The sequence below is a fragment of the Elgaria multicarinata genome, chromosome 1 (assembly GCF_023053635.1).
Source record: "Elgaria multicarinata webbii isolate HBS135686 ecotype San Diego chromosome 1, rElgMul1.1.pri, whole genome shotgun sequence".
Taxonomy (NCBI): domain Eukaryota; kingdom Metazoa; phylum Chordata; class Lepidosauria; order Squamata; family Anguidae; genus Elgaria; species Elgaria multicarinata.
In genome coordinates this window covers 121,332,908-121,404,716 of record NC_086171.1, presented here as the reverse complement: position 1 = coordinate 121,404,716, position 71,809 = coordinate 121,332,908, and the positions used below count along the sequence as shown (strand labels likewise).

The 71,809-nt window shown below is 41.3% G+C and overlaps 3 protein-coding genes across 5 annotated transcripts in view; 1 reads left to right on the top strand and 2 right to left on the bottom strand.

The window, feature by feature from the left end:
* The window catches only part of CDC14A (cell division cycle 14A), an 85,339-nt gene extending 77,190 nt beyond the window's left edge, over nt 1-8,149 (bottom strand). The window contains exons 1-2 of one of the 2 annotated variants that reach the window (XM_063135693.1): nt 7,696-8,149; nt 6,974-7,064 (exon numbers count right to left, since the gene is read on the bottom strand). In XM_063135693.1, coding sequence (XP_062991763.1) covers nt 6,974-7,064; nt 7,696-7,810 — 206 coding nt within the window. In that variant the 5' untranslated portion in view covers nt 7,811-8,149. The remainder of the gene's footprint in view (nt 1-6,973; nt 7,065-7,695) is intronic. The other variant, XM_063135701.1, reaches the window with a different exon arrangement.
* Nucleotides 8,150-15,037: 6,888 nt separating this feature from the next.
* Nucleotides 15,038-28,139, bottom strand: EXTL2 (exostosin like glycosyltransferase 2). The gene is made up of 5 exons (XM_063135679.1): nt 27,982-28,139; nt 25,744-25,805; nt 21,426-21,853; nt 19,208-19,278; nt 15,038-17,926 (listed from the first exon to the last, which is right to left on the bottom strand). The coding sequence occupies exons 2-5, from the start codon at nt 25,746-25,748 to the stop codon at nt 17,435-17,437; spliced, it is 996 nt and encodes a 331-aa protein (XP_062991749.1). The 5' UTR covers nt 25,749-25,805; nt 27,982-28,139; the 3' UTR covers nt 15,038-17,434.
* A 3,635-nt stretch (nt 28,140-31,774) lies between these two features.
* SLC30A7 (solute carrier family 30 member 7) lies at nt 31,775-70,709 on the top strand. 2 transcript variants are annotated; one of them, XM_063135660.1, is made up of 11 exons: nt 31,775-31,973; nt 32,911-33,012; nt 37,077-37,190; nt 40,149-40,236; nt 45,981-46,107; nt 48,080-48,250; nt 50,125-50,175; nt 52,127-52,262; nt 65,974-66,064; nt 67,199-67,348; nt 67,690-70,709. In XM_063135660.1, the coding sequence occupies exons 1-11, from the start codon at nt 31,894-31,896 to the stop codon at nt 67,735-67,737; spliced, it is 1,158 nt and encodes a 385-aa protein (XP_062991730.1). In that variant the 5' UTR covers nt 31,775-31,893; the 3' UTR covers nt 67,738-70,709. The 2 variants fall into 2 exon arrangements, with proteins under 2 accessions (XP_062991730.1, XP_062991737.1); XM_063135667.1 differs by lacking the exons at nt 31,775-31,973; nt 32,911-33,012 and adding an exon at nt 35,130-35,224.
* The last annotated feature ends 1,100 nt before the right edge of the window (nt 70,710-71,809 follow it).

The following is a 71,809-nucleotide window of genomic DNA, read 5'->3' as shown; positions in this document are numbered from 1 at the left end:
GTGGCTACAACTACTCCGCCCACTGCCCCGTTGCTATGGAAATAACAGCGACAGAGGGCTGCACAAGGATCTGAACTGCTGCTGTGACGAGCAGGTCAGATTCTTCCACATCCCTTCCCTATTCATGTGAACAGAAGGGGAATCCTTTGCTGAAGCAGGAAGGATGCAGGGGAATCGGAGGCGCAAGCATCCCTCCTGCCTCAGCAAAGGATTCCCCTTCTGTTCACATGAATGGGGACGGGATGTGGACGGATCCAACCTGATCGTCACAACAGCAGCTCAGATCCTTGCATGGCAAGGTTATCTCCACTGGTTATTTTTTTGGAAATAACCAACCGTGGCGTGAGTTTTGCCCAACAGATGATACTTTAGTCAATGGGGAACTATTTAATTAACGGTTTATTAAATAGTCCACTGCTGACTAATGTATCATCTGAACTGAACCATAGTTTCACAATGGAGAAAGTAGATAGTGGAGTTCCTCAACAATACATATTGGAATTAGCGTTGCTTAACTTTTTCGTATTTCATATGGATTTGAGTGTGAACAAGATACTCATGCTTGCAGATGACACTAGATCTTTCAGGATGGTGAAATTCCAAGCTGCAGAAAAGGTCCAAAAGGAACTTTCCAAATTTGATGACTTAGTACAAACAAATGACAGATAAGCTTCAATTCATATAAACACAATACCAAAAACCTCAACAAAGTTGGGATCTCAATGTTTTTCTAGATAGTCACAATCAGTATGGTGGATCATGACAAATCATTAAAAGCGTTAGTTGGTAGCAAGGCAGGTTGTGTACAAATTTAACAACAGGAAAAGACTGAAAAGAAAAACATGATGCCATATACAAACCTATAATATGTACCATTTAGAATATTGTCACAGTTCTGCTTGCTGTATTCAGGAAGGATTAAAGTTTGAAAAGGTACAGAAAAGGTAAGCAACTCAAATGGTAAGGGGTTAAAGCCCTCTGACAAAAGGCTTAAGAGGCTATGAGTTTTTAGTTCTAAAAATGATGATTAAAGGATCACATGGAGAGTCATGTATGGAGAAACTAGACAGATTTTTCTTAGAATATTAAAACGTGACATCATGGATGGGTTACCTATGGATACAGACAGGTTGCTTACCTGTAACCGTAGTTCTTCGAGTGGTCATCTGTGCATTCACACCCACATGGGCTCTGCGCCTGCGCAGAGCATCTTCGGGAAACTTCCATAGCTAGAGGCATTTTAGGCGGGAACCCTCCCCCACCGTCAACTGTGCAAGTTCAACGGTTCCCGACTTCCCCTCAGTCTCTGTCGACCGCCATTGTGCTTGCATCGTTAGGGAAGCTATAGTGAAAACTATTGAGTTCGGAGGCGTTTCTTCTAGTATTTGTTCTTCAAATTTTATTCTCTCTTCTAAGTGTGTATTCTTTTGATTGTTATTTTATCTTTGTGGTTTGCGTTTGTTTGTTTATATCTCTAACGCGATCTCCGATCGCCCGTCAGGGCGCATGGCCCTCAGGGCACCATTTAGAAAATGTTCCCGCTGTGGTAGTAAATTGCCGCCATCTGATGGCCACAGCTTTTGTTTGCTCTGCCTAGGAGAGGGTCACATTCTTCACACCTGTTCACATTGTCAGGCTTTTTCAAGGCAAACAAGAAGACACCGCTTGACATCATGGATGGGTTACCTATGGATACCAGGATGTTTCGAGGAGCTGTGTTTTAGATATGTATTTTAAACAGCAACCATCACCTACCAGTTATACCAAGTCGGGTAGGCCACCTGATACTTAAGAAACCCATCTAAACTCCATTGATGGTGGGCAGGGGGGTTCAATTCAAAACACTTAAAAAGAGTTCCCTGAAACTAGAGAAGATTCCAAACCTCTGAGTTGTATGAGGCCAACAGGCAGAATGTGTAGGGCGTGTGAAATTATCATCTAGATGGAAGCATCTGGTGATAAAAATACTGATTTATTAAAGAAAGTGTGTAAAGGCTTTAAAAGGTGAAAATTGTGGAGAAAAGAGAGAAGAAGATAAAGTAATAAGGTACTTTAGTTTAAATTTTGTCTAGCTTCCTGGTGTTTCAAAAATCTAGGCCATCTTTAGAGAATAAATGCTGCCACTCCTTGAAAATGAAAGAGGAAAAAGAGCAAGGTCTTCTGTACCATCTTATCCCAACAGAATAAAAGAACACATTGAGAACTCCCTTTAAAAAAACTGACTAACTAAGCAACTTCATTCCAATTACAGTGCAACCAAAACGGGGGAGCAAGTCTGCATGGAAAATAAGAAATCTGTGAAGGAGAGAGTACAAAATGACAGGATTTAAAAAGGTGAGACACACTAAATCACAGAGGAAAACGCTACATGACTACACATGCACACGATGGCCTGAGGAGCAGGCTGCTTTACAACAAGGCTTTTAAGTTTCCAAAATGAAACTCTTTAAGTGTACACCTTGGAATCTTCACTTCTTCCTATAAGCAATTCATATGAAGCAAAAAACAAACAAACCCTACCAAGTGAACAGCTTATGAAATCCTTGTCACCTCAAGGCAGAAACATACGGTTAACAAGAAAAACAATGGGATTGCAGAATTGTGGTACTCATTTGCAAAGATGGACTGCACTACCTCTGAAATCCTTCCTGTGCTATGGCTCTACAATGGACTACTTCAAAGAATGGCTTCTTTTGTTGTACCAGAAGCAGGTAATTAGTTATGTAATACAGAGTATTTGAGCTACCTAGGATACTCCTTAGGTTTTGATCGTCTTGTAAATTACCATGATTACAATACAATTATTCTTAAATTAGAGCTACAAATTTTAAGACAACATTCTCCAGCCAAACACCAAAAGCCCCCAATTTTGCATGACTAAGAAATGGATTTTTAGAGACTTCCTGGTGGTTTAACTACCTACTAACAAGAAGTATAATTATTGCTATACAAAAATGATCAAGGATTGTGGGTTGACAGGAATAGGATTATATATTAGTTAAGTTTTTAAAATGTTGGAAAGTTCAGCTAATGGAGCTAGCGTCATAGGTATTCTTAGGCACAGTTGGGCATCGTATCATTTGAAAATGTAACATTCAACATGCCTAGTTCATTGAATCTTAAGAATGATTACAGGGCACACTCTTATGCATATTTAGACAGAAAAAGACTTACAACGCTGAGCATTCCCAAACCAGGCTGGCAGGTAAGCGGTGGGAGTTGTAGGACTGTCTAAACATGCATAGGATTGTGCCTAAATCTATTGAATAAGAAGTGTCAGGACCAAATTGCCTTAGGAGGAGAGTCATAGCAGTATCATCAGCACTTTATTTCCATCAATATTAACAAAATCTCAAATACTACAAGTTTGTTTCACGAAGCTTGTATGCAGTAAGAGCTACTAATTTTTGTGAACTGCCAAGAGAGCTTTGGCTATTGGGCTGGATAAAAATGTAATAAATAATAAAAATAAATAATAATAAATAATAATGATGATGAAAAAGCAGGGCACTAAACATGGTATCCTTTCCATTCTACTCCTCCCTTCAAATATTCTGCATACACCTAACAATGTAACTGTATTATAATTGTGCCATATTACTTCTACATTGCTTGACCTTATCATAACAAATAGGGTGTCATCCTTTGGGAAGTGCCCTAGAGGCTTATGAGTATCCTATGTAGAGCAAGAGACACCTTGTGCCTCCCGCTCTGTATTTTAACTACATGGGCAATTTCATCCTTCTAGTGGAAGATTCAGGAGGGAGGTGAAGAGGCTGGAGACAGCTGGGGATACCTAGTATTCCCATGTCCTCAGTCTCCTCCCCACCCCACCCCCGGAATGCCTCCTTTCCCCTCCTACAAACGCATAACTGCAGCCACTGTGGTTCTCCCCACGCTGGCTGTGAGGGGGCAGGGGAGAATGGTTTTCTGGCTCTGAGCTCAGATCCAGGAAACCAAAATATCCTATGTCCCCCAGACACTATCTAAGGGTCATAGGATTGTTCCCTCAAAAATTAAGTCAACCCAGAGCAGATTTTTTAGAGGGAACAGACAGAAAGAAAGATTGCTTCCTGCTCCATTCTGCCAATAGGATATCCTACTGGTTCAGAAGCATTTGTGGATGGAAGGAATCCTTTCATTCACATTGCCATAAGAGCAACACGTTTATATTTATCACACTTCTTAGGGATGGTTTCCCCACACACACACAATGTTAAACTTTGGAAATATTCAATCTGACTAACATGTTACGAATTCTGTAAATACATTTTTAGAAATGGAAATTAAATGTTCTGCCCCACATCCCTAAGTATGTACATAATCTGCAATATTCACCAACTAATAAGCATACAGAGAGGACCCATGCTAGGCCAATAAAGAGAAAGATCCTGAAATGTAAACACTATGTATGTTCATAGCATTTGGCCTCTTTAAGATCACTATATGTTAGAACTGTCCTTTAAAGGATTAGTCCTACACCTTGGACAGTAGTCATGGGTTCACGTCTGCTCCAGTTTGTGTTACTTTCTCCCTTGACTACATGTGATTCCTTCTTCCCACACTTCAGGAGATATGCTGCCACCAATTTTTTTCATCAAGTTATTGATCCTTACTATCTGTTATGATATACCCACTCTGTCTGGCAAATGAAGTAATCCTAGCAATCTATTACATTTTATCACACCAGCCAGAAGGGACATTGATGGTCTGTTCAGATGTCATGCTAAGCCATGATAGCTAAGCGTTCTGAGCTAACTATAGTAGTATAGTGTGTTGTGTGGGGGGGAGAAAAACATGACAACGATGGTTACTGAATCACTCATCTAACTTTCCCCCCTACAGCAGAGTTAAGGGGTCCTAGGGTGGCTTACTGTGACGTCTGGCAGGCTCCCCGGTGGTTAAAACAGGCTCCAGGTGGTTTATCAGCCGCAACTAGAGACAGTGAGATACAGGAACCATGCAGTGTGGTGGTTTGCCTATCCCTCCCCTCTCCATAGTTATCATAACAACAACCCTCCGCTCCGGTGTGTGTGAACAGGGCCTAGGAGTCAGAGAGCAGTGTGGAATTCCTCAGATATTTCTAGAACCCAAGTGTAATGTCTCATTGTAACTTGTCAACATGGACCTGAAATCAGTAAGAAAATCATTGTTGGCAAGCATGTACCACCATCCTCAGCACGAACTTAATAATGTTTTGATTTTTAATTATGACCAGTGGTTATATTGTATAGCTGATCATAATTAAAAGAAAGTGTATATTCTTATAGTTTACTTCCTGGATATGTTATACATGTTAGGTGGTAGTTTAAAAAACCCCAATCATCATCATCTGTTAGCTAAGCCAAGTCCCTTCATTGAGCAGTTTAAGATATTCAAGAGTAAGAGTTACAATTGAGGTATGTAGGATAGTTAACACAACAGCTATTTATACAGTACACCATAGCTTACTACTATTGAAAATGGATCTTTTAAATACAATCTCTTTTTTAGTGATAAACATTTGAGAGAGGATATTTAGGACACAATCCACCAAAGATTAGCTGCAATATACACACCAAACCTAGGAATAAGCACAATTGAATGCAATGTGGCTTACCTCTGAGCAAACACATATTATTACTATTATTAATTATTATTATTATATTTATTTGTATCCCGCCTTTTGCCCAATGCTGTGCCTCAAGGCAGATGCTGGGCCTCAATACACATATAGGATTGAATTGTATGTCCCAGTGAAAGGATAGCACTACTAAATTTGATTTGACGAATATTGCTCTAAAGAGAGCAAAAATATGTGGGCACTAAATTCAATTCTAAGGAGACACAAAGGCTTTGAGCCTTCCCTCCACTAACATTCTAACCCCCCCATGTTTTACTTACATTTTATTACAGTGCTCCTGACTAATCAACTAGAGTCGAGGTATTATTGTAAAGTATTACTAACAACTTACTGCAAATCCCTCCCCTCGTTCCATCTGCCCTAAATCTTGCATATTAAGGGCAACCCTCCTCTGCCAAGACAACATGATTATACTGTGTTTGGGGAAAGGAACTGCAGCAGAGAATGTACAGGCAGTGTTGCAATCTAAGTGAGCGTTGGAAAAAGATAGTTTCTTAAAAGCTCTGGTTGTTATTCTCTGTGGACACTTGAATTTCCGGTGTTGTCCCAAGAAGGTGTTGGACAATCTCAATTACAGCCTACTAATCAAGAAAAATCTGATATATACAAGAGCTGCTTAATGAAATCATGATTTTAGTAAGAACCGTGTTTTAAAGTTCACTAAACTGCAGTTGACATTATAATCTTGAAATGACCCATTGTATGTATGCGCACTTAATGCTGCAAATTCAATACACATTGTTAATGGCTAATATAATGCAAGTATCATGCACTCTACAGATTTGCGGAGTAGTAGTTGAGCCATGATGTTTTGCTCTTTCATCAAATTGTAGGAAGAGAGACTTAAAACTAAACATTTCGGGACAGATAAACTCACTTTTCTTTAAAAAAAGAAAAGAAAGAAAGAAAAAGGATAGATTGTGATTGAACACAATGCTCTAAATACAGAAACAGAGGTCTTGCTATAGTTGCCAAACTGAAAATCACGTAAGAGTAGGATCCATTTGACAAAAGCAAGAAATGGGGTAGGGGAAGAGAAAAATATCCATTTTCTATTTAAGATTCCAACTAAGATATAATTAATCTTAAAGATAGGCTTTGTGGCTTTAAAAATAACCCATTGGCAACACATTATCGCTAACCGACCCTAGATGACAAGGGTATTTTACTTTGTTTTGGATTGTGTTTGAGAGACAGAGAGAACAACCTACTCCAATCGCTTGGCGACAGGCTTGAAAAGACAAAAAAAAAAAAAAAACACTTCAAATGAGAAAACGAAAGTGAGCAGGAGTGCTGGGAGGAGGGAGGCCAGAGAGAAAGGCAAAGGGAAAAAAAGAGAGAAAAACTTACTTTTCATAAACAAGTTCCTCGTCCGTACAGAAATAGTGGGTGTTTACTGTGCTTTTGGCTCTATTCCGTAAAGTAGCAAAATATAGTCGGTCTGAAGAAAGGGGAAAAAGTTTAAAAGGCAATGAATTGCCCTTGAAATAATAACTTACATTTAAGTACAAGTTGATCGGTAGCTCTCACTACACAGCATTTGCTGCAAGCGTTATTTAAAATCTACTCTTGAGGCAGACGCTGTAATTTGAGTTAAAGCTTAGGGACATCGCCTTGGGGTTACAATCCCCCAAACAAAATTTACGAGTACGGCTAAATGTATTAGGGCTTACTCCCGAGCAAACATAGTTAATCACCCCCCCCACCAGAGTAAACGAACTACCCATGCCTAACTCTTCTCTCCACTTAATATGTGTGTGTGTGGGGGGGGGCATTACTGCTCTTCCAAAGGGGAAAAGAAGCCCTCAAATTCCGTCTCCCCGCCATGGCAGGGGGAAAGTTTACGTTTTGGGGGGACAGACCCAAAGTCGTTCCTTTGCTTCACCTCAGGGAAACTTTTTGTTGTTGTGATCATCCCTCCACCCCCGAGGGCAGGTGCCTCCGAAGTAGGCAGAAAGCGAGTTCCGGGGTAGGTGGGGGGGCAAAGCAGAGTTCTTGCGTCCCCAGCCCGGCGCCGCCGCCCGCCCTTCTACACCGGGGCTCCCAGTGGGGCGCCCCTTCTCCTCTCTCACCTTTGAGGAACTCTGAAGCTCCCACTAGCTGCTCCGAGGCAACGGGCGGAGCCGGCTCCATCCTAAAGAGGGCGCGGAGGTGCGTAGACGCGCGGGAAGACGTCTCCACACTCATGAGCGGCGGCTTGTTCTTTATCGGCGGCAGCAGCCAGCAATAGCCGAGGCGGCGGCGGCGGCGGCACTAGCACCGCTGTTCAGCCGGATTCAGCGAAAGAGGCGCCAGCAGCGGGACATGCCCAGAGAACGCGGACCCGCCGCCCGCCTGGGTCTGGACTGCTGCTGCTGCCGCCACCAGAGAACTCCTTCCCCGCCGCCGCCCGCATGGGATGGAACTGAGCGCGCGAAGGAGGAAAAGCCGAGGGCTCCGGGACCCAGCCACCAGCCTGAGTGGCGGAAAGAAGCAGGGAGCCGGCCGAAGGGTGGGGTGGAAGGGATTTCTTCGTCCCCGTCCCGCCCTCCGGCGGCTTAAAGGGGCAGCGCCCGGTTACCAAGCGCCCGGCGCTGCGGTAGCAACCACGTTACCAGGGCTTTGTTACACACACGCACTTTGCCTCAGGCGGAGACGCAGGGGGCCCGGCCGGGCGAGCGTTTCCGAAGGGCTTGCCCCTGCCTCGAAGCTCTGGCCTACACTGCACCCCGTTGAGTTTTGAAAGGAGCGCAGCAGCTCGGCACTTCCTCCGTACTCCTGTCTCGTCCGAGGCCTCAAGGAGAAAGAACCCAGTCCCGCTCGGCCCTGCTGGGGCGATGAAATCCCTTAACAGCCCGAGCCTACGCATGCTTATTAGGAAAGTAGCCCCATTGAAATCAATGGGATTTTACTCCCAACGTGTGCAGATGATAGCTTGAGTCATAGTGATCGTGTGGAGTAAGTGCCATTGAACTCGGTCCCTGTGCCACCGACTTCCAAGTCAGTATCCGTCACCTCAGGCACACCAACCTACCCCAACCTGGTGCCCTCCAGATGTGTTGGGGGACACCAGGTTGGGGAAGGCTGCGCTAACTCCTTTAACACCCTATAGACTAACTGCCTTTTGGAGCACTTGCCACTCCAGGGCTGTTTTAATACGTTGCAAAAACTAAAACTAGATTTACCCACCCTTTCAAGGTGCATAGTACTCAAAGCCAGGGCACATTATTTTGGCACACAAAGCACAAAAATTGCACAAGTGCCTCCTTTCCTTCCTAGCAGAATATATTATATATATAATCATACAATTTGCTGCCTTTTCATAACAACCCAAATCAGCTGCTTCATTGTGCCTAATGGTTAGGGTGAGCCCTGCTTTGTAGCTGAGGCAACATCTGCCAAATGCTACTGTTGAAGTCTCAGGGAGAGACTTCACAGTCTTAGTTGCCCTATCCTATGCATGTTTATATAGAAGTAAGCCCAATTTATTCAACAGGCCTTAATTCAAAGTAAACCACTCTCTGTGGATGAAGTTGGAAATACACAGTGCAAGTCAGTTCTACCCAGCTCAGTGGGCCTTACTCCCACATAATTTTGCATAACTTTGGTCATAAGAGAGTAGTTATTCTGGTGTAATCAATGCCGAAGTAGCAGCAGCTTTCTCAGTCCCTGAGATTTGTCATACATCTGCTCAGGATGACTGGTAATAAATCACATATTTCTCTTCACAAATTGAAAGCAGAAACAAGCAAAACAATGAAGCAAGGAAAGCTACTCAGCCCAATGTAGTAACTTAACACACAATAAATCCAACTCGCAATATTAGTTCATAATCATACAGGCTATGACAAAAACTGATGCCCCTCTATTTTCTTCCCTCAATACAATTTATTTATTTATTACATTTTTATACAGCCCTTTAGCCAAGGCTCTCTGCGCAGTGCACAATTAAAACCATAAAATACAACAAGTACTAGGTAAATTAAAAATGTTAAACATTAAAAAAGACAATATGAAACCAGCTAACTTAAAATCCAGGGAAAACCTGTGTGAAAAGGAAATTTCATCTGAAGTCTTATACAAGCCCATTAAAAGAAGGATATCTCACACACTGCCTGATAAAATTAAAAACAGAGCAGGAAGTGAGAAGATGCAAGAAATTTCTCTAGAAGACTTGCAGTGCTAAGGGATCAACACATGTAAACGTGTTTAGCTAAAGAGAGCCTAGGATTGTTTCAGATGGTCTGGAGTCCACATGTAGTTTAGGATTCTTATCTAGCTGAGCATATATGTTTAATTACTTCAATTACCACAACTGACTGCATTCTTATTGCCAGTATGAGTAAAAGCTAGGATTGTCACCTTGAGGCAATGTAGAACTCATACTTTACACCTCAACAGATACACAGTAGGTCTGGCTCCAGTTTGAGGATGCTCAGGGCAAAGTATTCTCTGGTGGAGCCTCTCCGCTGTTAGTGGGCCCCAGCAGACGTACCTGGTAGTGGTGACCAGCAGCAAGAGCAGCAGCAGTCCAGACAGTGCCAAATAGCTGTGAGTGGGGTGCCATTTTAATTTCCCACAATGCCTCAGAATGATGCTACAGTAGGGGCATTGTGGATGTGAAGACAACTTCCACAGAGTTGCTAACCATCATGGTATTGTTGCTCTCTGGTCCTTTGTGTAGTCCATCAGTTCCTGTTGCTTACTAGCTACAGGAGGTATTCCAGGAACATACTTAGACATTTCTGCACTGACATATCCACAGAGATTCAAATCTGCATATGCAAATCCTCCATATCTCTCAAAATGCTTTTGAGAGGGCAGTGACAGACCGATCTGCTGGTTTGGCTTGACACTTTACACTTCCATTCTTCTGTGATTGCTATTTATGTACTGCCCACAGTCATAACTTTTTATTATGTTTTATTTGATTTGTACTGACAAATAGCCCTGTTTCATACCCACAATTATTGAATGTAGATTAGCATCATCTCTCCATTCATAAACTTACAGTAAAAGAGTGGAAAATGTGACTTCTCTTACTGAACACATGTTAAATAAAGGATATTAGGCAATTAACCCAAATGCAGTGATCCGTAGTATGCAACCTGATCCTATGAATGTTGACTCAGAAACAAGCCCTTGGGAGTTCAGTGAACCTTATTTGCATACAAGTGTACATAGGATTGTGGTCTTAGGTTTCTACCAAAGTAAGATTTACTATACTGGTGTTGGAGGTGATCCCTAGGTAACACCATACTTTTGATTATTATTATTATCATGGTTAAGTGATAAAAAATATGTTGCTAACTGACACACACACACACACCTCAAAAGCCTGGCAGACACTTATTGTGTTCAACAGTTTGAATTGCAGATGTCAATTGGTGCTTTTCACAGCATGGAGATAATTATTATCACTAGTTGACAACTGCAGGCGAATCAGCTGTTAAAGGACACTGCTATAGTGGCAGGTTGCAAAGCTGGCTAACCTATTTAAAATTTACCAGATCTACAAACATTGTTTAAAGGATAGGGAGGCATTTCTAGATTTACTAATAGATTAAAACCAAAGCTATGGTAGTTATGCTGAATACATAATTAAAATGATATGATGTTGTGGATGTTCTCATCTCTGATTTCTTCCTATATATTCTTTATCTACTCCACCCACACTTGTTCACCTTTCAATGAAGAAATAAAATAACAGCCATAACTAGGATGAATTAATCCAACACAAATCCTGGGAAATATCCCAACTCATGATGTAGAAAGGCACTTCGTCATGGTGTGCTGTTCCTAAGAGACAGTTCAGGCTAAACTGACAGATTGGGAATTCTCACCTTCTTCTTCGCCTTTCCAAACAGCTGTGTGCACAATGGCAGTTATAAACTGGGAGGAGCCAACATATTCCTTAGGACCACCCCTATGCTAAAGACAGCCTATCATACACAAACACCTGACTTCCGCTGCATATGGTTGGTCTGTGACTCTGGCTCAAATTTTTAAAAGTCTACCATATCAGACTACCTAAGAGATCAGTAAATGGCTTTCCAGATTCTGTCAATGTCAATGACTCAACCTTCTGGGAAGGACAGTAAGGAAAATCTTCCTAATAACTTTTGTTTTCTGAAGGCTGCAGACACCATTTTTCATTCATCTCTGCAAGTCCTTGTTCCCTTTCAGAAATATTTTCCCCTTTACTCAAATATTCTACTGTGGTCCATCAGCCATGTTGTCCATTCGATACTTGTTAGAGGCTGCAGCTGACCCTGATCATTGTGATTCATCTGCTGTCTGTCTCAACAGGCAAAAATATTGCATTTGTGACCTTTGGTATATAGATAGAGATACACACTGTACTGTTCAATATACCAATTAACATATTTCCAGTACAATAACACATGGCAACATTTTCACCTAAATATTAAGTTGCACACCTGTTAATGGTTTCAACTACCTCCTCTTTTATTGGTTGTGGCTTGTAATGACTCCTTAAGAGTGACATCTGCTGGCTAAATTGAGAAAATCCAGCAATGGGGCAGTAGTGATTATCTTCCTATATAAGAATATGGTAGCGTAAGGGTTATCACTTGAGCTCTACCAGAGCAATTTTGCTCATTTTTGTTTTAAACTGAAGCTTGACCAGTGTAGATATGCAGAAAATTTTGAAATTTTAGAAAAGTTCAGATCTTGAGCTTTGGGCAGCTTAAGAAGGGAGAGGGATGAAGCAAAGGGGAGGGTAATGCATATGTTCCTCAATGTGCATGTAATATAGCATGTGACACAGTGTGTCTAGGCACGTGTAACAATGCTTATTCCTGTGAGCTCTTAGAATACTGGACCAAAGAAAGGACAGACACAGAACATTGGGAAAGAGGCTGAAGAAAAATCATTTGGTGATAGGGCTTCTCCACATTCAGCAAAAATCCCGCAGCCGTACCGGAGCTTTGACTTTGAAAGTCTTCACGGATTTCACAATTGGCTATATATACACGCTCCCTCCTTGTTTTTGCCAGTTCCTTCCCATATATTTCGGTTCTACCACAAGCAGATGGGATTGTTTTATATCACATTTTCTATTTATTACTGCATTTTCAAGGTTTTATAAAATGATGGATTCCTGCTTGAAAATAGTGCAAGAGGCAATGGAAGTTAACAACACCATGGAATGGACCTGCAAGCTTCTATGAGTGACCAATCATGAGCATACAATAAATTGCTCATGTTGAAAAACTCAAATTAAGAGAAATATAAGCTGAGGAGAAAGAGCTGAAAGGTTACTAGAGGGCGAAGAGAGACAAACATTTTACATCAGGTGTTTTTGACCTCAGACTTCAAGAAATGGTAAACAATCTTTTTAAAAATATAATCTTTCCCCCCTCCACCTTTGCCTATTTATTTGTAGTACTTTTATTTTAAAAGTGTAAAATTGTTCCATCATCAAGGGAAATGGCCAAATATATTTTTATCCAAGCATTCTCAGACAACTTGCCCCCATGGTGACACGGAATTTGCAGCACTTGAATGAAGAGTTGGGAACTAGAAGATCTCCAATAGCAGATTAAAAGTAGTGGCAGTTTTTATGTAGTGGGCCTCAGGAAATAATTCTAACTCCATTCAATATTTTCATATCTAAATATGGGTCATCAGGATTATACAGGAAAGCATTCCTCTGGACTTAGTAAAGAGGCTATCTAACCTCCTCCACTCCCTCTTTAGGATTATGCTTGGTGCATTCACTGAGATGAAGACATGTCAAGTCTCACCAGCTTAATCCACTACGTATCATTTAATTTGTATAAAAGATTGGTGTCGAGGCTCAAGCTTCTAAGTCCCATCAGAACAACAATCTCTGCTCTCTTTAGTCCCAGGTAAAAGACCTTAGCTCTGCAGTTATGGTAAATTTCAAGTTATCTGTGTATTTTCGAGTTATTTTTATTACTGTATACATGTATGGATGCTTTCTTTTGATGTATTTGGCATGGCCTTTGGCTAGTACAATAAACTTTGGATTGATATTTACTAGATGAATTTGTATCTTGCACTTCTCCTGCAGAGCTTTATAGTACTACTCAGAAGTAAGTCCCACTGAGTTCAATGGGGCTTATTCTCAGATAAGTGGGTATGGGACTGCAGCTTTAACTTCACAACAACTTTTTGAGGAAGATTAAGCTGAGAGATAATGACTTGCCCAAAGCTAGTCAGTGAGCTTCATAGCTAAGCCGGGGTTTAGATCTGGATTTTCCACATTCATGCCTGTTCTGACGGTTTATCATCTATGCCACATTGGCTCTGAAATTGCACAGTGCCAAAGAAAATGCATTCCTTACCTGCTTAGAGCAAAATCCTATGCAAGTTTAGACAGAAAAAGTCCTACAACTTCCAGCATTCCCCACCCAGCACCGCTTTTTCTGTCTAAAGCTGCATAGGAGTGTACTCTAAGTCACTTTCTTCTTTATTAAACTTGCAGGAGCAGTGGAAAACAGTGCCAACTCATGTATAAAGTACAAAGTTCCAAAAACCAGCACCAGGTGATGAAACAGGTTCTAGGGCAGCCCCCCAGCTGGCACCCTCCAGACGTGTTAGACTACAACTCCTATCAATGCTTACCTGGTGGCTAAGCTGATGGGTTGATAGAAGTTGTAGTCCAAAACTTCTGGAGGTTGGGAAAGGTGGTTCTATGGTGCATCCTGGATGAAATTATACGTTGGAACCCATCCTGTTTTGGATGGCTATCCTAATGAAAGTCACATTAATCCAGCTGGATCTTTCCTGGATGGAAACTAGCTTTAAAATACTATCTGAGAAAATTCTAGCAGTGAATGCAATATTGCCTTCATCAGGAGATACCCCAGCAAAGGCATTAATCTATCATGATCACAAGTTTGAAGCTAAGATACCTTCCACCTACAGACGGGGCAGGCACCTGGGTTCCTCCAAATGATTTGGACTACAGCTCCCATAATCCTTGACTTTTGGCCATGCTGACTGAAGTTATAGTCCAAAACAGGAGGGCATAAGGTTGCCTATCTCTGATCTAGATGGTATCAGTCCACATTCCTTCTTGGCGTAGCTGTTTACAACACTGAACAATTTATTTTTATTTATTAAGAAAATTCTGTTTGCTTTCTTAATGTTTGAGGTTGTTGGAGAGAATTCACATTTCAGTGGGAATACTAGAATGTACAGGGGGTGTACATGGCATATTTGGGAGTAAGCCCCAAATGGGACTTGACCTCCAAGTTATCATGTCCTAGTTTCAAATGTGGTCTTAAGTCATTTCTGACTCAGTTGCACAGCTGCAATCTCATACACATTTCTTTGGGAGAAAGTCCCATGAACAAAGTGAGATTTATTGGGAAACATGCACAGAGAAAGGAGTTAATTGCTTTCAGTCTAATACAGTTCCCTTTATCCAATAATCACATGGCATTTGTCATCACTGTGCATCTTTATTAGCTTTTTTGTTAGAAAGATAAAGAAAACAAAGGAAAAAAACCCCAACAGCACATTAATATAAAAGAGCAAAACACACACGACTTAGGGGAAAATACATTCTGAATCAAATACAATTGAATCAGGCAGCTGCAGCTGCTATTGAATTCTACAACATAAATATTCTCAACACCACAGTGTGTTTCTAGCTTATTTCTTGGAACAGAATACAAGAAGTCAAATACAAACTCAGACATAAAAAGCTTAGTTGAATGGATAGAAATAGGAAATATGGCACCTTGATATATGGGGTAGCATAGCTCCAATTCTAGAGCTAGGCTCAAGGTTATATTTATTTTTCTGAAAAAGTAATCAACCACCAATTTCAGATATCTACAGAATGCCAGAACAAATGCACACTCGTGATGCCAAACAAAGAAACATAGTCGAGCTCCAGGTTGACTGTAGCCTGCCAGATTTTAGAGACAAGTCCCCATTTTTGCAGCCTGTATGGCTGATGTGCCCAGTATTGCCTGGGGATGCATGTTACACAGGTCAGGATTAGACACTGAGAATGGCACGTCACCATTATAACTGATACACTGCAGGTGGGGGCTGCAATCCTCCACAGTTATGCATGCTTTGTTCCTGTTGAACTAGTCAAGAACAGCATGCACACTGCTAGATGTTTCCATTTACCTGGTTTTATTCCAGCAGGTCCCTCTGAACAGCAAAGTTGTATTTAAACATGGTGGGAATCAGGGACATTGCTAGGCACTTAAAAGATTAGGGGCCCAGGCCCATAGGCTTAATTCCCAAGCAGGCGGGAATTTTAGGGGGCCACAGCCTACTGGGAGGGGAGGATTCATCTTCCCCTCTCTGACTGTGATCCCCCCCAGAAATCCCAATTGGCAATTAAGCTTTAAAAATTCCTCCCATTGGCATTGATGGAAGCACTTTTTTCTAAGCTTAATTGTCATGCCAGTGCACGTGCGTGCATGTGTATTTTAGGGGTTGAAGTATATGGGGAGTGAAGTTTCCCCTTAATTTCCCAGCTGCAGTTCCTCTTGAAATTAACCACCTGCATGGTAATCAAGCTTAGAAACCCCCCTGTCCATTGTCACAAACAGACACTCAGGGTTCTGGGAAATAGATTGGGCCCCTGGAAATTAGGTTTGGGGACAGGGCCTAGCAACGTCCCTGGTGGAGATTAAAGTGTGGCTTGTATATTCTGGTGGAAGGGGATGCCATGGTGAAAAAGTAAGCAAAGACCTATGGCTGTACCCATAGAACATGCACAGTATGGACTCTCTGGATCCCAGCTCTGGCTGCAATGGAAAGCAGGTAATTGGATTCAGGACTGCAGCTCTTGAATACAGAGGAGGAACACAGACTATGGCTAAGACAGTGTCCCAGAATGTAACTAAAGTTCCCTACTGTTTTCACTGTGTCTACCCCAATTGCCCTGCCTTCTCCATGTCTTCTTTAGGATTTCCATGCACTTCCATCCCTAAGAAGGCTGCCTTTATAGGTTTTTGTAACAGGGCAGAGGATGAAGCTGGTCTCTCACCTTGGAGACCCAGGAACATTTCAGATTGAAGAACAGCAACTCAAAGTACAAGTTGTCCAAGCTTGGAGATGCTTTGTAGTTATGCCAGAACCAGAAAACTCTGCAAACAATTCACTGTGGCCCTTGGCCTGAGAAGTGTTAGTAAAACTCTTCTGAAATGCAAACAAAACAACCGTTGCTAAGATAAATAGATTCAAGGAAGTGGATGGCAAATAGATGTAAGGAAGTGGATGTGAAATTCCTCACATGGGCACAAACCAAAAGATGTGTGCACTTACTCTGAATATTTGGCCCTGTTTTTATTTATTTATTTTTATTATTTGAGGGGAAAGGAGAACGATTTCACTGCAAATGTGCAGGCTTGTAAATAGCTGCTGGCCTGCTTATCTACGAGGAACAAGAACTGCTGGGGAAAATGTTACACAAACCGGTTCTTCTTTTAGGTCACAAATAACTAACATGGATAAATGTGGGCCAGCCGGCCAATAGTAAACATTCTTGTGGGCTTAGCACTTTTTGCTGGAGACATATTGGTGACACTGATCATGTGAATGCTCCTGCATTTCTGGGATACTCCGGCTTCATGCAAGCGGGTTGGGTTGACTGAAATGCGGATAAATGACAAAGCCAACTGAAGAAGCTTTTTGCATGCTGAGCCACAGAGATGCAACACTTCAACTAGACCTCACATCCCCAAAGAGCTTTTGCAGGAGGAAGCTCCAAATAGTGTGCAACCTACAGATCTCTTACATACTTACTTCTCTACTGAGTTTATCATTTCAATGGCTGGGAAGCATGCTGAAGCATTTCCTTGCAGCACCTCCTTACATTTTATTCTTGTGATTAGCATAGTTTGGGAAACCAAACTGGGAAATCATAACGTTAGAATATTTTAAGGGCAGGTTGCCATAGATACTGACCAATTTATTTAGGCAGTAAGACCTCTGGAGCAAGTGTTCGGCCCGATGCCACATACCAGAATAGCCACTGTTACTCTCTTTCTCTAAATTCCTGATGTCTACCGGCTTCACAAACATGCCCGAAGGCTTTCCAGTATGTTTGGCCACTAAGAAATTCATGGCAATATCATCACAGTTTTGAGTCTCGTCTATCATGGCGTGCACAGCTTCAGGTAGTTTTTGAAATAGTTCTAGGTATTCGCTGCTGAAGAAGGCTGCTCCTATTAGGACCATGGAATACTGGTCCCCGTTTCCGATGCTGGGAGTCTGCAGTTCAAAGCTTCCATAGCTGTATATCCCTGAAGGGCTAGGCACATGCTTTCTAGGAACAAATCCCACTATCTGATCTGGAAATTGCTATAAGAAAGGTGGGGGAAATATTAAAATCTGAATAAGACAGTTATTCAAAGCCTTATTGAAACCGATCACAAGTACAGAGGATCCTATAATAAATTATACAGAAACTATATGGACAATAAAAGGTACTCTGGATAGAATCAGAAGGAAATAAGTTAACACAAAAGTATCTGTTAAACTTCCTAATTGGGCACCATTCATAAATCCATAATACTAGTGTTTTAAAATGGGACAGATGGGATCTTGATTTATATAATTTGCCCATGAAAATCTACAATACCAAAACTGAATAAAAAATATTGATGCTACAGCTACTAGGGCGTGGTCTTAGCTTGGTGGCAGCATATATATGCTTTGTATGCATAAGGTCCTATTCAAGTTCCTCACTAGTATGAAGATGCCTGCCTCAGATCCTGCAGAATTTGAGCCCTGCTGCTCATCAAGATTGATGGTTCTGGGCTGTATGAGCATTTGAAGTAGCAAAGGGCAGATTCTTCTTTACTATATGATCTTATCATCAGTGGTTAAGTAGAAGTAACTAAGATTATAATGTTCTGAACACTTACCTAGACACAAGTGCTATTGGCATATACCTCTGAGCAGACATTACAATAAAAATATTTAATAATTGTTTAGCACTTTCAAGTGTTCAAAGCACTTCACATGCATTAGCTTGTTGGTAATAATACTGACTTACCTGACAGGGTTGTTGTAAAGATTACAACCAACCTGTCATGTAAGTCAGTATTATCATCCCCCATATTACAGATGGGGTTGCGGGGGGGTGGAAACTGAGGATGACAGAGTGGCTTGCCCAAGGCCACCTAACAAGTTCATGTAAGAGGCAAGATTCGAACTAGGGACATCCTGATTTGTAGCTCAATCTCTTAGCTGCTGTGTTACACCAGCTTTTTGATATAGAGAAATGAAGTATAAGCTTTTGTTTATTACATTTAAGTCCTACCTTTTCTTGCAAAGAACCCATATATCTCATGGGAGAGGAGGGCACCTTGGTGAGCATCAAGAAAAGTGTCCAGGGGCACATTACTGACCACAGCACCACATTCCCACTCCCTGATCTGGAAGACCTTCCAACCCTCTGGTAGATACTTATCCACCCTACCCTGGGAATCACTGTGTTTTAAGGACATAGATATGTTTACTCAGAAGTACCCCTATGGTAATGTGCCTAGGACTACATCCCTGCAAGAATAGCACATCACTCAAATGTACTTTTATATTCCTTAAAATAAGGTGCACGAAGCAAAATGCAGACATTACCTGCCAAATGGAGAAAGCGAAAACTAGGTCATAGGCACTAACTAGGGTATCATCATCCATCATCAGAACAGCTGCATGGAGAAAAATGCATTTTGATGAGTGCACACATTAAAAAAAGACATTACTAAGCAAAATACATATGACAAATTGGAACAATGTTCACTGCAATTACTCTTCCTGCGAAAAACATCGGAAGAGTCTAACCATCCTTTGGAGCAAGAGATGAACCAAGATTTGGGAAAAATCAAAGGGTGCCTTGCTAAACTCAATTGGCTGTGGTTTACTAGTGCAAAACAAGGTTTTCTAACTCTTTTAGACTCAATAGCTTGCAGTGCTGGGGGGGAGGAATATAGTATATAGTGGGGAACCCAAAATGCGATGTGAACAGCTGAAGTGGAGCTCTCTGGGCATTTCCAAAAGTAAGCATGACTTGGTGAAGTAGCCTCTTATTTACATTATACACTAAAACTAGGGTGTGGAACTGCTTTCAGCTTGAGTGCCGAACAGGGCCGGTGCCAGACTATTCAGCGCCCTAGGCTGTGAGCGGCTTCCAGCCGGGTGCGCCCTTCCGAAGCCACCCCCCAACCCCAGCGTCCTGGCTTCGAAGCCAGGAGCGGGCGCTGGCTTTGAAGCCAGAATGCTGGGGTTGGGGGGCGGGGGGGCGGCTTCTGAACAGCGCGCCCGGAAGCTGCTCTAGGAGAGCAGCTTCCAGGCACACCATTCGGCGCCCTCCTTTGGTTGACGCTCTAGGCCGCCACCTTAGCTGTCTCTATGGCAGCGCCGGCCCTGGTGCCAAATTCCATTTCAGATAACTTTTCAGGGGCACATTCTGCTTGTGGGTGCGGCCGAAGGCAAAAGGGGGCAGGGCCAAACATACCCAGCTTAAAGCTCTTACTGCACGTAACTAAGCTTTCAGAGAGGCATTTAGAATGAGGGGGAAACTGCACAACTGAGAAACCACCGAATGAATGGCAATTGGGGAAAGGGATTGAGACCATCTGGGGAACCCTGGAGGTTGAATTGCCTCCCCCACCCCCCGGAACTGATGTTCTTCATCCCTGCTCTAAGAGGCATAGAAGAGGCCCACTATCCCATATTGTGCACTAGGATCCCAAGCTTTTGTACTCAGAGTGGATCTCCCTTTGTTCTGTGGGACTTAACTCCCCATTAACTCTGCTTAAGATGCCAGCTTCGCCTGCCACAATCCGAACTGGAAGCTCCTAACACACAGCCCCATGAGACTGCCACTGAAGCCTTCAGACTGTCAAGGAGGAGGAACAGTTGCAGTTTAAATGCTGAGTCAAAGAATATTTTTGGGGGTGGGGGTATGCCACTCCTTTAGTAATGAAACTCAGCATGCCAAGCTAGACATGTTCATATATACTGAGCTGTATATCAAGAGCTTTGGCAACATCCCTAGTTTTAGGTGGGGTGAGGTGATACGAACGTTCGCTCGCAGGTCTTTGATCTGTGATGGTTTATTCCAGTGGAGGCTGATGGCTCTGATGTCAGTGGGGCTGTGACTCTGTTCTGGGTTTCAGTCAGAATAAGGCAGAACTCTAAAGGAGCTATCCAAAGTGCTGACCTCAACCCTCAAACTAGGTAAAGCACCATGGAGAGGGTGACCATATGAAAAGGAGGGCAGGGCTCCTGTATCTTTAATAGTTGTATTGAAAAGAGAATTTCTGCAGGTATCATTTGTATATATGGAGAACCTGGTGAAATTTCCTCTTCATCACACCAGTTAAAGCTGCAGGTGCCCTGCCCTCTTTTAAATCTGGTCACTCTAGAATAGCTCCTGCAGCTTTAACTATTGTGATGAAGAGGGAATTTCACCAGGTTCTCCATAAATGCAAATGACACCTGCTGAAATTCCCTTTTCTATGCAACTGTTAAAGATACAGAGCCCTGTCCTCCTTTTCATATGGTCACCCTAACCATGGAAAGCTCCTTTAGAGTTCTGACTGAACTCCAGAGCAGAGTCACAGCCCCACTGACATCAGAGCTATCAGCCTCCACTGGTTTATTCCCCACTTGATGGGAATGACAGTCCCACTTGATGCTGCAGTCATCAACTGTTGAATCTGCATCAGATGAGACAGCACCCAACTTATAACCCACCTCTCCAAGTGGAATAATGCTGTAAGCAGTAATGATAACTGGCGGGTGGACGGGTTGCGGGGTGGGGGTGGGGGGGAGAGAGAGAGAGAGTCACTACCTTTTGTTTCCAGCTCAGGGAAAACCTGAAGCCTGTTCCTCATGTGATTGATTGTTTGCACTTTGAAGATAACCGGGATGGGATGTGGTCCCAGGGAGTTCCAGATTTCCTCGGGCGCTTTCTCTCCAATGTTATTCCATACAACAATCACTTTGTGCAAATGAGGGATGGCTTGATAGTGATTCAATAGCTTCAGAAGCAAGTCGGTTCGGTTGTACGTTTGCATAATGAGAGTAAATGAATCTGAGGCAGACTGGCTCTGGGATTTCCTTTCCCTTCGCAAAGTAAGTATTTTATCTTCCTTAATATTAGGCAGCAAAGCTGTTAATGCACCTGCCACCAGGAGCAATAAAAGGATCACAACGGAAGAGAAGTGAAGGAGCCGGATCCCCATGATTCTTCCAGGTAGCTTGCAGGTGTGATAAAACCTTTAACATTAAAAAAAAAGGTGTGTGTGTAGGGTGGGGAAAAATCAATCAGTCAGTCATAATCACACCTTGCAAAATACAAAATTGACATCAGCAAACAAAAACTGTTTAAAGTCAAATGGGTTTTGCAGAATCAGAGCAGATTCTGGAGGGCACCAGGATGAGAAAGCCTGGCCTAGTAGCTACAAAATCTCAAGAAAGGGCTACAGGCCTGCCCCTGCTCTAGGAGGAGTTGACTAGGGTTGTGGGTACTGTACCCAAATCATGCCTGTCCAGCTGAAAGTCTTTGCGGGCAAGAGATGGAGCCTTCAGTGCAGCAGGCAGAAAACACTGCATCACCAAGAAGGTACTTGGCTGCCTTGAAGCCCAGTATTGGGCAAAAGGCGGTATATATATAAATAAATAAATAAAATGGCCAAACTCTTAGTATTTATACCAGGACCAGCCAATCAAAAAGCTTCATACTGTGTGCCAATCCCACAGTCCGTTGGTGCTCACCCCATGTCCTTCTGAAGATGTCTCCAAGGCCTAAGCACAGTCCAAGGCCGCTCAGTAGTGTTCAAGCCCCAAGAGTCCTTGACATTGGCCTCTCTAGCAGAGGCTCTTGGGCCTAGTTTGATGATTGGCATGCTCTGAGCAGAAGTAACCAGCAAGCCACGAGCAGCCCAGGCTTCATGATTACCTGCTGATATGAAAGTGTAGGAGCACAAAGCCCCAGAGAACAGATGTACATGTGCTGGGACCACTTTTTACCAGTCACCAGTGCCCATTTGCTTGGGCAGAGGCATATGCACCCTACCATGTATTTGCAGGACCAGCGATTGAATTGCACCCTGTTTTTCAAAGAGAAGATTTTCCTAATGATATGGTGTCATATCATTACGTCAGTTAAATACAGGCTGCTTCAGCACAGGCTGCTGGGATACCGATAAGGAGGCAGGAGAATCCTCACCAAGGACCAGGCACTAGAACAGAGGTCCAGAATCCTTCAGCCTAATTTAGTCTCAGAGAAGTTCTCAGCGTGTGTGTGATTCCAGTGGTGGGCAGGTCCAAAGACGGAAGGGGCAGAGCCAAAAATACCAGCATATTTAAGCTTGAAGTCCTTACTGCCAATAACTAAGCCTTCGGAGAGGCATTTCAGCCTTTTAAAATGCAGGAAAAACTGCACAGAAGCTGGGAAATTACCCAATACAGGCCATCTGGAGAACTCCGAAGGGCCAGATTGGGACTCCGGGCTTGAGGTTCTGCACCTCTGCACTAGAACAACTAGCCTATGATACAATACACATCATTTACACCTAAAGTTTATGTCATGTAAATTTTTCATGCTGCCACTAGCTTTGTGCTTCAGCTAACAAAATAGTCTCGTTCAAATCAAGGAGAGCAATTCAAATTAGATGTGGGAATGTAAGCTGATGAATGCTTGCTGATGGAGACCCAAGGCAGCACACACACACAAAAAAAAGATGGTATGAATTGAGAAATGGGAAAAAATAGAATAATTTCTAAGTGGGCAAATAGGCACTGGGAGAGGAATAGCAAGAGGAATCCACAGCTCTCTTTCCCTGCTCTATGCAGAGCAGTACTCAGCCACATCAAATATCCTGCAAAAGGATTTCTGAGAAGGTACACTTTTTGCATTTACTGTTACGTTCCCTTTTATTTTTTTCAAATCTATATTGTAATGCGCTAGGGATTAGAGGGTGGCTATAAAGCTTCTGGGAGTTATTGGTTGACCTACCCTGATTATCACAGAGCGACAGGACAGGCAGAACAGCCTGCCACTGGTTTTGGCTTTTTAGTTCATACAGGATGCTTCCAGATGAGGCCTGCATTGTGCGATCGCCCTGCCCCATTCAAATCATTCTCTTCCATTTTTAGCCATCACATGTTTTCCCACCACTTCTTCTGACTTTTTTTCTTAACGCCCCCATCAGTTAAAGCAGGTGCTGTTGCACTCATGTCCTATGCATGGTTCTCTGGTTAACAGCTGGTTGACCACTGTGTGAACAGAATGCTGGACTAGATGGACCCTTGGTCTGATCCAGCGAGGTTCTTCTTTTGTTCGTAAGAAGAAAAGATGAGTTAGCTACACAGTGCCTTTTGATTATTAGCTCTTGGAGTCATCAATTGATGACTCCAAGAGCCAGTGTGGTGTAGTGGTTGTTGGACTGGGAGTCGGGGGATCTGGGTTCTAGTCTCCATTTGGCCATGGAAATCCACTGTGTGACTTTGGGCCAGTCACAGACTCTCAGCCCAACCTACCTCACAGGGTTGTTGTTGTGAGGATAACATGGAGAGGAGGAGGATTATGTACGTAGCCTTGGGTTCCTTGGAGGAAAAAAGCAGGATATAAATGTAATAAATAAATAAAATCAATTGGGAACCACCCACAGAGGGGTAGGGCAAGCACAAGGGCCTAGGGAAGAAGAGGGTAAAAACTAGGGGCTTCAGGAAAATGGCCCTTTGTTGTAGTGGTTTGATTAAAAGCAAAGAGATCCATCTCCAAATCCCCACTCAGTTATGAAGCCCACTGGGCAACTTAAGCCAGTTGGTATCTCTCTGCCTACCCTGCCTCATAGGGTTGTTTTGAGAATGGGGTTAAGGTGGGAAGAATCCTGTATGCTGCTCTGAGCAACTTCGGGAAAGGATGGGCTATAAATGTACTTGGGGTGGGTGGGGAAGGGTGAGATATAAATGTACGAAATGAAATTAAAAGGCAAGAACTTGAGAACACAGCAAGCCAGGAGAAGCTCTGGAGCTTAGGGCAGAGAGGTAAGAGACAGTGATCCAGAGGAATGGAAGACTAAAACTGGAAGGGAACGGACACATGTGACTAGGAATTGCAGTGGTGAGGAGGACTGAAGTTCACATATCGATCCGAAGTTACCAATCAAATCTGTGGCTGCAGGCCTCTTATTTGATTTGTTAAAAGGGGGTAAAGGGGAGGAACTGTCACCACCACCAGCCATTCCAGTAGACTGTAAGGGAAATGAGAGGGGAAGCAAGGTCTTTCTACCAGCCCTGCTAAAAGACTGCTTCATTTCCCCGCATCTCCTTCACCCATTCCTTTTTCCTTGAGTGTCATGTCTTTTATATTGTAAGCCTATGGGCAGGGACCGTATGGTTTAACTGATTGATGGTAAGCTGCTCCAGGGGCCTTTTTGGCTGAGGAGTGAGATAAAAACACTTTTAACAAATAAATAAGAAAAAAAGAAAGAAGGGGTGGCGACGAAATGAACCTGGTAATAAGGAAACATACTAAAAGAGGACAAAATCACCAAGCAGAAACTGTGGACTATTTTCAGCTGCAAGCATCAAATGAGATTAACAGGCCAAGATCTCAGTGAGGTGATAAAGTTGAGTCTGACTGTACCACTTCAGAATATATATGACTGAATGCTCCCCTATACAATATCTATCTATCTCCCTTGACATCCATTTAAATGAAGTAGATCCTCCCTTACATCCTCGATGTGCTCATGATGGGATTTAGGTTATCTGAACTATTTCGTCAATGTAGGGGTTTATGGGATCAGGCCATTAGAGTCACCGCAAATTATATATAAAATGAAACCATGGATTGCAAGGTAGAATTGTGTTGAATAATGCTGGCTCTTTTCTTAATATATAAATGTACCATATGCAAAGACAGATGTGCAGTGATGCACATGCGACAGACAGGTTCCTGCAGGCAAACTCTGCTTCAGTAATACAATTCAAATGTCTCTGTACAGCAAGCCAAATAGCAGTAACATCTCCTAGCACTGAAATGTTTATAGCAACATCCTTTTCTTCCAGATGCTAGAAACACAGACCATAATTTAATTTCTAAACAGCATATATTCAAAATATTTCAATAGAGGAATACATTTTGTATGAGAACTCACCTCATTCCTGCACAGGAAGCTTTATTGTTAGTCTGCCAGGGAACTTGGGATAGCCTTTAGCTCTGTTGGAAAATGAAGTAATTCACAATTATACATTGTCATAGGCCACTTACAAGATGATCAGGCAGAGGAACACATAGGTGAAACTTTTACCAGGCAAATTTGCTAGTATGTGTACAGTGCTATTAACTGTCCTGTTCCCTCTGATTGTGAAGATTGTATGATTTTTTTATAACGTTCATGTATTACTTCCTGCCAATGTGTACAATACAGCAAGTCCCACAGTGTAACTAAGCCTGCAGTGGTATACCATCCAGGAGTGGGCAACATGTGGCTGTACAGATGTTTTGGCCTACAGCACCCATTAGCCCTAGCCAGCATAGCCAATGGCGAGGAATGATGGGCACTGTAGGCCAAAATATATGCAAGGCCACACTTACCCGGGACTAAGCCTTATTGAACACAGTGTAACTAATTTCCAAGGAAACATGCATAGGATTGCACTCTTTATGTACAATTACAGCTAAATGTGTTTAGGATCAAATTCCCAGTCCAAATACAATGCCATGTGAAATAGAGAGTACATCCAGCCTTCCCCATCCTGGTGCCTTCCTGATGTTTTGGATTTCGTTCCATTGGCTGTGTTGGCTAGGGCTTTTGGGAGCTGAAGTCCAAAACATCAGGAGGGCACAAGTTGTGGAAGGATGACATATTTCTCTCTTTCAATGCATCCTTCTCAATTGCTTGTTTTGGCTTCTTCAATGGATGGTTTTATTTCATGCTGAAGCATATCTTGAGATCGATAGATTTTGATTGGTTCTCATTTTAAGAGTGGCTAAACATTTTAAGGGTGGCTAAACATGAATGAATTTTAAGGGTGGCTAAACTGTTATGTAGCCTGTCTGTATGTCTATCTCACACATTTAAACAACTGTTATGTAGGAAGTAGACTAGGGCCTTAGCTAGACCTAAGGATTATCCCAGACAAATGGGTCGTCCCTGCCTGCTCCCGGGATCCCCTGTGTGCCATTTGGATGCACAAGGACGATGCCAGGATATAGGCCTGGTTTAGCTATGGCCTAGAACTCAGACTGATTCCTTGTTTTACCACTGCTTTTCTGTATTATCTTAAGCAAGTTATATGTGGTGAAGGAATTTGCTCCATGACCAGCACATTCACTGAAAATTTCCCTCGCTAACCTCCTTGGAATTCATTTCCATGTACATGTACTTAGAATAATGACTAACGTGAGTTTATTATCTCCATCTTGCAGTGCAATGCAGTGTGCACATTCGGAGCAAGGCCCATTGATCTCAATGGGACTTGTTCCCAAATGTGTATGCATCGCTTTAGGCTATCAGAATAACACCTCAAGTATGTTTGTGATCTAAGGCCACAACACTCTAAGACAGCCTTCTCTATCCTGGTGTCCTCCAGATGTTTTGGAGTTCAACTCCCTTCAGCCCCAAACAGCACGTCCAATGTTCAGGAAAGCTTGAAATTGTAGTCCAAAAATCTGGGGGGCACCAGGTTGGGGAAGGGTACTTTAAAACATGCTCAGTGGACTTACTTTTGAGTACTCACATACAGGCTTGGGCTCTTACGACTTAAATCCTATGGGGCTGCTGTAGGTGCAAAAGGGCAAATAGAGGCTTGTGTAGCTGCAGCTAAAATAGTATCCAAAGGAGCAACTCGTTAAAAAACCCACCTCACTATAATTTTGTGCTCGCAGACGAGAACTAAACCTGCTACAAAGGTCTTAGGGTTGCAAACAATCCCAACTCCACCCTCACATTGGTAGTGGCTGTGGTGGGGATGTTTTGCACAGCAATAACCACTAATGCTCCTGCAGTGGTGAGCCTGATCCTATGAGCTCCGCAAAGCCGTGCCAAATCGAATATGCAGTCCATTACCTAGCATTATAAAATCTTCAAAATATTCTCTAGGGTTCCCCCCCCTCTACTATAGCAAAACACACACACACACAAAACCACAGCAACATAAAAGCACACACACACACGCGAACACCACCACCGGTGAGGTCAAGAAATAGGTCCCTGCAGTTTGCTTCTCTTCCACGGCCCCCTCCCCACGGTTCCGAAATTGGAAGCGGCAGATCCATACAATCGCGCCTCTATCCAAACGTAAAAAGCTTCTCTCCCCTTCCCTCGCCGTTATGATATTGTCTTCCAGTCTTGCCTCTTCTCCTTCGTCATGACTTAAATTTGTCTCGTTACCTGCATTCAAGGGGGCCGGGCGCGATTTCACATCGTCAGCAGAAAGAATGGCAGCGGAGATTTCGAGGACGGCTTGAAAGGGACGATCGAAGCGGACCGGCGACTGCCCAGATCTGCACCGCTTGATTCAACTGCAATTGAAAACATCCATCGCAACGTGAGAGGGACGCAAAAGGGGGCTGTACCAAGTCCCGCAATTCCTTCCCTTTTTGTTGCCTTGTGCTTCCTGTTGAAAGGAGGCGCTCTTCTTCCTCCAGTGCCTGCCATTGGCGAGGGCGATTTTGCTTTGCTTTATTTCTACCTGCGTCTCGATTTATTTTTGTGATCATCCGTCGCAAGGACTCTTTTTTTAGACTCAGATTCTGACTGATCGCCGGAGTAGTTAGCTCAGAAGAAGCGTGGTGGTGTTAGAACCAGTAATCCCAAAATTTTATCGCTTTAATCACACACGGGGCCAAAAAAGCTCTTTAGGATTTGTTAGTATAGAAAGCGACACAAGATTCGTCGTTGTCTTTATGTATATGATTTTATACGTATGCGGCATCCAGAAAGGAAGGGTGGTAAGTCCCCACCCCCACCCCACAATAAGTAAGGTGCTACCATCGTATGTCACCCAATTGCTGAAACCCTGTAGTAATCTGAAGGAAATTCACTGATCACATACAAATTATTACTCAGTCATAAATGGGAAATTAATCCTTAGCATGCTTACTTGAAAGTAAGATCCAAAAAATCAATAGGATTTACTTTAGAGAAAAGGGGATTGTATTTTATGGTGTCATTCTGCAGGTGCAAATGATGCTGCACTAGTAAATACCAAGTTCTGAACTATGCATGAACTATGTTCTGCTTGTAAAACATGTCCATGTCCAACTGGATACTGCCTCTTAAGTTTACAAAGTAGTTTGCTAGCGCTTGCACAATGGGAGGAGACAAGAGAGCTCTGCTATCACCCGAAGTTCTTATGTTAGCAGTAGATTGGATTTAAGCCAAATATGCTTTATTTATTTATTACATTTATATACCGCCCCATAGCCGAAGCTCTCTTAAAATGGGAGCATTAATGTAAAATATACCATGAGTTCTCCGTCAGAAATCTTAATGTGGAGCAACACTGCCAAATGCTCTTTTCTCCTTCTTTACCAACCCATTTCCCCCCTAGTGCCACAGATTACACAACAGTCTGTTCTTTGCTGAATGTTGCCAGGCCAGCAATAGGAAGGTTCCACAAAATATACTTGATGGCAGAGAGGATTCAAGAAGTTAGCTGTGGGAAGATTTTTGCACAAGGAAGCGGGCAGAAAAATGTACACAAAAGGGATCAGAAACCGTTTCAATGGGAGAAGGAAGGGTTTCCTATGGGGTGACCATATGAAAAGGAGGACAGGGCTCCTGTATCTCTAACAGTTGCATAGAAAAGGGAATTTCAGCAGGTGTCATTTGTATATATGGAGAACCTGGTGAAATTCCCTCTTAATCACCACAGTTAAAGCTGCAGGAGCTTTACTAGAGTGACCAGATTTAAAAGAGGGCAGGGCACCTGCAGCTTTAACTGTTGTGATGAAGAGGAAATTTCACCAGGTTCTCCATATATACAAATGACACCTGCTGAAATTCCCTTTTCTTTGCAACTAAAATACAGGAGCCCTGTCCTCCTTTTCATATGGTCACCCTATATCTTAGTCCATAACCTCAAGGCCTTGAATTAAAAATTAGGGGAAGACTGAAATTCATACCCACCCACCCCAGCATAGTAGCCTTTTAGGTGTTCTGCTAATAATAGCAGCCTTGTTTGGTTGCCCTCACATTAAACAGGTTTAGACAGACGTGTTAAGGATTATCCTTTGAATGACCAGTAACCTGTTTTCTGGTGCATCAGAAGTTTTATCATTTGATAATATCAAGATGGTGCGTACTTCCAGACCAATAGCTTCCAGGACTACCAGTCCTGGAAGCTATTGCGCAATGTCAAAGGACATTGTGCAGCTATTCTGTTGTTTCCTTTATAACAGACTTTTGGGAGAAAGAATAAAGATATAAGAAGCAGTTGGAGAACAGAAGGGCTACAAATGGAAGATGTAATGACCTGGATCCCAAAATTATGTGAATGAGGCAGCACAATTGCACAATAAAGCCTTGCCTGGAAGCACCCAAGTATTCCAGTTAAAGTGAAAACCTGATGCACAATTTATTAATTGCAGCAAAGATTTGTGTTACTTGAAAAGAGAAAAAAACATATTTATCCCATGTGACCGCCCTTCAACTATTTAAAGATGGCTATCTTGTCACCTCTCAGTTGTCTGTTCTGAACTATGCACAAAAGGAGAATCCAACTAAAGTTCTGCCTGTGCAACTTCTTGTCCTGGATACAAAGTAGTCTGCTAGCACTTGCGCAATGGGAAAAGACAAAAGAGCACTGCTGGCACAGGAAGTTCTTCTGCTAATGGCACACTGAATTTAAGCCAATTCTCCAGGTTAAATGTACCCAGCTCCTTCAACCTTTTCTCATAGGATCTCCAGGCCCCTCACCATCTTTGTCATCCTCCTCTGGACATGATCCAGTTTGTTGAAATCTGTCTTATAATGAAAGTGTGTCCTAGAGCTCCATCACATCAGGGGGAAACATGCTTCCTACCGTCGCTTCTCCACCTGTGTTTTCTGTCCTCAAGTTACTTCTTCTTTCAAAAGAGGAAGTACACGATGAGCACTAGACCCATTGAGTCTGCTGTTCTAATTGTGCTGCTTCTGCAAACAGCAGGAGAGAGCAGCAATTCCGTGTTCAAAAATACATCGGGCTTAACCAGGATTTTTTTTTTTTTGTCACGAAAGAAAGGCCAGAAGGGGCGGGAGGCAGACGACATCATGTGTGGGACCTGAGCAAACTCCGTGAGTGCCCAGTAACGAGTGTGCAATAAAGTGCTTGTCAGATAGAGCTCCTAGTATGCAGTTGGTATTTTATTATTTATTTATTATTGCATTTATATCCCACCTTTTTTCCTGCAAGGAACCCAAGGCGGCGTACATAATCCTCCTTCTCCTCTCCACTTTATCCTCACAAGAACCCTGTGAGGTGGGTTGGCCTGAGAGTCTGTGGCTGGCCCAAAGTCACACAGTGGGTTTCCATGGCCGAGTGAGGACTAGAACCCGGATCGCCTGACTCCCAGTCTGACACTCTAGCCACTACACCACACTGGCTCTGAGGATGCACATGGCATAGGATGATCAAGTAATGGTGAGCATGGTGTCATTCAGGGAAGCTTGTCCACTGTTTCTCATCCAGGAAGCCTTACCTTATAAGCTTTTGAGAACCATCAGCAGCACCAGCTCAGGTTTTTGAGGGCCTTTGGGTCAGGGGTAGATGCACATGACGACTTTTTATGTCATAAGGAGTACATTTTTTTTTTAAAAAAAGCCTTGGATTTGTGAGTCACACCTCCAGGCAGTCACTAAATCAGGGGTGAGGAATGTGTGGCCTTCCAGATATTGGTGGACGCCTCCTCTCATAATCCCACTGCCTGGGGCTGCTGGGAGTTAAAGCCCAACAACATCTGAAGGGCCATAGGTTGCCCACCCCTGGACGAAACTCTTTTTAGTTCAACCCGCACAAGCCATGACTGAATCTGTCTCTCAGAAAGAAATGCAGGCCCACTCCACGTCGCTTCGCTGCCTGTTTTTTGTTTTTTTCTCTCTTCCTTTTTCATGATGCAACTCTCAGTTGCCGGTCCTACTGCGCAGGCTCAGTGGTCCGGTTTTGCCGGAAGTCGCTGATGACGGAGAGGGCCGGCGTCTTGGCTTGCGGGCGGCTGCCGCTGCCTGGCAAAGTGAGAGCGGCCCCCGGCCCCCCTCTGTAGCTGCTCCTACGCCCCCTCACGCCAAGCTAGGCCTCAGCCTTCCCCTCCATCGCTGAGGAAGATGCTGCCTTTATCCATCAAGGACGATGAGTACAAGCCGCCCAAGCTTAATCTGCTCCACAAGATGTCGGGGTGGTTCAGGTGAGCGAGAGTGGGGAAAGTAGCCACACGGCTACGTGTAGTGGTGGTGGTGGTGGTAGGAGCACCAGCCCGCGCATGATGGTTTCCAGTGGATGGCTTAGAAAGGGGGCAAGGGGGCGGGTAGCAGGAGCTCCACCACACGGTCTGCTAGGAGAAGGTGGGCGAGCAGGAGCCCCCTTCTTAGAATGGCGGCGGCTTTTGGCTCTGAACTGGCTGAAGGAATAGCGAGCGAGGGCGATGTTAGAATGGGGTGGGGGTCTAGCCCACGCGGGGTCTTGTAGGCTGAGGGGCAGGAGCCCGCGGGACAGTGATTTGAGGGGTGGGCAGCAGGAAGGGGCTGACTGGCACCTCAGCTGAATAGAGAGAGAGGTTGCGATAAGGGGCAGGTGGGGGGGGGGCGGCGGGAGAAGCTGTGTGCGAGGTGAGGGAGGGGCCGGTCGAGAATCGGGAGAAGGGCGATGATGTCTGTATGCGTCTACTCGACGGGCCTGTAGGGGGAAACTTGAATGGCAACAGCACGGTCTTGGGGAGGCCTGGAATGGGCGGCGGCCCTTGTTAGTTTAATGTATATAATTTGTGTGTGTTTGTGGAGCGCTTCAGGGCGGGACCCGCGTGTCGGCGTTGCTCTGGCAGGCCAAGGTCTTCCTCCTGTCAGGGATGTTACCCACCCCGGCCCGACTCAAAGCCGGGGGAGAGCCTCCCGTCTGCCCGCGTGTGATACACAAACGCGGTCGTGCGGTGGTGGCCAAAACCGGGAGGCGTTGAATGAATGAATGTGTGTGGAGAAGGGCAGTAGGGGAGGGCACGACTAGCTTCCCCCTCTTCGGACCTTGGTGGCTTTTCTCTTTCCCTGAAGAGGAAAAGCCATCAGCATCCCTGCTTGATATTCTCCATCTCTCTCACCACCCCCTCTTTTTTTGCACGTGCTTTTCTCCAGGTCGATCTTATCAGACAAGACATCTCGGAACCTCTTCTTTTTCCTCTGCCTCAACCTTTCTTTCGCCTTCGTGGAGCTGCTCTATGGCATCTGGAGCAACAGGTACAGGGGAGGAGAAGGGGAGAGGGGGGGAGGAAGGAGAGGCCAGAAAGGGAGAGGCGGTACTTCCCAGCTGAAGTCAAGTTCAGCACAGCTAGTGCTGCCACGTCTCCCTCTAGCTGAAGTGGAAGAGGAAGCTCCTGGCTCCCGGGTTTGCTGATGACTTGAGAGAGCCGTTGGCCTTGAGAAAAAGGGGTGGACGAAAGGATTGTCTTGGACTGTCTCCTGTATTTTCTCTTCAAACATGTTCAGATAATAACAGTTATTGGCTGAACAGTAGATTTTTATTATGTGTTTGTAAATGCAGTCTTTTAGGTATACATTATTAAGAGCAGATCCTAAGCTTTAGGAAGCAAAAGAAAAGAAAACGTTTTGCTAGGTAGGAAGAGGCTGTATTAAGTACTGAGGAATATTCTGCTGTCCTCCCTTTCCTGTTAGCTTGGAAGGTTTTTGTTGGAAGGATTGTTCACCTAACTTTTTCTGAGTATAGGATCTGGTGGATTCTCCTTGGGAGGTATGATTTTAAGCCCTTTAACCTGTAAATATTGGGAGCTTAACTGCAATATTAAGTTTGCAGGGACAGGGAGGAGCATATGGTGAAACTATCACATGATTTGTCTTGAACAGGTACTGCCCTTGTCAGTTTGAGTCCCTACAATGGAGGCAGCTAAATGGGTGAAGCACAAATTTTGTTCTGAGTTGAATCAGGATGCTAGGACACAGTCTCCCAAGAAATAAATTATCAAGCTTATAACTTCCAGGAAAACATAGAAGTGCCAGCATGCCAACACTAAAGAATTCTTTAAATCTATCAGCAGCAGGAAGCCTGCTAGGGAGGCAGTTGGACTGTTGAATGACAATGGAGTTAAAATAGTACTGAAGGATGATAAAGAGTTTGCAGAGATGCTGAATGAATTCTTTTCATTTGTCTTCACTGCAGAAGATGTAGGACAAATACTTGTTCCTGAAATGATATTTTCAGGAAGGGAGTCTGAGGGACTCAGGCAAATACTGGTGACAAAAGATGAAGTTCTCGACCTTATGGGCAAACTAAAGGTTAATAAATCACCTGGGCCCGGATGGCATTCATCCTAGAATTCTTAAAGAACTCAAATGTAAAATTGCAGATCTTCTAACAATTTGGATGGATTTAAAAGAGAGTTAGACAAATTCCTAGAGGCTGCGGCTATGAATGGCTACTAATCCTATTGCTGGTGAATATGTGGCGAGGATGCTGCTACTTGTGGGTTTCTCATGGGCAGCTGGTTGGCCACTGTGTGAACAGAATGGTGGGCTTGATGGATCCAGCACAACTCTGGGGAAGTTTGGGGAGATAGAGTGTTGAACACTACTGTCTGAAGGTGCTTGGGGTATCTTCAAGTAGTGATGTCCAAGCAGCTGCTCTCCTTGCTCGCCCATCACTTGTGAAAAGCTGGGCCTGGTTGGGTGTCTTCAAGCAGCAGTAGAACCAAACCTGGCATGCTCCATGTCATGGAAAAGGCTATGCTGGGGCTTACCCAGAGAGTAGGGGTGTGTGTGGCCACTATAGCTTTTGGTTTGGCCAACCCAAAATCGTAGACTCCTGGAGTCAGCAGTTATAATTTTAATCTGAGTTGCCATTCCGGCAACTTCTCCCACAGGTCTGACAGTCTAACGCCCCACTCACGCTATCACGGGGGACGTTGGGTAAATTATCTACAGAGCAGGGAGAGGTGGAAAACCACGAGGTGTGTACCCGCCACATGACTGTTACTTACCCGTGGCTAACTTTGCACCCCCCGCATATCGCAGCAGGCGCTGCACTGTGACAGGCCATGGCAGCCTCCCCAGGTGTCAAAAGGTCCATGCGACCTTGGGAAATATCTGTGATGGCAAGAGTGTTTCCAGAAGTTGCAGTCGTTCCTGCCAGCGGACTCAGTGGCTGCTGCCATTTTTATTTTCATTTTATTTTTTTGCTTTTTCGTCGTTTTGGGGCCAAAACCCCATGGGGTTCCATCCAGACAGCATGGGAACCACTGCGGATGCCCACTAACCATTCTGCAGAAGGTGGGTAGCAGGTGTGGGTATTTTACCCACCATGGGGAGGGAAGTCTCCTGCCACATGACACGCGAACCCACCATTGATCACGTTTTGAGTGTTCCATGGTGGGTTTGCGTGTCATCTGAACAAGTCCGAAGTATCTTCTGAATATATGCCAGACATTTAGATATGCAGGTATATGTGTATGTGTGATGGAGGGAAGTCTTTAATTTTTTAACCATCTTACATATGCATGGATTACATATTGGTTTAGCTCATAATAATCTAAGATACGGCTGACCAAAAACTTTTCTCTTGCACTTCTTTGGCTCTTTCTTTATATTAAGGAACTATCCCTTGATACAATGAAACTTTATTTAACAATGTTTAATTGTACCTTTAATGCCCTTCCCCCATACTATTGTTTACTTCAACATCCTTGTAACTTGTATGACATGTTTCATTGAGTACACCTGGTCTGATGTTTCTCTGTATCTTTTATTTAGTCTGAAGGGTGCCCATGTTTCAAAAAAGTCATTGAGTTTTCGTAATTCTAGTGCTGTTAATAGCTGCTCTGCAAGTTTTTGCACTACTGTGGCTTTTCATGTTCTGTAGGGAGCCCCACTTGTTTTTGTAGCAAATAGGATAATCATAATAAATATTCAAATATTGTTACTTGTCTCCCCTGAGATGGGGTGGACTAAGTAAACAATTGTAAGTTGGTGGGCTGGGAAAGGTAATTTTGGTGGTTTAAATAAAAATACAGTTTTAAAGCGAAACTGTTCTATGGGCCACTTGTAATAAAATAAATAATTTCTTTTAAGTATTTATATCCTGCTGTTCAGTCTAGGGACTTTCAGAGTGTCTTACAGTTCAAATAAAAAGCAACAATAAAATTAAGATAGCAGCATCAGGAATATTTAAAACCAAATAAAACTCCCCCCAAATAAAAGAGAGCTAAAACAATCAGTATTAAAAGACTTGGGCAAATGAAAAGGTCCTTACCTGGTTCTGAAAAACAAAAACAGAGCAAGCGCCAGGGAAGCCTCCCTGGGGCGATCATTCCTGAATCAAGGTACCACAACAGACACGGCCTTTTACCCAGTCAACACCTGCTTTGCTACAGAAGGCAGGGGTTCCTAGAAGGGCCTCTTGAAGTTGATCTAAGAGCTTGGACAGCTTTGTGAGGGGGGTTAAGAATGTATTCTGTCAGTGTTTCAAAATTTCTGATTAATACCATTCACCTCAAATGCTTTTATGGAATAATCCAAATATAAAAGCTAATCCTTTTTTAATCAAACCGTAAGTTTGAGATCTTGTTAATACTTCTTGATAAAACAGTTCATTCTAGGTAGGTCAATATTAAGCAGTGCTCTCAAGTGTAAGCTGAACTTACCATGAGGATAACCATTTGCTCATTTACCTGGGGTGAATGATGGTTGCTACTTGACAAATGCTTCCAGATGATGCAAAGTCCTTTGTGAAAAATAGGTTTACATACATTGGTGACCTTGTCACATTTTTAATGTGCTGGTACCTCTTTGTATTTAATTTTTATCTGTGTTCAACCTAAATCAGAGAATAATTTCCACAGGGTTGTAATAGGTTATTTTAAAGCACTTATAAGCTTGTCTGGGTGGGGTTTCAAAATAATCTAGCCCCTTGGTCTGTCACTACTAAGTGGGCTTGCTTAATTTGCCATGAACCAGTAAACCATAAACTTTTCAACTCTGAATTTTCCCAGTGTTTGGCATTGGTAGCTATTGACCTACTATCTAGGCTTCCTTCTTTATTGGCTCTAATTCAGTTAGGTGGGCTATAATTATTGAATGAGCTAGATACCATGAGTCAAAACCCCATACCTTTGCTATTAGATTATATTTATCCAGAGGGATTTTTGCAAAAAGAAAAAAGTAGAGCTTCAGTAAATTCAACTCCAAAAGAACATTGTCATTGTTGCTGATGGGATTTTAACAACTTTATTTCTAAAGTACTGGACCTTCTTGTATCTTTTGACTTAACTGAATTTTTTTCTTTGCCTTTCCAGTTTAGGTCTAATATCTGATTCATTTCATATGTTTTTTGACTGCACTGCTCTATTAGCTGGACTTGCAGCTTCTGTCATTTCAAAGTGGAGATCAAATGATGCTTTTTCCTATGGGTAAGCATTTTGAACAGGTGAAACAGATGTTCTAAGGAATCTATGTATTGCATCATATTTCTCTTGATCATGCATGAGCGAAACTGCAGCTTTATTACAGTACGCTGACAAGACATTGCAGTTCTATTAAAGTGGGTTAGTGGAATTAGGCTATAAATATTTCTTCTGTAATTTGACTAATGTAAATTTAAGATAATGGTAGTGTACTACCTTTTTGGCAGAAAGGCCAAGTCTAAAACATTTGAGAACTCTTTGCTTTGTGATATGGTTAAACTAATAATGCCAGACTGTTCAGCTATTAATTAATGCTGGGAAAGGCATATTTACCTACCTTAAGGGATGTGTGCTGACTTCCAAAAATCTGAAGCCACTATTCTCAGGGTATGTGATGAGTATTCAGTAAGGATGCAAGCTGCCTGAAAGATGTAATACTTGCGCTGTGTTGCTCCCCATTCTTTCTGGAGATTACACCATTATTTGGTCTTTCTGACAAGTTAGATTATTATTATTATTTATTTATATAGCACCATCAATGTACATGGTGCTGTACAGAGTAAAACAGTAAATAGCAAGACCCTGCCGCATAGGCTTACATTCTAATAAAATCATAATAAAACAATAAGGAGGGGAAGAGAATGCAGCTAGCCCTCTGATAAGGCAGCAGGGTACATTTTGTGGTTGCTGTTCAATTTGATAGTGAGCCAGTAATTGTTTGTTCATATGTCTTATTTGTTCTTGTAATAGTAGTTATTTAATTTAGAGTTGGTGGTGAATTGTATGCATGATTTGATAGGCTAGTCCTTGGATCTTTTTTGTGTATGTCAGGAACAAAGATACTGATTCTGAGTTGTAGGAACAGATTTAGAGTATGTGAATATTGTGTTTTTGTATGTATTTTATGGTTTTAAATTTTGTATATTTCTTTTGAATGTTCACTGTTTTTAACTCTTGTAAACTGCCCAGAGAGCTTCAGCTATGGGACGGTATATAAATGTAATAAATAACAACAACAACAACAACAACAACAGGGGTATTTGCTATGGGATGCATGAGAACACATTTGCTGAGAAGTAATTCTGTACAAAGTGGTTGACTTTGTAATAGAGTAGGGGTGGGCAGAAGGTAGATTGGGATCTACTAGTAGACCTTTGGGTGATTTGCAGTAGATTGGCAAGGGGTTCCAGCTCCCAGTTGTTGAACAATAGCAACAAAATTGACTTTTACTACCCAAATTAGGTAAGTTGCTGAAATGAAGAAAAGTTGGGCTAAACTGAAGTGGATTCGTGTGTGAAACAACTGTGAGCTCAGTCCAGTTTTGTACTGAAAACAGAATGTGCTCACAGGCATTCTTATGCATATGCCTTTTGCACCTGGCTCTGGTGGATCGTGGATTCTAGCAAATAACACAGTAGATCTGACAAGGCTGAAAACTGCCCACTCCTGATAGAGTCTGAGAATTGTGTGTCACTAGCACCGTTTTGAGGGTTAAACCAGATCAGTTAAACTGGTGAGTGCTAAATGTGCCCTCTTCAGTTTGGCTTTAAAGCAAGACGTTCTTGTGTTCGTTCATGGTGGTGATGAGTGTTCCAAGTCTACTATTTTATTTTTATTTATTTATTTATTTATTTATTACCTTTTTATACTACCCAATATCTGAAACTTTTCTTTCACAAAATGGAGTGTGTGGGGGATGGGAGCAAACTCCCCTTGCCGCCCACTCTGCTGCTTTAATCTCTCCAGCGCATGTCCAGTACTAGAAGTGATCTGGCTTGGGAGGGCTGGTGGGAGTCAAGCAGTGGAGTATAGGGGAAGTAAGCGAAGGATGGGTTTTTCTTCTGTCCCCCGCATGTTCCATTTTGTGATAAAGTACACCTTATTTATTTATTTATTACATTTTTATACCGCCCAATAGCCAAAGCTCTCTGGGCGGTTCACAAAAATTAAAACCATGAAGAGCATAAAAACAACCAACAAATTTAAAACACAAATACAAAATACAACATAAAAAGCACAACCAGAATAAAACCACACAGCAAAACTTAATATAGGTTAAAATATGAGATTAAAACAGCAAAGTTTAAATTTGAGTTAAATTAGGTGTTAAAATGCTGAGAAAATAAAAAGGTCTTCAGCTGGCGATGGAAAGAAAACAATGTAGGTGCCAAGCGAACCTCTCTGGGGAGCTCGTTCCACAACTGGGGTGCCACAGCAGAGAAAGCCCCCCTCCACCTTACCCCACTTAACAATTAAACTGGAAAATGTCTTCAGTAAGAAATATGAATTAAGCTCTCATATCTACTAGGAACAGCGTCTGCCAGAAGGGAAGCAATGCTTTGTGTATTGCTTTTGAGCTGGCTATTGCTGTTTTGGGTTCACATGAAGTAGTGCTAGCTGAGAAACAGCAATACTCAAGTTATGCACTAATTTGGTGACTGAGCCCCTCCCACAGGAGGTTGAAGATTTGCTCTAGAGTGAATGCAGTCTTAATTTCAGATGAGAGGTGTGCTTCACATGCTGCTTTTGAACTAGTTTGCCTGCTCCTGGACCCCCTCACTCAAGGAATAGCACTAGCTGATTTAAAAGCAGCATGCAAAGCTCTGCTTCTCATCCAGTGGTTAGGTGCTTATCATATTCTAAAGCTGAGAATTGTCTCATGGGCCGCTGGAGTAATACAGCTTCTGTGTGTGAACCTTGTATACCATGTCTGTGATTGAATTGGTACTTGAGGAACAAGCCGTTCACAATGCTAGATTCAGTGTTTGCATTTTTGTTATTGATGTTTTGATTTTTAAAATACTACTTTGAGGAAGCATTATTATTATTATTATTATTATTATTTATTTACTCAGCTGCAGGCTGCCCTTGCGTTTTGCAGCAATTGAAAAAGATGTCGCATAACGGCTGTGGATTGAGCTAATATAGAGTGGAACTAAGACTTGCTTTTCTTGATCTCCCTAGATATGTTCGAGCAGAGGTTCTGGCTGGTTTTGTAAACGGTCTGTTTCTGATCTTCACAGCTTTCTTCATTTTCTCTGAAGGTGTTGAGGTATGTTATGAAGATGATTATAAATATTTTTTCCTGATAAATAGATTCATGCAGCATAAAAATATTTACTTGGAAATAAGTCCTACAGTGTTCAATGGGGTTTATGCTCAGGTAAGCATACAGGATTGTAGCCTTATGTGATACGTATTTATGTGATACGTTTATCATTAACCAAGTTATAGGTGACTAAAGTTCAAAATTAATGTAGCAGAAGAAAAAGGAAACCATTTGAAGTGGATATGGTATGGGCTTATGTTTTAGTCGCTGTGATATTATATACTTGTAAGAATGTGAAATTGAAAAGTTCTATTTTGGAATATGAGCAGTGTTTCATGCAAGTTTACTTCCCTCATTTAATAAATCAATGTGGACTACACTGACCATAGCACAAGTTTCTAAAAACAGGGAAATCAAATATTAGAAAAGAAAAACAACAACAAAACACCAAGTTTTTTTAAAGGAAAAAACAGACAATTCCAACAATATTATGAGGTAGGTAGTAAATCAGAAGTTCTTCAGGATTGAATGCAATTCCAAGCATATTCACTTAGTTGTAAGTACTGAGAAGTTCAGTGGGAGTTACACCCTAGTAACTGTGCATAGGATTGCAGTCTAAACTACTTACTATCCACCCTTTCCCCCCCATGGGGTTAAAGTAGGGCCTTCTCAGACATTTTAAAAAAGTATTTCTATGCAGCCCCAGTATTACACTATGCTATTACACTATATTTAGTTGGTATGGCAGCACTATTGAAATTAGCTTTAATACTACTTGGTGTAACATAACTGTGAGTTCTGTTTTGAAATGCAATAATTGCCTTTTATTGCTTAGAAATTATATCAAAATATTATAATCTTAATATATGTATGGAAAATTCTCTTGGATCAGATCAAAGGTACATGAAGTCCACTACCCTGTTACTTAAAGTGGCCAACAAGATGCCTCTGGAAGTCCATATGCAGGACAGGAAGCAAATAACCATCTCTCCCTTGTTGCTCCAGAGCAACTGGTATTCAAAACTTACTGAGCCAGTTTTAACAACATGACAGCCCACCATGAGGTCATTAACCCATGAGCGCCATGGTGCATGCCATTTGCCATTATGAATAGGCAAGTGTCGGCTGAGGGATTGCCAAAGCTTCTTGTAATGTCTGAACCTACAGTGGGGGTTATTTGAGGGTTAAATAACCCTTGTATAACCCTAAAATAGACCATGGGTTATGTGGTTATTTAACCCTCAAATAACCCACACTGAGATTGGGCAATGTGACAAGCTTGGGCTTGCCTGTTCATAATAGCAGCTGACATGTGCTGTGGTGCCCTAATGGTTAATTAACTTATGGTGGGCTGTTGTCTAAACAAGGTTAGGGTCTCTAAAGTTGGAAGTTTCATGTAGTCAGGATGATTAGATTAGAAATCACTTTCCTTTCATAAACCTGTCAAATTCCCTTTTAAAGGCACCTTAAAGTAGTGGCCATAACTATATCTACTTCTGCTTTTCTTGTCAGGCAGGTGCAATAGTGGTTGTGCTGAAACAGTGTCTGATAATGGACTAGATGAGAGCGAGTAAACTGAGGCTCAATCCAGGCAAGACTGAGGCTTTGTTGGTGGGTGGTTCCTCTGTCCAGAGGGGCGAAATGCACCCAGCTCTGGATGGGTCACACGCACCTTGAAGGAGCAGGCGTGCAGCTTGAGGGTAGTCCTGGATCCATCGTCATTGGAGGCTCAGGTAGCTCCTGTGGCATGGCGTGCCTTCCACCAGTTTGGGTTGGTCGCCCAATTGTGACCATATCTGGATGGGAATAGCCTAGAATCAGTGATCTCTGATCTGATAACTAGGGGTGTGCAGAGTGGGTCTTCTCTGCCTCAAAATTCTATCTGTAGAAGTGTTTCTCTGCCTTGATTTCTGGAGCGGGTCCCTCTCTCCGCCTCGTAGAATTATGCGTCGAACTGTTCTGTTTTCGGGTAACCAGTATTAACAGAAATGCTTACAGCTCCCTCAGTTTAAAAGATAAACACATGAAAATTTGCAATGTGACAGCTTTTAAAGAGGGCTATAGGCATGCCAGTTTTAGAGCCGATTTCTGTATTCAGTGATTTATAGGGATTTTTTAAAAGTCTGAACTCAAAAGTCCTCTCTCAGACACCTCTTGCAGGGGAGAGGGAAATGAAACAGTGGGAGAGCGTTTAGCACAATAATAAATAAGTAAATATATTAATAAATGCTACAACAGCAGAACAGAGCTTGCCCAACCTCAGAGAGGACAGGAGGCTTGCAGGAGGCAGAGGCGGCGGCACCCCTCCCCCATTGTCGGTCGGGCACTTTGGAGTATGTCATGGCAACAAAACCACTTCCCTACACAGGAGGAGGAGGACAATGATGACACCTCCGCCTGTATGGGAAGCCCAGCCAGCCAATAGGAGTAATAGTTTAACTGAGAAATGAACAGCCTGCCTGACTCAGGTGTAGAAGCTTACTCACTAACAATACCAGCCCAGCAGCACTTTCACACTGTTGCTGACTTCTGTGAGTCCAAGCAGAAAAGCGCAACCAGCCCTGCACTGCCTCTTCCCGCACGGCCAGAACCAGCACGTCAGTGTTTCCCACGTCTCATGATGGAATGTTATGAAAGTGTGCTTTATTAATTGTGTAGTGCTTATGTGCACTGCACAACCCTAAAACACACAAACATAAAAGTACAAGAAGACACTTGTAACTTTGAAGCCAAGTGCTGCTGTGAAGGCTCAACTTTGAGGAAGGAGAGCTACAGCATGTCAAATCATTAAGGGGAAATAATAATAATAATAATAGTGTAGATCTCTCTCCTACTTTAAATCTGTTTGCAAACAAACAGGCCTCCCATCTCATTCTGCATTGTGTGTGTAAACATAAAAGAACCTCTCTCTCTCTCTCTGACCCTAACGAACGCTGCAAGACCAAGAACAGCAATGGATGTGTGGAATCAAGGACTATGAGAAAATTCCCTGTGATTGGAGAACAGAATACAGTGACGGACAGCGCTGTGGCAATTCCTAATTGGTTAGCCACAGATGTCAATATCAAAGCTACCCCTCACCTCACTCAGCGTCTTCCAAATATGGAAAAATTCAATTCACACACACACACACGGTTGAATAATTATGTAGGCTTTAGAAGCACCAGTTGGGTGCTTCTGATATTAATCAATGGGTTTGGAAGTGGCCAATCTCTGTAATGGAAGATTGAATGCTCTGTGGATGTTTGCGCTTACCAGGTAATTCTGGGGTGGAGTGCACACCCCTACTCTCACTGCAATGCATTGTATTTTGGGTGGCCTTTGAAGATGGTTCAGAAACTGGAGCTAGTGCAGTATTTGGCAGCCAGGTTGTTTTATTATTTATTTATTTATTTATTACCGTATTTCTTTGATTCTAAGACGCCATCGATTCTAAGGCGCACCCCATTTTTAGAGATTTTAATTTGGGGAAAAAAGGGCATTTTAGAATCGAAGAAATACTTCCCTCACTGCCCAGCCAACCTCCTCCCCCCCCCTCCGCGCTTTCTTCTAATGGTTGTGTCCTTTTCTTTTTTTCCTTCTGTGAGAGAAGAAACTGCCGTTTGCGCGGGAAGAAGGGGGGGGGGCGTTGAAACAAAGAGTAAATTTAACTCTCCAGTCCCGCTCTTTACTTGTCTCTGCACCAGGGGACGACGACACGCGAGTAAGTCCCATGGAAATCGATGGGACTTACGAATAAATTTGCCTAACAAAAAACCAGGCGCTTACCCAACCAGCTCCTCCTCGCTCACATGGCTCGAGGCTGCTGCAGGAGCTTCCTCTTTTCCTCTTACCGTATTGCTTCGATTCTAAGACGCCATCGATTCTAAGACGCAGTCCATTTTTAGAGCTGTTAATTTAGGGGAAAAAGTGCGTCTTAGAATCGAAGAAATACGGTACATTTTTATACCGCCCAATAGCCGAAGCTCTCTGGGCGGTTCACAAAAATTAAAACCACTAAGAACATAATAAAACATCCAACAATCTAAAAACCCAAATACAAAATACAATATAAAAAGCACAACCAGAATGAAACCACATAGCAGAAATTGACATAGGATTAAAATACAGAATTAAAACAGCAAAGTTTACATTTAGGTGTTAAAATAGTGAGAAAATAAAAAGGTCTTCAGCTGGCGACAAAAAGAATACAGTGTAGGCGCCAGGCAGATCTCTCTGGGGAGCTCGTTCCACAGTTGGGGTGCCACAGCAGAGAAAGCCCTCCTCCAGCCACCTGCCTCACTTCCTTTGGCAGGGGCTCATGGAGAAGGACCCCTGTGGATGATTTTAATGTCCGGGCAGGCACATATGGGAGGAGGTGTTCCTTCAAATAACCTGGCCCCAAGCCGTTTAGGGCTTTGTATGTTAGTACCAGCACTTTGGTTGTTGACCAGGACTGGGCAATTTGGCCATATAAACCCAGTCCTGGCTCCCCTGCACTAGTTGCTAACTTGTTTCTGGGCCAAATTTAAAGTGCTGTTTTTAATCTCTAAAGCTCTGCATGTCTCTGGACCCCAATACTTCAATGACCTCTTCCCCTATGAACCTACCCAGTCCCTGAGGTTAGCTTCAGAGGCCTTTTTTGTGCGTTCCTTCCAAGAGAAGCTTGAGATTGTCAGTTTGGGAATGGGTCTTTTTCTGTGCTAGCCCCGTGTTTATGGAACGTGCTCCCCAAGGAATGTTATCTGGTCCTTACACTCATTTTTTAGATGCCAGGCAAAGATATACTTATTTTCCCAGGCATTTGGTCATTAGTTATGGCACAATTGTGGTCGGCTTTTGGAATGTTCATGCTAAGACTGTGAGTGGGGGAGGATTTTGTCTACTTGTGGATGAATACTTCATATTGTATGGTTTTTAGATTATGTTTTTATGGTATTTATTTTTATTTGTGTTATTGTGTGATTATGATTTATATTGATTTTGAAATTGTTGTTGTTTTGTTATATTAACCATGGATTTATGTATTGTGTATGTAAGTCGCTTTGAGACTGGGTTTTTTTTGGCATTGGAAAGCAACACGTAAACGTCATAACTAAAATAATAATATCACATGACAGTAAATTCCTTGATTAGAATAATAGAATCATAGAATAGCAGAGTTGGAAGGGGCCTACAAGGCCATCGAGTCCAACCCCCTGCTCAATGCAGGAATCCACCCTAAAGCATCCCTGACAGATTGTTGTCCAGCTGCCTCTTGAATGCCTCTAGTGTGGGAGAGCCCACAACCTCCCTAGGTAACTGATTCCATTGTCGTACTGCTCTAACAGTCAGGAAGTTTTTCCTGATGTCCAGCTAGAATCTGGCTTCCTTTAACTTGAGCCCGTTATTCCATGTCCTGCACTTTGGGAGGATCGAGAAGAGATCCTGGCCCTCCTCTGTGTGACAACCTTTTAAGTATTTGAAGAGTGCTATCATGTCTCCCCTCAATCTTCTCTTCTCCAGGCTAAACATGCCCAGTTCTTTCAGTCTCTCAATGTGCTGGGTGAGGTTTTTTTTAATCTGTTCCAGATCTGCTAATTAAGTATTCAGTGGTGTTATTCTGTGAGCACTTAGAAATCTATGTATTGATCTACTGACTTCAGTTTCCATATTAAAATAAATGATATTATGCATTACGCAGAATTCATATTTTTGAGAACCTGGGAAAGTTAATAGGTGGTGGTTGTAAATGACTTGCACTGAAACTTACTGCTTCACTCTTGTAGCGAGCGCTTGAACCTCCTGATGTGCATCATGAGAGACTTCTTCCTGTTTCCATACTTGGCTTCCTTGTTAACCTTATAGGAATTTTTGTGTTTCAACATGGTGGGCATGGCCACTCCCATGGCTCTGGTAAGATTTCTAAACAATAATTCATCTTATTTGTTATTTTGTCTAGAGTTGCAGTAGAAGGCCCATTGTGCAGCAGGCCACAAAATTTGATATTTCAGTCCCAATGGGATGATATCTTGCATGTCCTTTATGTAGCTGTGTTGTAGCTTGTTTTCATTTATGCTGAAGTGTTGGCCATCATTGTCCTATTTAGCCACCTTGGTGAAAGCTTTGGAATAGCTTCCTTTCAGGGGGAAAGGAAGGCTTGTTCATAAAGACCCTGTCTCCATAGTATCAGGAAAACAGCATAGTAAAAGACAAGTAGGGCACAGGCTGTTGCAATGCAAGCCTCTGCTGCTACATAAGTAGCACTGGGTTGGACATCTATTTTGTTTTTAAGAATTAGAGCTTGCTTTGTTGCTTTAATTGCTTTAATTGGCCAATCGGTTAAGGTCAGTATAGTGTTCTATTATTACAGCTGTAACTGTTTGTCACTTGTATTACATTTTGGCTGCTTTCTAAATGTATAGCACAATCCCCTATCCACTTTCCTGGAAGCTAGTCCCATTGAACCCAGTGGAACTTATTTTTCAGTAGTCATGTATAGGATTGCACTCTTAGGGAGCAATCCTTTGTCCCTCTAGACAGCTGGGAGCCAGGAAACTGTGCTCTCAGCCCTCTCCTGCCTTTGGAATAGCTTCCTTTCAGGAGAAAAGGAAGTGTTCCTGGGGAAGGGGAGGAGACTGGGGATGTGGGGCTACAAGCTATCGCCAGCTGTCTCCCCTCCTCCTTCCCGAAGCCTCCGGTAGACAGGTGAAATCGCCCATCTAGCTCAAATGCAGGGCGGCTGGAAGAGGAGGCAAAGATTGCCTCTGCACTCCAGCCGCCCTACATTAGATACTCGGCAACCTCCGAGGTTGGAGGCTGTTGACTATTTTCATAGGGTTGTGCCCTTACTGTGTGGAATTAGATTTTAAAATTTGACACACAAACAGTACAATTTTAAATTGTGTAGTAAGCACATAAGCTACAATATGGAAATATGTGAATAGTTGGAAATGCTCCTGTGCAGGGTAACTGTAGTGCTTACAAGTCAAACATTCTATAGCTTACAACAATGAAAATACAGTTCTGTAGAAATACGAATTTTAAGTATGACTTAATTCTGAACTTGTGTTCACTATCTCAAGTCATGATTGATCAGCCTGTGATGGAGCCGTATGACTACATTCTTCTTCTGTACTTTTTCCCTTGTTTGCCTCACTTTGGTGCTTCTATAATGGCTATTGAACCGCAACTTCCTGTTATTTCTGAAGCAGGAAACTTTGGTTTAATCACTGCTTATAAAGCAGGACATGAAACCAGTATGGCTTATTGGTCCAACATAGCTACATCTGAATTGGACCCTAGTTTATTAATCGATTAGATTAATTGGGGCCACCTTTTTAATCTATCAAAAGTCTTTTAATCAATTAATAGGCCAACACACTTAAAATATATATTTTAATATGTATTTATGAAAAAGGCAGATGGCAGGTGCCATTTTAGAGGTATGTCCTCCTGTGAATTCCTCATCTATGTTTCTGCTATGGGTCATTCATTTATCAACTAAGAACAAACAGCATTTTTTTAAAAAAAACTATCGTTTTACTACTAAAACAAATATAGTTACGCAATTTTTAAAAATTGTGTGACAGGTGATTAAAGATGTTCCTAGTTCCAGGGTGATGCAGCCTACTTCTGTAGTAGAACTTATTATACCATTCGAAGGTCGAAAATTGTCTGTTTTAACTCAGGGGTTGGGAGAAGAGAGGCAACTATTTGGTTTTCTGAATCAAGCACAAAAATGCTTTCAGCCATTTCTGCATTATTCCCTCTTTCTTACAATGCAAATAAAATGGAAGCTTAAACCCCGAGAAATTTGCGCTATTCGTGATGAAAACAATGATTTTCTAAAGTGCACTAACAAATCTTCCTCTTTTTTTTTAAACAGGACATGAGCATAGCCATTCATTGTTTAATGGGGCTCTGAGCCATGGCCACAGTCATGGAGGACAGAGCCACAGTCATGGAGGACATGGCCACAGTCATGATTCCAAACAAGGGCATGATCATTCTCATGATCACAGCCACGGGCAGGGGCAGAGCCCAGGTTACTGCCATGGTAAGTGTGTGTGAAACAGCAGACTCACAATTCTTGCATATGTTGTCTATTTTCACTGTGGAATATCTGTATGGATGTATAGAAAATGGCTAGAACCAAGTCAGAATGATAGCAAAGATTTATTAAAATGGTTGGATCTTGTCTCATGGCTATCTGGTGTGTTCCTGGGGCTTTTATATGAGTGATACTTTGTGAGTAAAGTGAAAAAGAGACACTAGGTCCGGGGCATTCCCTCAAGCATGAGAAAGCTTAGGCTTACTTCATTTTTTATTTTATTATTATTATTATTTATTTATATAGCACCATCAATGTACATGGTGCTGTACAGAGTAAAACAGTAAATAGCAAGACCCTAAGATTAATTTGCTCCACAGAAATACCTTAGGTATAGGAAACAGTTTACTAGAGCTCCTAGGATAGATCAGAACAATGATGAAAATCAGTATAATCAGTATAAAATACAAAGCAGAGCTGTATGTGATGGCACACTTACTATATAAGATACCTTATTTTGTAAGAAGTGGTCCTTAGATACCTGAGTTTTTACTCTCATTTGATAAACCATGTCTTCAAATCCATTTTTGAACAGGAACTCTTGCTATATGTATTTAAAGTCCACACCAATGTATTCCTTGACATTTTAAGGTGAAGAAAGGGCATTTGCTCCTGGGAGGTAACAGACAGAGGGACAGAACATTATATTTTAACCATTCTTAGACGCCCTCCATTTCTGTAGCTCTAAAGCATGTTTTGATTACTTACAGCTAGAGAGGTTCCATCTGAGGTGTGGAACTTGACAAGCTTCCATTAGCTCAACCCTCCAGAATTTAGTTCGTTTCCCCGCAAACTCACCTGCCTTGATCAGCCTCAAGTCAGGCCAGTTTGTGGATTTTTTTATTTCTGGAAATAGACATTTGGGCAAATTGCAACCATATCCTGCATAATTTGTGTAAATTAAGGGGGAAATTGTGCAAATTACACAAATTTCAATTTATGCAAAAAAAAAAAAAAACCCCAAAAAGTGGAAGACATTCCAGGATTTGGGGGAAAAACTGGCTTGGCTTGCAAATGCAAGCTGAGTTGGGGGTGCTGCAGAAATCAGGCAAGCCCCAAAAGGGCCAGATTTCTGGTAAACAACACCCATACTTACAGCAAGTGCTGTGGCAGTGATATAAAATGAGTCAGTATGTTGAACTAGTTAAGAATGTTGGACTAGCACTGGGGGAACTCAGGATCACATCCCCATGAATTCACTGGGCAAATATTAGCTAGTATTCAGCTTCCCAGGTTTAGGGCAGGTTATTGAAATGTCAGTGGTATAGCCACAGGACAATTTGGACCTTTATAATAATATCAGATAGTCCATGTTTGGATTCTTGGGTGTCCAGTTGCAGGCCCTGAACTTTACATATTCTGGCTGTGTTTGACCGACTCCTGAATTCTCAGCCTAGTAGCAGTCTGTACTTAGATACCACTCATTGTTTGGAAATTCCGACATGGCAGACAGCGAGGCCTTTCCTATGGCTGGGCCTTCATTATTAATTTGCATCTTCCATCTTGCTCTTTCTTTTGCTTGCATTAAAACAAAACACCAAAATGGTTGGAAACTGTCTGCATGTTTAGGATTCTCTCTCTCTCTCCCTCCCTCCCTCCCCCTTCTCCTTTCCTCTATACTTCCCCTTAAAAATGTTCTGTGGTTTGTTTGGGGTTTTACCATATAAAGAATCCCTAGCTCTATTTAGTTGAGGAAATAGTGTATATTGTATAAGCAGATTCTGAAAATAGCATGATTCCTTAAAAAGAACTTAATGCTAAACAAAAACTCAAAAACATTGAGAGGATAAATACATTTTACCTTCCTGCTCTTTTTACAGATGATCACCCCATTGAAATGTCTGGAGGATCCAGCAAACAGATTTTAGAAGGTATGATAATGTGTTAAATTTCAGGTTCTTCTGAAATGAAACAATAAGAGCAGCATGTGAACCCAGTAAAATAGATCAACAAAACCTTATATAAGTTTTTATTATGTTAGTTAATGATCAAACTTATCTCTACTTTTTGTTCTTTTAGAAAAAGCTACTTGGTGTATTAATGAATTAGCAATTCTTCTGATAAACAAAATATTTTGCCAGTATAACTTGCAAGTCTGAAGCCTTTTTATTCTGAAGAGCTTTATCAATCAGTGACAGCCTTGCCTAGCTGGAATTCATGTGTACACAAGCTTATGAGCCAAGTCATTTGGAACTTCTTTTTTTTACCTCCCCGTTAATATTATATCATCAAAGTAGTAAGAGAAATCAGCTAGTATTTGCTTTCCAAGAAGCATATGAATTACTACATAATAAAATAGTAGGACTTATGAGAGGGTTGGAGACTTGCCATTGGGTTACTATTTCTATAAAAGCTGATCAACTTTGAGTAGTGGGTTTATGGGTGTGTCAACGTCTACCTTCGTATAGAATTTCAATTACAGAGATTTGATCATGTGAAAAGAAAAATGATGGTTCTGCTTATCAGTTAAATAATTTAGCTCTTTATCAGTTTTATTTTTATAGCTACATGTACTGCATTTTAAATATGACTGATCGATAAATATAAAACACTTTTGGAGTGTTTACAAGATATTTTATAACTTTACAAGACAATTTTCTAATCTGCTTTTCAGTCATATGCCTGCAGAGGCTGCCAGATGTTTTTTCTTTACTTTTACACAGTGTTGCACAGAAGCCAGCAAACTCAACCTTTTTTTTTTTGTAGACTTCTGACCTGTTCTGTAGGGTAAAATGACTCTTATTGAGGATCCTATTTTTTCCTTGATTAAATTATTCTTAAGGCAATACAGAAAAGCCTTTTAAAATCCTGTTAATACTCTTATCTTTTGATGTCTGTTTGGCAATTATACCCTCAATGACCAGCAGAGGGATCTATAGGGTTAGTTTTTGAAGAGGTGCTGAACATTCCCTTGAAATGTTGTATTGGCTTGACACTTGCCTAGATTTGTGTAACTTACAAGTACTGAAGTAGTTTATTTGGCAAAGGAATTTGTAGCTGGTACAGCAAAAATATTTACAGCAGCTGAAAAACACAGAAGGCATTTTAAACATTTTGCAAAGCTGTTGTTTTATTCAGCTAGTCAAGATATACCTGCTGTTCAGCACTCTGAAGTTTTTTTTTATCTTGCTTCATGTGTTGTAAACTTGAATTGTAGTATTTATTGTAACTAAGGATATGCTGTAGCAAATTGTTTAATATGAAAATAGAATTATCCCACAAACAACTTAGGTGCTCAAAAGTGTGGCAATTTTAGGAAACTTGTATATAGCCATGTAGTGAGATATTTTGTTTTACTACTGCATTTTATTTTGTTGCATTACTAACTTGTTTTTAAATCTGGGAGCTGTCCAGAAAACCTTTTGTTAAGAGTGCAGCATATAAATAATGCAAAGAAACAAATAACCACACCAGGAATATGGTAATTTTCCTCATCATATTGAAGGGCCCCTTCACACAGAACCTTTTGTGTGAGTTTGAATAAAGTGAAAAGCTCTTGGCTACATTGCATCTCCTGGAAATTGTGGGAAGAACCACAGTGTGGATTCAGCCTATGTGGCCCAAAGCTCCTAATGCTGTCTTTGCAGCATGGGAGGAAGATGTGCTGTAGAGGATACCACACTGCAAACATAACTTGAGAAGGGGTTGACAGATAACTGGATCCCACTTGGTGATATGCATATTATAGTAAACATCCATTGAATACATTGTTGTCTGTTGCCATCCTAAGTGTCAACTTAGCTACTTATTTAAAGGCTTGCTGGAATTTCATGTTTCAAAAACATTTATACCTCTTCTGATCTTATATATGTTTTCTTATAGGTGTATTTTTACACATAGTTGCTGATACACTTGGAAGTATTGGTGTAATCATATCTGCGCTACTGATGCAAAACTATGGTTTAATGATAGCTGACCCTATCTGTTCAATGCTGATAGCCCTGCTTATAGGAGTAAGGTAGGTACCGCAAGGGATACACCCTTTCCAGGGTTTGGAATTGGAACAAATCTCACAGGCTTCATTGTCAGTTGCTACAACTACAGCTGCAGCTTTTGTCATTGCTTGCTATTTTTTCCACCTTATGCCAATTTATTTTCACACCTAACTAAGCTTTCTCCTGTCTGCAGCCAATCTTGCTTGTACATGTAATTTTGTGTATTTTAAACTTGTAAAATGGCCTTTCTGACCCACATTGTGAAACATTTTCTCTCTGTTGTGTGTGGTTTATATAAGCAATGTACTGTACTACTAAATGGAGCAGAATGGCCTCAAATTCAATTGAGTCCAGCCTGCTGGCACAGAATGGAGTTTTTACCAAACTAAGCTGCCAAACTTCTCACAGAAAGCTTGCTTCATATTTGTATTTATCTGCTGAAACTTCTTGCTGTTTTTGAGTAGAACTTTTCAAGTTTATTTGAAAAGTATTGATTATAGCAATAGAATCAGAGAAATCTTTAAGTGTAACCTTTTCTAGTTATTGCTGCTTTTGGAGATAAATAAAAATACTAAATGGAAATTGATCATGTAGCCTACAAGGTTCTCAGTCATACAGAATACTTCATTAGATTAGAAGATGAAATATATTTCTGAGTGAGGATATGATTCTAAAACCTTTTCTGTAGTTTTTTTTAATTTTTAAGATGAAAATAGAGAAAGCTCTTGAAGATGTTATTTAGATGACATTTTACATGAGGCATGCTTGGACAAAGGAGCATTGGATGTGCTCCCTTTGTAAATCTATAAAACTAGTTACCCAAGCCCATCCCTAGCATTCACAGATCTAGTTGACATTAGAATCAAAGACAAATGTAGTAGGCTGTCTGGAACACTTAGCCTGAGCCAGTGGTCTTTGCAACACAGAAATTTGCAGTCTGAATTGTAAGCATTCATTATTTCTGTTAAAGGTGATGGCGATCGTGCTCTAATATGTCAGTATAGCTACTAATTTTTTAAGTAGTTTTCTGGTGTAACTTGCTTTTCTAACCCCTTATCTCCATTAATGCTGCAGTACTTTCTTGGTGAGTTTTGGTGATAGATTTAACAAATATGCAGTAATAATGTATAAGTACTACAGTTGTATATGTAGCTTTCCGCTCATTGTAATACTGAAACTCTATTGTTTATTCCAAAAAAAATCTTTACCTAAATTTTTAAAATTGTACTAGTTCAGCAGGCCAAGGTAATAAACTCATGCCATGTAGGATGCATGTACTTCTTCAACTACATCATGATGATGGGCAGAAGTCTACCGCAGATTATGATTAATATATACCCTTCACAATTTTGCATAATATTTTGGTCAATTTTCTATTATAAAAAAATTTAAGCGATTTTTTTAAAAGGAGAAATTTTCAGCTCAAAGTCATGACCACTATTAGTGGCTTTGCCTGTAGTGTAACAGCAGTAATTGACAAATAGTAATGGTTGGATGATTTCTGATTAAATTACTCCTACGGGTGGGCAACTTGTGGCTGTCCAGATTTGTTAGCCTATAACTTTTGTCATCCCTCATCCTTAGCTAGGTTGGCTACAGTTGCTGGGAATTGTTGGTCAAAACATTTGGAGGGCCATAAGTTGCCCACCTGTGTCCTGTGCAAACATTGGTGCACATAGTTAAGGGACTGAGATTGTACTCACCAATTCTGCCCTGCACACCCAATATCCATGATTGGATGTCATGTTTGCCGAGGATCTACATGTATAAAGCCATACAACTTGTACGTTTTGGGGCTTTGCGTGTATGCCCTCATACACAAATGTGACATCTAACATGTAGCTGCTGATAGGAGTGAAGTTAGGGCGGGCACATGGATGATGTGTTAGTGCAATCCTGATTCACCTGGGAACTGGAATTTTAAATTGGTTTTTCTTGTTAATAAACATTTAAACATTTTACTTAATAAACATTAGTTTTCCGCAATTATACATTTTATATCTGCGTTTCTGAACTGTATTAGTGATAAAGGCTTAATATATTAAATTGACTTGATGCCTTAGTGTCAGGCTTTACTTTTTTCTTGCGATAGGCAATGGATGTAAATGTAAATTTTACATTCACACCCATTGTCTGTTGTAAGAAATTGTAAAAGGAAAAAAAAATCTTTCAAATATTTTAAGCATTTTGGGGTGGCCGGAAGTAGTGCAATCCTCTCCCTTCTGGAATACTCTTGCAATAGTCTGCTCTTATAATGTATTTTGTGTGTGTGTGTATATATATTATATTTAACCGTGTCTACAAAAACTGCTCTCTCTAGATATTTCCATCCATACACTAGGGGGGGAACTTACTGCAAGTGGAAGATATATCATGACTATGAAAATTGTATGTTTGCAAAAAGGCTGCCCTCAAATGGAAGCAGATAATCCGAGATGCACTAGATGCCTGTTTCTCCTTTTGGTTTCTTGTTACATCTTATATTGAGTTCAGATGAATCTGTAAGATTTTATAAGGCTAATAAAGAAAAGCAGAGTTGGACCTCAAGTTCATATACCCTCGGCATCTAGATCAAACTTATACAACATTTTTTTCTCTCTGATCTGGAAGTCAGTATTTCTGTGGCACTGGCATACTAGGCAGAAGAGATGCTTCTCAGTACAAGCCACCAGCTGCTGATAGAGGGAGTGTGTATGGACAAAAGATGGAGCAGAAGGGCAAAGGTTGGCTGTAGATGGAGTTCAGCTGCATAAAACTTGCATTCTTGGGGGTGAAATCCAAGTCCAATTGATAATGTTGGCTTCCTGTGATTTACAGGGCATCCCAGCTTTTTATACTTTGGAAGAAACTATGTGATCTAAAGCTGATGTCAGCAAAGTCTGGCTTGTTTTTGTTGACTTGTGAATCATGTTTCTGTGGTCTCTTCAAAGATAAATGTCAGCATAACTATACTTTCAAGTTTGTTTATATAGTAAAGTGCAGTGTCATTGGCTGGGCTTGAGACTGTTCATACCCAGCTATATCTGAATGAGGCGACTTAGCCTTGTTGCACAACAAATGGACAGTATATAATAGTTATATGTGGTGCAATGCAAATTGCTATCAGACTGTTTAAACAATCTGTACATATGTACAACTCACCCTCTCCAGCCCCCTTCTTTATTTGGGGAGTGGGAATCAAAATAAAAAATCACATAATTTAAATATGCTAAATGGTATCTCAATTGATTTAGGATATCAAAAAAAATTCCAATTCAAATTTTTCAAGACACCCTACTTCGGTAGATTTTACAGTTTGACATTTGTGAGATTTGGAGAACATCAGAACATTTATTGACTGACAAAGTGTACTTAATTGGTTTTTCAAGATGTGGCATAGTTTTTGTAATGCTTTTTTATTTATTTTTTTTTATTTATTTAAGGATTTTTATGCCGCCATTCAGCCAAAAAAGGCTCTCACAGCGGCTTACAAAAGTATTTCTTGACAGTTTTGCTCTTCACCTGAGCCATATTGATACCCAGGTGTAGATGACGAATTCAAGTGTCTGTACCAATCAAATTCTATAATTTTTAAAGAGCATGCCGGAACTGCCTATACCTGTGCTAGCTTCAGTTGCCAGTTCACTTGTTACATTGGGGCAAACTTCAAGCTACTATTTAAACCTTGTGTGTATGTGTACTGGAAAGCCAGTCCCCTTTCCACTAAAGGAATTGGCAAAGAAATAGTAATGATTAAGGCAATGAACAATGACATTTGGTTCCCCATGTCATTAGTTTAAATACAATAGACTTTTCTTTTTGCAAAGCTGTTTGGATACAGTTCTTGTCCATAGTCTTCTACTTTTTCTATCCCGGTCTATGTTACTAAATCATGGCATTTTTTTTTGCCCCAATATCTTAGTATTCATAGTAGCACAAGCCAAGCTTATCGCCTTGTGCCATAATATGCTGTAAATATTGCATCTGTTTTTCAGCATAGCTCTACGCAGGAATTCGTCTCACATGATTAGAATTGTATGAGAGCAGAGCTCGGACATGCTAGCTAGCGCTGCCCCTCCAGCATGTACCCGCTGCTGCCCAGCAGTTTCCCATGCGTTAATGCACAAACATCTGCAGTGGGGAGCCTGTTCTGCTCGTGTAGTTTCCCCTGGCTTCTAAATTGGGACATTGGAGGAATCTGTCCAGGAAGGGAAAGTTTGCTGAGCTTTTATGAGCTCAGCCCCCTGGAATTTGACTTGCTTATCAGTGAGCTGTTCCTACTCAATGCAGGTCGAGTTGGGCCAGCTTCCAGATTTTCATCCCCACCCCCCTTAAAACAACATCTATACGAATTGAGTCTGCAATTTGCTTAACTTGCACAAATTGCAGCCGTAATTTGTGCAAATTGCAGCCGTAATTTGTGCAAATTGCAGCCATAATATGCTTACTTGTGCAAATTGTACCTGTGTTTTTGTGCAAATTGCAGACGCATACTGCACAAATTCAGCATTTTAAGAAAAAGAAAATATGTGAAAAGTTCCCAGATTGCTATATAGATAGCAATAGATAGTTGCAACACATTTTGCCCCATACCAAGAGGTTTAGCCATTCTAATTGCATGAGAAAAACGTCTGAATAGGGCTTGCGAAACTGCCAATTATAGAGTCCCTCATTCCTTACCACAAGGGACCTCCAAAGGCATTTCTTCTTTCTGTTTCTGCTCTTCAGCCCTATTCCTTAGTGTAGGCGTCTTCACTCACTTTCTTTGACTTGAGGGATGCTGCTTCTACACCTGCTACAAAAGAGTATAAAGGAATGGAAGTACAGTCTGGCTATAAAGTCAATAGGCCAGTGTACAAAAAGTAAAATGAATAAATAAATCCTGTTGTGGAACCCTAATCTACAAGAGCTGTTTTATGGATGGTGAATTGGGTCAGATGTAATGAATGAATAGTCAGGAGCCTGTCTCACACATGGTGATCCCTGCATCCTATCCTAATTTGGGACCAGTATTTGTTTTGTCAGGACTTGCAAACTATGGATTGCATTTGCTCTGCAAATCAGGAGCCTGACTACTCATTTGCTTGAGCCAACACAGAGTGCAGCTGCGACACTGCTGTGTCATATAAAATTTCATCCCATCTTGATGCTTTTGCCCAGATTAGTTGCCCTGTCAAGCTTGCCTCAGCTTTGCATATCTCTAATCCACCAACATATGCAATTCTTAAGTCTGCTTGAATAGGATAAAAGATTTCTCTAGCTGTTGTTTACTTGAGTCTGGTGCAAGAACTAATAATAGCAAAGAGAAGTTGAAATTCTTGTTGCCTCAATAGACAAAGCTTTGCAGTTTTCCTGTACTCCCATGACTAATCAAAAAGCAACGAAAAGTTAACAAAATTAGTTGTCGTTTTGCCATTTTTTTTAAACTCGCCTGAACTAGAGATGGACGAGCTCTCAGATTCTCCTTTGATTAAATAAATGTCCCATGTTTCTCTGGGCAAAAAATATGGGTATCCTGCAGGCTTTTCCCACTCCATCCATATGCAGTGTAATAGAGTGAAGTAGTCCCAATAGATTGTATGGAAAAGGAAACACTGCAGGAGCAAAATCCCAGAGGTTGGAGATGGAAGCGCCCCCCCCCCCCAAAATGGGGGACACATAGGCAATGATTTTCCATTACTCTGACTAGGGCTAGAGTGAAGAGATTTAGGGCAAAATTTGAAGGTGGGGGAGGGAAGCCCCAGGGATCCTCTGTGGGGCAATGGGCTTCCCTCCCCACACTGAGAGTTTCACCCTGCAGCTTTTACTCTTGTCTTCATTGTGATGGAGCAATGTTGCTCTATTATCTCTCTCTATAAAGCTTTACATATATGTGTGTGGGTTTCTATGTCCAGAAATGTTTACCCACTTCGAGATAAGCTACAAACTTGAAATTTGGAATACTGATAGGTCTTTCTGTACAATGCACTGAAAAAAAATCCAAAATTCTGAATTTTTGTGTTTTAACTATTTTTAAACAATTTAAAACAAATCCTATGCTGATGCCTATAGCTCCCAGCAACTGTCGAGGAAATGCCTCTCAGAGGATGGGGCCACATGCAGTTCACTGAAGGCATGCGGGGAGAGAACTCGGGGGATTGCATGCGGCCACATGGGCGATTGCCTGAGATCTCTGAGAGCTTTATCACACCAGCGTTATACTAGGCAATCACTGTGAATTGCATGCAAAGGACTCAGTTTTCCACCTTATAATCTGCTTTGATTGTGAAGTACTCCCATACACCCTGCCTTAATTGTGCAATAAAGCAAAAAGATTTGCCATGTTTAGCCCCTACTTTTTGAGCATATCTTCCGAGCCTCCGCTGGGGCGCAGGAGCAGGATTTTAAAGAAATGCTTACATCTGCGTAAGCTTTAAAGATAAAGTCACCAAAATTGGCACAGTAATAGATATTAGGGAGACTTTTGAGCATACCAAATTTGAACTGAATTGGGTCATCCGTTGATTTTTTTATGATATTTTACATTTCCCCCCTTAAACTCACTTCCTGGTATGCAAAGGATCGCTGTCGCCCGGTAGCAAAAACAACAACCACCGCGAAAGCGTAGCGCTACGGGGATAATCCGAGGGAAGCAGGTATGTGGGATGAAGCTCTGAATCGGCTACACATCACAGCATGCCTTGCTCGGAGCTGCCCACGTCCACTGAGAGCCGCTTCCCTTCACCCTTCGGCGATGCTACTCCTTGAGAAAGCAGTGAGGAGCAGCATCAGCGACGAGCACAGGGAAGCTGATTAATGTTGTTCAGGGACCAAGCAATGCTGGGAATATCTGCTAGTACTGAATAAGATTGAACAAAGAGGCTTGTAGGGCTTTGGTAGCTGAAGATCTGGGTCACTGATAGCTCCCTCCTGGGCATTTGTCAGTCAGGGAAACAAGCAATTCTGTTTTGGCTTGGATTCTAATCCAAACAGGAGAAGAACTCAGGTGTGTGTGTAAAGCTTGCCTCTCTTTTGAGGCAGAATTTAGTTGTTGTTGGTGTTACTTTAATTTGTATGCTGATTTTCAACATAAGTGTGCCCAAAGTGGCTCACAACAGAAGAATAGCAATACAAGAACAGGAATACTTATCAAAGTATCATTATAATAAAGAGTCTGGTACCAATTCATTTCATAGCATAATATTGCAAACAAATAAATTATTTAATTTATATTAACACAATATTTTAAAATCAGTACTAAAAGGAGAGTATCAGTCATTAAAATACTATCAGTTGATGCTATGTTATCAACCGTTAAAATACATAAGCCAGAATCATATATCATAGAACTTGCCAGTGCAATAATAATTAATAAATGTAACTAGCAGCCTGTTCCTCAAAAGTGTCAAGTATAGGAAATAGCAACTAGATTTCTTACAACTGTTAATATTAAAAAGTGCTAGGTGCTGAGATATATTATTTACACTATTTTAATTTTTATCCACCCTGTTATATTGCCTTTTTGTCTTAGCACCTCTGCCTTGTTTGGCCCAGCTTCACCACCTCATAATTATAGAACAACAAAATCCTATTTAGCCTGTATCTTTGCATGTGTGACTTTAGTCAGATAATGCACCACCAGTAGAAAGGAAAATACAGTTTAAATGTGCACTCTTTTCCGACATTGGTAGGAATAGCAGGATGCTATTCTCAAACTTGGTTTGACTGATCACCATAGAATCTGACTTATGCCAAATTCTCAGTGCATGTACATCTTGTAACCATGTTTGGATATGCACTACAATGTGACAGCAAGCAATTGTTCTTTAAGGAATAAATTTTCCAGATGTTTCTTAGGTTTTTATTTGGTGTTGAATATTCATCTGCCTGGTTTGTGGCTCACGTTCTGCATAGTAATAACCATTTGATTAACATGTATACCAAATGGTTAATTTATAACCACTGACCAGCTCTTCTAAAAACCCCAGTAGGAAGTCATTATTATTGAACAGCTATGTGAATGAAGTTTGCATTATGCTGGCCTGACATAGTTTTCTCCTTCTGTGGTGATGGTTCACCACAGACCTTTGGAAAAAGGCTGATGAGGTCATCTAGCAAAAGAGGTTTTTGAGTATTCCTGAGTTATTACTTTAATTGATGACTCAGTTCTTGTTTAATGTTTTATAACCTTTCTGCAAATGATAATTCCTCTGATTCTTCCCATTGTTTTCTTTGTAGCTCATTTTAAGGTCAGTTATATGGCTCTACATTTATAGTTGCCCTAAAGGGGGATTAAAACTAAGAATAAAATGTCTCTGTGTGGAATGTAGTGTCTGTTATGGTGCCCAAGTCTGAGAGAGCTCCTCAGTCCAACATCAAATTTGGAGATGTCTGGAGTTGGGGCTGCCATGTTGACAGTAATTCTGCCTCCGGGAAGAGATGGAAGTTTATGGATAGTCTTATTCCATTCCTGGCATGCTATTGATTGGATACTCTGAGATGTATTGGTTCCAAGAAGCGGAGGCTACAGAGTGGGTGGTTTGGCTCCTTGGCACAGTCTCTGCTATATCACCAATGAGCAAAAAATCTGAGGATTCAGAGGCTTAGAGAAAGATGGAGAGACACTATAGCAATCCACATTCTTTGTCCCTGCAAGTCCAAAAGAGCCACAGGATGATTGAGCCAAGAGTTTTCTGCTCACCTCTCAAACCTAGTGCCCCCATCTACCCTGAACCAAGTTCCAAGTAGAGTGTAAAAATATTCTAATTACTCCAGTTAGGATGAAGGGTAGTCTTATCTTTCTATTCCAGCTTCAAATGAGGGAATGTATAAGGTGAGATCTATCCAGTGTTTTGCAAGCAGTGCATCTCTAAGATTTTGTTCTTTCCTCTATCATACAGTTATTGCTTATTATGTAGTGATTTCAGTGTATTTGTGGAAAAGTTAGGGTGTGCGTGGAAGATAACTTCTTCATACTCTTGTATTTATGTATACAATATGGGCAGTGCCATTAAGGGGTAGAAGATAATCAAATAATCATGATCTTTTATTACTGACTGGCCCGTAAAACACGCACACACGTTTACAATGTAATGGATCTCTAGACCAGTTGTCTGATACTGACCTGAATTGGATAGCATTGCTTAGTTACACATCCTGGGTAACATATTGGAGCCAGAGAAATTCTAGTAGCAGTGAATTTGTGTGTGTCTGGTTTCTAAGCTAGGGGCATGCAGCTTGCAGCCTGCATGTTGCCCTCCCTGGCCCCTGCTACACCCCAAGTTGTTCCTGCCAAATTTTGGTGACGCAGTAGTAGGGGAAAAAAGCCACATTTTCCATTTAAAGCTCAGAGCCCCAAAAAGCTGTTTGTTGCCTCCATCAACACTGTGGCTTCCCACTGAGATCACTGCAAAAGCGCCGCGATTATAAGCAACTGCATTTGAAAGCTGAAGCCCCCCACTTAGACTCTAAATAAAACATCACCATTTATGAGTTTAAACCCCCCCCACACACACATTTCAAATCTTGGTATTGCTTTATGCAGTAAACATGTATTACTGTGTTTTGTATTTAAAGCAAGAAGTTGTTGCTGCCGCTGCTGCTGAATTTATTGTAGCTGCCGTCAAAAGCACCTCTGAGAAGCAGATACACTCTTCTCTTTCCTCCCTGCCAAGAGTAATCATGGCAGTATTCTAGCTGCCATGCTTGTCTCCTCATTCCTTCCGAGCCGAAGCATCAAATTCATAGCCACCTACAACCCACCCCGCAAAACTTCCTCCCCTTTCTGGAAACTCTGTCTCTGTTAGAGATGCTCTGGTTTACAATCTCACAGGGTTCTATGGTGCAGTAGTACTCTTTGTCACTTTTCTATACCATAGAATTGCCTACATCCAGCCACCATAAACTCTTTCTTGTTTTGATACATTCAGTACATCTCAGTGGGGCTTACTTCTGAATAGACATGTATAGGATTGCACTGGATGAAATAAAATGTGCTGGCACTACTCCATTTGGATGTGCAGTCCCTGGCCCATCACCAAACTTCAAAAGTAGCCCCTGACCCAGAAGTAGTTGTTCCTCCCTGGTCTAAGCCCTACAGCATGGGAACCATGTGTCTTTACTGGCATGGTGATATTGTCACATTTACAGTTCGAAGTAGTTGCCTCTAATTGCTTCCAAATGCTCGCTGCTTGAGCAGTGCTAAAGTCCCTGGATTCCTTTATTTCCAGAAATGCAAAGCTGGCTATTTTAGACATGTCATTTCATTATGGCTGAACTAGTCCCTACTCATTTTGTTTTATGATCTCTCCCCTTGTGTTCGCCCCCCTCTGCTTTCATTATCTTCGGTCAAAAGAAAAACTTTTCCCAAGCCAGACACAAGCAGAAGAATGTTTTCGCTTTTCTTATACATGTTATGGCTGTTGTAATTGATTCTGGTTTTAAAGAACCAACAATGATGTTTTCTATCAACGTCGTCTCTTCCATATAGATTTCAGGAAGAACATAGACTGTATTGCCAGATTCTGTAGCTGAAGTTTTAGTTTCCATAACTATTTCTTAGGAAGTGCCTTAGAAAAAACGGAAGTACCTCTGAAAGGGTACAATTAGCATCCTTTCTCTCCACTGTTGGCATTATTTATGTAGAGTCTAAGCATTCTGAGGATATTCTCTACCGTGTTACGCTTGGATATACAGTTTGTAGTAACTATTTGACATTTTGCACAATTATGATAAAACAATGTGAATAACCTGTGCCATGTCCCCCCCCCCCCCCACCAGCAAGTGTGTGCATTGTGTCTATGGCCTGGCTTTGGGATCAATTCCCATGACTACATGGACATGAAAAGATTTCATTGTAGTGGATCATCATGCTGTTTAGTCAAAGATTGTCCCATGAGCTCGATTTGAACTTTATACTTGGCTTCAGCTCACAAGATCATCTTTGAGCACGTTGCTCGATGACTTTCTGAAGAAATGTTGTCTTGATTATGGATCTGTGGGAATTGTTCTAATAGCAGTCTTGCAGATATAAAAGCTGCGTCTCAAATGGCTTGCTTTATGTAGTATACATCTAGCTCAGTCTCTGCCAGGAAAGGTTAGGAGAAATTGCAACACTAAAAACTGCAGGGGAGGATTGTATACCGTTTGTGATTTATTCAACATGTTATTGTGCAAATTTTAGCACCAGTCTAATGCTACACAAACATTGGATTGAAATTGGAACGCTACTAGTTTTAATAGAAGAATCGGAGTCATTACTCTGTAAAGCTTTAATTGAAGATGAACATTATTTGTATGTATTCTCCGTTATATTATGTGGGTTAAGAGTAGTTTAACAGCAATTTTCATCAATTATTACTGTCCCCAAACACTTCACAACCTATGTAACCTGAATGGATGGCTTCAGATAATAAAGTAGAGAAGATCAAACATCATAGATAGTTTGCACTCACTTACTTTGACCAAAGCCTGTTAGGCTTGGTTGACAACCCTAGTTTCAACTTGTCTTTTTTTTTTTTTTTTAAATGTCCTCTCTAGTATTCTCTTATTGCAGTCTTGAAAAGGCACGTTACCATCTCATTTGTTCTTGTGGGTGAAGGAATTAACTTAATTCTCATCGGATGTATAAATATTGGTTTGCAAAGTTCCTAGAGATGTTGGATCTTGCCACGGTCATGCCCTTCGTTACATCCCATTTGGACTACTGTATTATGTGTGGGGGGCTGCTTTCTAAAACTGTTCAGAAACTTAATCTGATCCAGAATACTGCAGTCAGAATGTTGACTGGGGCCAGTTACAGCAGCGGTTCTCAACCTGTGGGCCGGGACCCCTTTGGGGGTCGCCTAAGACCATTGGAAAACACATATTTCCGATGGTCTTAGGAAACTGTATTGACTGAACTATGTCATGTATCATCTTTTGTATTATTAAAGCTATTGTTATGTATTATTTTCATTAGCAAACCATCCCATGACAATGAATCGTGTAGAGAAGAACGAAAATAATTTTATGGTTGGGGGTCACCAGAACATGAGGAACTGTATTAAAGGGTCGCGGCATTAGGAAGGTTGAGAACCACTGAGTTACAGGGAGCATGTGACCCCCTTTTTACAACAGCTTCACTAGCTACCAGTGTCTTTCTGGGCAGAATTCAAAGTATTGCTTATGATCTGTAAAGCTCCCTATGGCTTGGGACTAGGCTACTTGAAAGAACGACTTCTCCCATGAACCTGCCTGTATCTTAAGGTTAGGAGAGGTCCTTCTTTTGAGACTACCACCTTCACTTGGTGGCAATGGTGAAGAGGACCTTCTTGGTAGAGATGTGCGATGCTGGAAATTCTTTTCCATTTGAGCCCAATGGGTTTCCTCATTGTTTCCATTCATCTACGTGGTGGTGATGTGTAGTGGATTCCCCGCCCCAGTAATTGCTCCTGTTGTGCCCAGCCTTTAAATTTATATGGAGTAGTTACTCCTGTTGTGCCCAGCCTTTAAATTTAGAGGCTAGGAAGTAAATGGAAGTAAATGGAGGGATAATTTGTGCCAATTTAGGGGCTGTGAAGTAAATGGGGGGAGTTTGCCCCAATTTAGACGCTGGGAAGTAAATGGAGGGGAAATTCATGCAAATTTAAAGGCTGGGGAAATTTTCCCTCCATTTACTTCCCTGCCTTAAAATTTGCGCAAACTTCCCCTCTATTATTTACCAGCCTCTAAATTTGCACAAATCTCCCCTCCATTTACTTCCCAGCTTCTAAATTGGGGCAAATTCTATCTCAGGGCAGTAAATGTAAGGGAAAATTGTGCAAGAGGAGTAACTACTCCAAGAAGGAACCACAAAAAGGGGGTGAAAGCCAACAACTTTGCTTTCTATACTTGCTGGAGATTTGGGGAAGTGTTGAAAGGGAGGACACTGATGTGTCAGTTCAATAGTGGGAGGATTATTACCAAGTCAGAGATATTGTCTCCACTGCCTTTGGTGCATTTACTTCCGGGTTTTTTTTGGGGTGCCTCTTTTGTCTTACTATTATTTTTCCCCTGGACCTTCACAACTATGCATGAATTAGCCTATATGCAGTCTCACTTTGTCAATTTCCTTTCACCTTGCCCACAATGCTTTGGTTCTTCAGTTGGCAGTTGAAACATACAAGGAAATTGACAAGGAAAGGCTAAACATATGGACAGCTGAATCTGTGCACTTGCAAAAGACCAGGGGATTTTTTTAATTTTTTTTTTTCAAGAATCACAAAAAACCAATTTGGGCAAATTGCTGCTATAAAAAAATCCCAATTGAATCTGCATAGTGGATTAACTCGCTACAGATGGAATTGTTGCCAGTGGGGGAGGACGGAATGAAATACACCAGGGCTGACCCTGAAAAATCTATTGAGTTTTCACACCTCCCCAAAATGGAATTCTCCTACATCCTTATTGCTTGATGGCTATTCCCAGATTGTGAAACTTCCTGCCGAGGGAGGCTAGGTTCATTCTCTCTTTGCTGTCCTTCTGCCAGCAGGCAAAGACTTTTTTGTTCAAGCTAGCTTTTGACTTGTTAAGTGGGTATGTTGGTTTGGATGTTATTTTTTACCCTTTTATTATTGTGCTTTTAATTGTGCGATAATGCATTTGTTTAATTATTGTTTTAAACAGGTTTTATTTATGATTGTAAGCCCCCCTCAGTGCCATTTTTCTTGGTACAAACTCTGCATACAAATAAAATAAATAAATAAATGCTTTAAAAAAAGATTTAGGCTTTTCAATATACTTAATTTTGTTTCCTAGTGTTGTTCCACTTCTGAGAGAATCCATTGGAATTTTGATGCAGCGAACTCCTCCTGCATTGGAAAGTGCTCTGCCTCAGTGTTACCAAAGGGTAAGTTGTCATATTTCCATCGGTTTAAAACATATTCCAAGATAATGGGGCAGCCAAACATCTGGAGGATACTTACCCCCAGGAAATCCTGTAAAGTTTTCCTGACAAACTAGCAAAAAACTAACAGATCAGATCTAATTACCTGATTAGACATATTTGTGACTTTATAAAATTTCCATACTATAAGATTTATGGAAGCTGATACTTAATGCTTATAATGTGCATTACTTAAGGATGAATCAACAAGAACTTCAATAATGAAGTTTGTAGTCATAGTATCTAGTATATTTCTTGAGACACTTCTAGTTTCATCAGTGACGCCTATAGTGACAGTCTTAGAGCAGCCTTCCCAACCTGGTACCTTCCTGATTTTTTGGACTTCACCTCCCATCAGCCCTTGCCAGCATTGCCAATAGTTAGGAATGCTTGGAGTTGTAATCCAAAACATCTGGAGGGTACCATGTTGGGGAAGGCTGCTAAAGAGGGCATATCTCTGCTCATTGGGCATGTTACTAAGTGCTTAAGGGCTGTGAAGAAGTATATGGCTGCAGGAGTGTAATCCAAGTGCAAAGAAAGTTTTTTTTCTAATAGTTGTCTTGTGATATAATGTAAATCTTCTATTGTGTTTAAAAAACAGCTTGAGATATGCTATGGGTGGGGCCAGAGAGGAAATGTATATTTGTGATATATTTTAGTCATGCAGTATGGTCTTATACTGCATCCTGTACTGTTGAAAAGTCTCAGTGTAGAATATAATAGCTCCAAAAAGCTACTGGAACAGAGTATCATAGTCCTTTGGGAACATTTTCATTTGCCAGTCTTAAATATCTGCACACTTGGAAAATTAGCCTGTATCATTTCATCACTTCAAACTGTAAATATTGAAACTCTTTTCTGTTTCAAGAGATTATATTTTCCCTCCCAGAATAGGTTTGAGATTGTTTACTAGATTCAGTCTTTGGGGTGGGGGGGGAGACAATTTGGTATAGAGTTGTTCAACCTCTGCTTAAACAAAGGAAGGGTGGTACATTTTATATATACCACACTTTACATATACCACGCCTCTTTTATATACCGCTGTATTTTTTTTATCAGAAATAATTAAAACAAAACTAATTGCCACCTCTCTTTTAGGTTCAGCAGTTGCAAGGAGTTTACAGTTTACATGATCCTCATTTCTGGACCCTTTGTACTGATGTTTACATAGGGACTTTGAAACTATTTGTAGCTCCAGATGCTGATGCAAAGTGGATCTTAAGCCAAACTCACAACATCTTTACTCAGGTATTGTTTACATATTCACTGTAACTCTAAATGTGGTTCTGTTTCCTACAGGTAGGAAATATTATTTTAGTTTAAAGGAAGATTAAGGAAAAACAAGACAAGTTTTTTTAAAAAAGATCTTCGACAACACATAAGGAACAAATAGGGAGAAAGGATGTTTCTTCAGCTTCCAAAAACGAGTTTACATGCCAGCCTCAGGTTTTTGTAGCAGGCATCAAATGGTTTTGCTAGGCAGTTCCATAACAAAAGAAACATTCCTTTATACAGTTTTCTGTGGTTTGAGATAGAGATATGCACATTCTTCGAATTGTTTTCTAATGTGGCTCTTTCTTTTTTTGCAGGTTGGAGTGAGACAGTTATATGTACAGATCGACTTTGCCGCTATGTAGCAAATATCTTGATGTTCTCTTTGGACCAAAGTTATAATTCTAAGACACTGTACTTCCTTTGGAACAGAGGCCCCTCTTCTCTACAGTTGTCCAAAAATGAATAGACTGCTGCCTTTTGGCTAAATTAAGAATGAAAATTAAAAGGGCACCGTTCTGGACTACTTGGGATTGACTTTTGTGAGCCCCAAACCTTGTGGATTATTTTCCAAGTTTGTTCCTGGGGCAAACTTAATAATAATGTGGTATTGCAATCATTGGTTATGCTTTTTGTGAAGCTGCTGCTCATTCCCACGAAGCCAGTGTTACTGCGGGGAGGGTGGATAAAAAGGAAATTAATTTTGTTCATAATGTCACAGTGGCTGACATTCTACAACATAACTGTATGTAAGACTGTTTGTACTTTGCAAACTTAATGAACCAAACCATATTGGGTTTTCAGAGTGCCTTTATATCAAAGTATCTGCCAGCACAGATATGGAACATCGGGTTTTTTTTATTAATTTTTATGGCTACTACATGTACCCAATAGGATTCTTGCTTGTGATTGCTGTGATTTATGTGTAATTGCATAATGGTAGATGTTGGACTCGCACTTATTGTTACATTTTAAACTTCCTTGGAGGTAACTCTTCAGTTTTACAATGCAAAGGTAAAATGATTACCCAAAGCTTGTTTACAAAATGTTTGACTACCATGAAGTAAGTCTAGGCTGATAGCACCTCAGCATTCTGACAGTAATGAGAAATTACTCTGCGGCCATTGTGCTAAAGGTAAACCTGCAAGAATGTGTTGCCACCATTTGATATCTCCTGTTTTTCTTCTTTCGTATGCAGGCTTGTCACAAGTTTTGCAGTAAAGATTAGTAGTTAGTATTGTTTTTTATGAAGCACTCAAAAGGAAGGATGCTTATATGTATTGCGTCTCGGTTTTGTCAGCTGATCTGGAAGCTATATCTGGCAGATATACTTTAACTGGGGAATGAAGGTTTTTTTTATGTGCTAGCCAACAGATGATCTGAGGTTTTGTTTCAGATTCCATGTTCAGTCATTAATAATGAATATTCACAAGCTCTCAGTCTTAAGATGTTATGAATACCAAGCCAGAATACTCCTCCAGAAATTCCACCAGTACAACCAGTATCTGCAATAAAACCCATACTTTTATATGCACATTATCGTAGAGAATAATTGGTTTTGTTGAATCCTGTCCCTTATTTGAAGTTTGATTTTGGATTAGATTTCAAAAGGAACCATAGATTTTTCGGTGAAGTCATATAGCACTTAATTGCCAAGCTGAGTCTTTTAGTAAATTGTGTTTAGTTCAGTCAACTTTGGTTCAAAGCCATCATCTTCTATTTTCGGTCTTAATTGAGTTTCCTCTTACACTTCACAAGAATCCCACGGCTGATATATTTTTATGGGTTTACCCCACAATGCTAGTGTGCGTCCGTTGGAATAACAACGCCCCAAAGTGTCTCCGTTTCTATGGTTGGACTGCAGTTGGCCAGAACTGGAATATGTAATAGGCAAGTCTCCTTTTTACTAATTAGAAAAACTGTTAAATTAATTGACATCACTCATCTGATTTTTTCAAAAGGCCACCTGCACAAAGTTGTGTGACGTAATTGAGAAGGTTGCATATAAAATGAAAGTATATTGCCAGTGAAGTTATTTTCCCAATATACACTATTGCTTAACTTAAGTTAGAGGGAGGCCTATTCATTGCTTAAATGGTTCTGCTAGGCATTAGAAAAGCCTATGATGGAATTGTACTTTTTTTTCCCTGAGAGAGGCTTTAATGTGGAACTTGTTTTTATGGGAATAAGCTCTTACAAATTTATTTTTAACTTAATTGTTCTTTTGTAATCCGTTACTGGCTTTTTAATTTCTAGTCTGTGCTTTGTTTTGCTTACTGATTAATGTAGACGTGAGTGTTTAGACACAAACTATAATATAAAGCCTGGAGATAAATCTTGGCTCTTTACTTTTACCATAACATCTGTGAGCTGCATTCCTTTCCACAAGACATTAATATTTCCCTCCATGGAGATTCCTATAATGTGAGAAGTAGTGTGAGTTACTGCCCAGTTGGTATGTACTGTGAAAAATGCTTGTGCTGTTTCTCACACATTATAGTACACTCAGTTTTTCTTACATGGAGATGCTATTTACTTCTGTATAGATTAAGGTGAAGTGCGATTGACTTTGTATCTGGTCTTTATTTGTAGTCACTACTTAAAAGAATCAGCCCCTTTTCATGTGAATTGTCCACGTGTCAGAACTTTCCTTAATGCTTTGAGATGGAAGCTTTTATGACTTCAGTTAACACATGCTAAATTATTGGGTGTGGCTGAACATGAGAGACTGGAAATTGCTTAACCCTTTTTAGTAGTGTTAATTTCCTTTAGGCCTTTTTGCAAGGAAGTAGTCCTTTATTGTTGCTCATTTCTTTCAGTCAAATTACAAATACTAACCCATGTTAAATCATACTTTGCCAAACATGTGGCTTTGAAATTTGCTTTTATCTAACTGGAGGCATAAGTTAAATTAATGCATTGCTTTTACACAACCTTAGGTGAGGGTGCTTACCCAATAAACAAATGTGTGCATGTCTCTCATCACAATGCAAGGTCTTCAGTTTAGGAGGATGAGGTTTATTATAGTGAGAGTTTGCCAGCCAAGCTCTTAGTGGATGTTATGAAGGAAAACTGTCCTTTATACTTTACTTTCAAAGGTTGCTTCACTATACTTAGTCATTGGATTGGCCTAATTTTTGAGTCATGTTGTGCTGCACAACATACTCCAGGCTATAGAGTAGATGTTGCTACTGATGGCAGCAAAAGCCTCAGTAGTGTTCTCGCTCTTGAAGTTCTTGCAGTAATAAGGACGTTTTAAAAAATGACAGCTTGTAATCACATTAAGAAGTCTTAATTAGAAAATAAAACATTGTGATGCAATTGTGCGCTCTAAGTTTTAGAACTTAGTGAATGCCAAGTGAATGATATAGGCGTAGATATGAGGAAACTGAGGTTGGCGGTTGAGCTGTTGGTAGTCGGCTATCCCTAAGTTGGGATGTAATACAAATGAAATTAATGATTATGTTTTGAGGGTAAATTGTGGTGCTGCTTCATTCTTTTAACATGGCTGATTTGGATGAAACCAGCGGGTTTTACCGTATTTCTTCGATTCTAAGACGCCATCGATTGTAAGACGCACGCTAATTTCAGTATCACCAACAGGAAAAAAAGCTTTGATTCTAAGGAATAATAAACACACCCACGATTCTAAGACGCACCCCGTTTTTAGAGAGGTTTATGTGGGGGGGGGGAAGTGCGTCTTAGAATCGAAGAAGTACAGTATATGCCCTGTCCAGTTAGGATTAGGTTCTTTAATTTGAGTTAACTTTGTTCTGTATTTACTAAATAGCTGTTGTGTTGCTTTTTTGCTGCAAAAAATGATTTCTTCAATCTAGAACTTGCCATATTCCTGCAACCCCCTCCCCAACCTGCTGTTTCTTACTCTGAACTGATCATCAGTCTTCTAACGGTTGCTAATCGCCCTCTTAAGAGTTGTGTCCCACTGATCAGAGTAAAATGTTGCCATGGAACCCTGTGAAAATGCATAGAGCACATTCCAAATATCTGGTGGTATTTGAAAACATTTTACCTATTTTTTTACTGCTGATCACTTCCAGAGGTTTTTTGTTTTGTTTTGTTTTGGGATCAATTCTGTGTGTGGAATGTTTAATAGAAACAGTGCTTGTATATTTCACCCCCCCCCCCCAGAGGTGTACCATGAAGGTATGGTGATTTTTGCCAAAATTTAAACTAGTATTTTTAGATTGGATTAACTTGCCTATGAAATCCTGAGTGAGAAAATATTGTGGAAACCATTTCCCAAGTTACACATAAAGTGGGACTTCACTGTCAGTCAGCCTTTTATTCTGTTTCTAATTGCATGATGTATTTGGTGCAGTTTCAGGACTTTGCTGCTTTGGTAAATTCCAAGAGGTGACTACAGATAATTGATGATTGTATACTAAAATTGGTTTGGGAATACTAAAGTTAGTAGCC

What these genes read in the sequence shown, in the direction of transcription:
- EXTL2 (XM_063135679.1), bottom strand. An exon ending in CCCTGAGCTGGAAACAAAAG is followed by an intron (nt 19,279 to 21,425) that starts GTAGTGACTCTC and finishes TTCTCCATGCAG; the next exon opens with CTGTTCTGATGATGGATGAT. An exon ending in TCGCTTTCTCCATTTGGCAG is followed by an intron (nt 17,927 to 19,207) that starts GTAATGTCTGCA and finishes CCTTTCTTATAG; the next exon opens with CAATTTCCAGATCAGATAGT.
- SLC30A7 (XM_063135660.1), top strand. Translation starts at nt 31,894, where the DNA reads ATGCTGCCTTTATCCATCAAGGACGATGAGTACAAGCCGCCCAAGCTT. An exon ending in TTTTCTCTGAAGGTGTTGAG is followed by an intron (nt 40,237 to 45,980) that starts GTATGTTATGAA and finishes TCACTCTTGTAG; the next exon opens with CGAGCGCTTGAACCTCCTGA. An exon ending in GAGCCCAGGTTACTGCCATG is followed by an intron (nt 48,251 to 50,124) that starts GTAAGTGTGTGT and finishes CTCTTTTTACAG; the next exon opens with ATGATCACCCCATTGAAATG.